General features: G+C 47.9%; 5 protein-coding genes across 11 annotated transcripts; 4 read left to right on the plus strand and 1 right to left on the minus strand.

The window, feature by feature from the left end:
* The first annotated feature begins 16386 nt into the window (after positions 1-16386).
* LOC120679335 (probable E3 ubiquitin-protein ligase ARI9) lies at positions 16387-19608 on the plus strand. The gene is made up of 3 exons (XM_039960907.1): positions 16387-17081; positions 17158-17235; positions 19069-19608. The coding sequence occupies exons 1-2, from the start codon at positions 16462-16464 to the stop codon at positions 17228-17230; spliced, it is 693 nt and encodes a 230-aa protein (XP_039816841.1). The 5' UTR covers positions 16387-16461; the 3' UTR covers positions 17231-17235; positions 19069-19608.
* Positions 19609-21819: 2211 nt separating this feature from the next.
* On the plus strand, positions 21820-24916 carry LOC120679334 (subtilisin-like protease SBT1.5). The gene has a single exon (XM_039960906.1). The coding sequence runs from the start codon at positions 22120-22122 to the stop codon at positions 24541-24543; it is 2424 nt and encodes an 807-aa protein (XP_039816840.1). The 5' UTR covers positions 21820-22119; the 3' UTR covers positions 24544-24916.
* A 15490-nt stretch (positions 24917-40406) lies between these two features.
* Positions 40407-47293, plus strand: LOC120679442. 7 transcript variants are annotated; one of them, XM_039961033.1, is made up of 18 exons: positions 40407-40539; positions 40670-40890; positions 41022-41106; positions 41255-41452; positions 41576-41678; positions 41825-41909; positions 42420-42503; positions 42605-42708; positions 42990-43098; positions 43296-43729; positions 44221-44302; positions 44431-44607; positions 44679-44732; positions 45321-45413; positions 45496-45561; positions 45670-45716; positions 45837-46523; positions 46656-47293. In XM_039961033.1, the coding sequence occupies exons 4-18, from the start codon at positions 41389-41391 to the stop codon at positions 47011-47013; spliced, it is 2547 nt and encodes an 848-aa protein (XP_039816967.1). In that variant the 5' UTR covers positions 40407-40539; positions 40670-40890; positions 41022-41106; positions 41255-41388; the 3' UTR covers positions 47014-47293. The 7 variants fall into 7 exon arrangements, with proteins under 7 accessions (XP_039816967.1, XP_039816962.1, XP_039816965.1 ...); XM_039961028.1 differs by lacking the exon at positions 41255-41452; XM_039961031.1 differs by lacking the exon at positions 41255-41452 and having other exon boundaries at positions 42608-42708.
* Positions 47294-55799: 8506 nt separating this feature from the next.
* Positions 55800-56255, minus strand: LOC120678171. The gene has a single exon (XM_039959325.1). It carries the CDS (start codon positions 56253-56255, stop codon positions 55800-55802), a length of 456 nt encoding a protein of 151 aa, XP_039815259.1.
* Positions 56256-67975: 11720 nt separating this feature from the next.
* Positions 67976-69948, plus strand: LOC120678172 (ethylene-responsive transcription factor 1-like). Its single transcript, XM_039959326.1, has 3 exons — positions 67976-68228; positions 68918-69408; positions 69547-69948. The coding sequence occupies exons 1-3, from the start codon at positions 67976-67978 to the stop codon at positions 69946-69948; spliced, it is 1146 nt and encodes a 381-aa protein (XP_039815260.1).
* Positions 69949-70212: the final 264 nt, after the last annotated feature.

The raw sequence follows: 70212 nt of genomic DNA on the forward strand, positions 1-70212 counted from the left end.
CTGGATGTTGGGGTAGCGGTCATTTTTGGCGATGACCAGGATCACCCTACAGCGGAGGGTACCATGGTGCTTGTACTTCCTATTGTAGTACCTTGGGCGTTCCGAAACACCAAGACTCTCCAGGGCATTGATCAAAAGGCTGGGGAAGCCAGGTGCAGCTTGGCAAATGCCTTGGGTCCATCCTTCCTCAGCCATCTGAAAACAAAGATAGGGTGAACAAGTTTTGCACAAATACTTGGGTACAAAGGGGATAGATGGTCCTTATTATTACAACAGGGTGGGGTACATTTTTCATGGATACACGATTATTAGGATAGGGCTCTAGCTTAGGTGTGGTACTCTCCTATCATGGGGACTCTTTCTCGATCTAGATAGGGCGCTTTTTTGGTGGAAGACACTGCTCCTACACCTCATCTTCGATCTGAGTACCCTTATCTCAATGGGTTTCTTCGGGTTCTTCTTCTAACAACCCGACTTCTGACCTGAGCGCCTCGTAGTTTTGCCATTGGGTTTGGAGAGTGGCTAGGGAGTTCTCGACTTGTATGGCTCTTATCCGTTGTAACTCCATCTCTTGGATTGCCTTTTCTGCCCTGCGGATTTGGTGTTTCAGTTGTGCCGCCTGTTCGTGGTAGAGTTGGTCCAAGCCGGTGAGGTAGATGGATAGTGTAACACCCTAATTTAATTTTCCTATTTAATAATAAATTTATTTTGCCTTATTTAATTTTCTAGGATTTAATTTGCTTAGCCCTGCATTTATAATTTATTTTTGCTTCATAAAGTAATTAAAATTTATTTTTAGGGCTAACATGTTTGTGCATTCATGCTGGAACATTTTTTTATTTGTTGAGTGCTAGAGTTGAATTCAAATTCAAATAGGTAGTGTGAAGTTTGGAAAAGAAAAAGAAGAGAGAAAACTAGAAATAGAAAAGGAAGACCCAAACCCAGTCCAGCCTGAGCCCAGCCCGCGGTCTCCCTCTCCATTCGGCCCAGAAACTTCCACCTCGGCCCGTTCCTCATTTTCCTTCGCAGGCCAACTCCATCGCCGGCCCACTCCCGCGTCGCCCGTTACTCTCTTCCCTCCCGCACGCCCTGCGCGGCCCAACACCTACTCTCCTGGCCCAGCGAGCCGCTCACCCGCTCGCCGCTCAACTCACGCGCGCGCTGTCCCTGACAAAGCGGGCCCAACCGTTGGCCGCATCGCCCCCTCTCCCTCTGCCAAGCCGGGCCCGTGCGCCAGTTCTTTCCCCTACCTCCGCCCGCAATCGCCGCGCCGAGCCCTCTATTTCACTTCCGCCGCGCTCGCTCGCGTGCCCGTGGACCATCCCACCCGAGCCCGACCGCCACGAGGCCCACCTGCAGTCTCCATCACCCGCTCCTTGCATGCGCACCCCGGACTCCGAGCGATCCGCGCTGATTTCGGATCGAGGGCAGGAGCAGTCCGCGTGCACAACGCCCGTGCCGCGATTCCCGCAGCCCGCACGCCGAGAATCATCCCCCGCCGCCTTTTTAACGCGCCCAGCACCTCTCTGAACCCTATCCCCACCACAATTTCCCCCAAACCCTAGCCTAGGCGCCCGCAACCTCGGCGCTCGGAGCAGAGCACCCCGCCGCCGTGGTCACGCCGCTCCACCGCCTCCCAGCCCCTCCAGAGCTGCGAAGCAGCCACGCCCCATGCCCAGGACCGCCCCCGAGCTCGCTGCCCCGACCCCGGTCCACGCCTGCACCGGAACTTTCCTCGGAGCGCCGCCATGGGTACGTTGGTCTGCCACCGCGCTTCATCGCCGCCGATGGACCGCAGTCCGATTTAACCCCGTTGCACCATCCCAGGTCCACCAGGAGTCGAACCGTGGAGCCAAGACGCCCAGGACTCCACTACAGCACCTCCCCCTCGAGCTCCGCCCAGCGCAGCCGCCGGTCCTCGCCGTCGACGTGTCTGCGTTGCGACCCCGACCTCCCCGCACCCTCGGTAAACATCCCCAGACCTCCCCGTCCCTGTTGCTCTAGTTTTTCTGGCCCTTGGCGCACTCTAGGTGCCCTGGCATAGCACGCCGGATATGCGCCGCCACCCACCGCCGTGCACCTTGCTCCCCCCCCCCCCCCGCAGCACCGCGCTATCCACTCCAGTGGATTACGTGTGCCGCGCTCGAGCTGCACGGCCAAACTGTAGGCCAAACGAGCCGTTGTAGCCCCCAGACAGCTTACTCCGGTCGAGCGCCGCCGCGGAGCCGTGCTCCGGCGAGCAGCGCCGCCGCCCCGCGTGCCTTTTCCCCCCTGGCCACCCGATCTCGGACCAGCGGTCCAGATTAGATTGAGATCGCGTCAAACCCTAGCCCTCAGATCTCGATCCAGCGGATCAGATCTAAACATACCCCTTCGCGCTGCTACTTTTGCTAAAGAGCCCCTTTTTTTCTTGGTAATCAACCCGCAGTCCATAGTAGTGTAAAACTATTTACATTGAGGCCCAGTTTTTAGCACTTAGGCCCCTGCACTTTCCAGTTTTTGAACCCGCCATCCACCCCTGGCTTTTTCACATGTTAGCCCCTGGATCTTTTCAGTTTTGACATATAGGTCCCTGGTTTTAGCCCAGAAACCCCCTGGAACTCCAGTTTTCGTACAAATAGGTCCCTGGAACTTGTTTTTGGCCTAGATTTTGCGTTTTAGCTCCGTTTTAGGCGTTCTTTATGTCCACGCGATCATTGTAACGCGTAGAATGGTTCTAGCTTAGTTTTTCTTGCTGTTTTTACATATTGTTGTACTGTTTCTTAGTGTTAGCTTTTGTTTGCATGTATGTTTATGTTGTGTATTGTTTTTGGCCATGTGTTCATGAGTAGACGTTGATCCATCTGAGGAGCCCCAGTACTAGTACCCAGAACAGCCATCTTCAGATCTATTTGAGTAGTAGCAGGAGAAGTTTGAGGAAGGCAAGTATAACATGAACACCACCTATCACTTTTAAATACATTTTAATACTGCATTTTAATACTGTATACCTATAAGGATTTCCTAGCCACTTTATATCCTTTATATATATCCCTTGGGTTGCATTTTGGTTAGCTGTGCTAGGTGCCGCGCTATAACACACTTGGTCTTTTTAATTAATTTGATTAATGGTTTATGCAACTTATTTCTGGGAGTGGCCCTCTGTGCTCCGTGCTTGGGTGGCTCACGTCTCGTTAAAATATGTTTTGTTAGAAACATGGTTTAGGGGGCCAGCACGGTGCTTAGTGCTTGGTTGGCTACTCTCCATAAGGACCGGTTCATAGAGCGACAACCTGGGACAACAGCGCTACCACAAGACTGGAATGGGACGATCTTGGCTTACTAATTAGGTCTTTTTGGTTTGGAGTAACTTACCTGCGGGTCAAAGGGTGGTAACCTTCAATGGTCCCTGCTCCTCCGGCTTGGTCTATACTTGGGGCTGTGCTCCTGTGCTTGTACCCCCGAAGGTGGGCCCCAACATCGCCGATCTAACTCTTCGCGGTTACGCCTTACCAACGAGATTCTTTGTAACGGCCTCGTAGTGTGCTTGCTAGCCATCTCACCTAAGGAAGTGTGATGAACAACTAGCGTAGCTCACGACTTGTGGGTAAAGATGTGCAACCTCTGCAGAGTGTAAAACTGGTATACTAGCCGTGCTCACGGTCATGAGCGGCCCAGATCCTCCTTTTGATTAGTGGGGTTATCTTCCTTTGACGAGGCAGGTTTCCCCGGGTGACTTGGTTTGGTTTGGTTCTCAGTAGTAACATGATAAATTTTGATTAATTACTATGTAACTGGGTTTATGGTAATTCATCCACTTGTAGTAAATAGCTTTAATAAAATTTTGCCAAGATTAAAAGCTAATGCAGTTGAGTCAGCCAACCTTAGAGCCTCATAGTTTGTGTTATACTTGTTGAGTACAAGTTGTGTACTCACTCTTGCCTACTCCACTCTTTTTCCTCTTGGGGACACTCTACTGCTGCTCAGTTGCAGCTGACGCGAGGGAGTTCACCTGGAGCTACCAGGAGTATGAGGACTTCTAGGTGTTCGTCTCCCAGTCGACGTCCCTGTGGTGCCCAGCTTCCGTGAGGCTTCGTTTATGTTTTACGCTTCCGCATACTCTGTATCAGACATTTTGTCATTAATGTAATAAATAACATCCGTACTCGCTTTATTATATCTTTTACGCTGGAAGATCAGTTCCATACCCAGTATCACTCAGAGGCTGCTGAAGCTGGGATTGCCGACCTCGCCCAAGTTAGGCAGAAGCGAGGAGAGACTGTGTCGGAATACATACAGCGCTTCAGAGAAGTCAAGAACCGATGCTACTCATCGCGCATCACAGAGAAGGAGGCAGTCGATTTAGCTATTTTGGGACTCGCTAAGCCGATCAAGGATCTGGCTTTTCAGTTGGAATTCACCTCTCTGACACACATGGTGCAGAAGCTTACGACATATGAGCTTTACCATCCTGAGCTGTACCAGGACAAGTTCAAGCGCCATGTAAACATGGCCCAGGCGGATGAATCTGATGACTCTAGCGAGGAGCAAGAAGTGGCCGTGGCAGAATGGACTCGGGGGGCAAACCCTGTCCCTTACAAGTGGGTCAAACAGTAGGGGCTTGTGAAGGGCTTCGACTTCATTGTGACCAAAGCAGAGAAGATATTTGATCTGCTCCTCAAAGAAAAACAGCTGAAGCTCCCAGAGAATCACAAGCCACCAACCGCACAAGAGCTGCAGGGAAGGCTGTACTACAAATGGCACCACTCGTTCACTCATGCCATGAGTGAATGTAAGGAGCTGCGTCGTTAGATCCAATCGGCTATCGAGCAAGGCCGATTAATTCTGGCTCAACACACGATGAAGGTCGACACGAAGCCCTTCCCACAAGCCGACGTGGTAGAGTGGTCAGACTTCACTCCTATGAGCCAGAATTTTTCATTCCAGATCAACATGGCGGGGCCTGTACGCTGTCATGACGAGCAAAGGAGAGAGGCCATTTCTGGCAAACAGCTCCAAGATCAAAATGAGCCAGGGCGACAGCATATTACTGAAGAGCAAGTGCGTTACATCCGCAATCAGCTTCCAGCTTCCGATCGGCTTCTGGAAAAATATGAATATCAGCACAAGTTGCGTCGTCGATATCAATCGGAAGAAGAGGAGTACGAGTACCGCACAGGGAGGACGCTGGGAAGGCGCCAGGCTGCACGCGACCACTGGCATTGCCCGTTCTTCAGGTACTGCTGGAATTCCGGCATGAGCCGATTGCCCACTATAGATGATTGTCTGGAGTGCAGGCCTCGGACACGCCATTCAGGCGATACTTCGGTGTTTCGACGCTTTGGGGCCCAAAGTGCGTCACAATGAACATGTTGAGCAGAGTGCAGCGCCCACGGTGGTGTCCTGACAGGCTTAATCGCTCACAGAAGCGCAGAGTGCAGCGCTTGCGCAATCTAGAAGAGGCAGAAGCAAAGTACCTTGACGTGCTGAGGAAGGCGCGTCCGGATCTCGCGGAAAAAGTAAAGCACCCGCAAAGGGTGGAAAGGCGCCCTCCAAGAAAAGAGTGGCGCCCCAAGCAGAAAAAAGCCGATGAGAAGCCATCGGCTGATGTGAACATGGTGTTTGTGCTCCCATCAGAGTTCCGGGCACCCCAACCGGAGGATTTGCCTGTTGCACAGTTGGATCTTGGCCCCCAGCCGATCATCTTCGAGAAGCCAAAGGAAAAAAGCTACAAACATTTGAAGGGGTTGTATCTCAAGGGCTTCATCAACGGTAAACCCGTTAACAGGATGCTGGTTGACACCGGTGCTACAGTCAACCTGATGCCATATTCGGAGCTGCGCCAGTTGGGGCGTTCTTCTGCCGACCTAATCAAGACCAATGTGATGCTCAATGACTTCAACGGACAACCAACAGAGGCAATGGGGGTTCTTAATGTGGAGTTGACAGTGGGCCGCAAGACGATCCCGACTTCGTTCTTCATCGTCAACAGCAAGAGTACATACACGGTGTTACTTGGGAGGGATTGGATTCACGCCAACTGTTGTATCCCTTCCACAATGCATCAGTATCTCATCCAATGGGATGGCGATGAAGTGGAGGTGGTCTGTGCAGATGACTCCAGCGAGGTCTCGCTCGCAGACATGAACGCCTAGGATGCGGAAGGGCAAGAGCCGATCTCAGGGATCGCCCTGGAAGATTGTGATCGGATCGAAGCGACAAAAAACGGACTGAGGCTGGTCTTATCCACTGGCCTCACAGAGTAGACGCATCCTGGCATGCTACGGGGTGTAATAGAGATAGAGAGGCCGGTCCCAGCGACAGGCCCCAAAAAATAGAAAAATCCTATTTGGGGTCGGAATTGTTACATCATGTACATACGATGGCCTGCTCTGTCAGTTGGCCACTCATTGAATATTTGGTTTTGAATGATAATGGGAGTATGGAGATGGCCAGCCCATGCGGTTGGCCAAATAATTTTTCTTGTCATCTCCCTGTGTTTGCCGCTGATCTTGTGGATAACGAAGACTCGCCTGTGTTCGCAGCTGGTTTTTCAGACGACGGCAAGCTGGGATACGGGTTCACGTCAGCTGATGATTTGGAAGAGGTTGACATCGGTCCTGGGGATAAGCCACGGCCGACATTTATCAGCAAAAAGTTGGATCCGGTCTTGCGTGAGGAGATGATTGCACTGCTGAAAGAGTACCGAGGTTGTTTCGCATGGGACTACACTGAGATGCCCAGTCTGGACAGAAGCATCGTCGAGCATCGGCTCCCGCTCAAGAAAGGGTTTCGGCCATTTCAGCAACGAGCACGTCAAATGAAGGCCGAAGTCCTAGAAGAAGTCAAGAAAGAAGTGGAGAAGATGTTGGATGCTGGGTTCATCAGGCCGTGCCGGTATGCGGAATGGATCTCTAGCGTGGTACCGGTGCAAAAGATGGATGGCCGATGGCGTGTCTGCGTCGATTTTAGAGATCTCAACAGAGCGACGCCAAAGGACGAATACCCGTTGCCTGTTGCAGAGACATAGATCAACGTAGCTGCCGGCCACAAGATGATGAGTTTTATGGACGGTAATGCCGGCTATAACCAGATCTTCATGGCCCCAGAAGACGTAAACAAGACCGCGTTCAGAGTACCAGGCAAGGTCGGCTTGTTCGAATATTTGGTTATGACCTTTGGACTGAAAAATGCCGGTGCAACGTACCAACGTGCCATGAATTACATTTTTCATGATCTCATCGGCAAACTGGTAGAAATTTATATTGATGATGTCGTGGTCAAATCCAAATCAGCTGGGGGGCACCTAGAATATCTGCTTCAAGTCTTGGAGCGGACTCGAAGGTTTGGGCTCAAAATGAACCCAAAGAAATGTGCCTTTGGAGTATCAGCCGGTCAATTTTTGGGATTCCTGGTGCACGAACGGGGAATCGAGATCGGCTTGAAAAGTCAAGAAGCTATAAAAACGATGAAGCCTCCTACCACGAAGAAAGAGTTGCAGAAGCTCATCGGTAAAATTAACTTTGTCAGATGATTTATTTCTAATCTATCTGGGCGCGTTGAACCGTTCATGGGTTTAGTGAAGATCAAATCCGAAGATGAGTTTCGCTGGGGGGCAGAACAGTAGCAAGCTTTCGATGAAATCAAAAAATATTTGTCAAAGCCTCCAGTGTTGGTTCCTCCTTAGCAAGATAGGCCGTTCTACATGTACCTATCCGTGGGTGACACTTCCATTGCTTCGGTGTTAGTCCAGAAGCACGACGGCCAGGAGAGGGTGGTTTTCTACCTCAGCAGGTGCATGTTAGACGCTGAGACTAGGTATCCTGAGATCGAGAAGCTTTGCCTTTGCTTATTCTTTACATGTACAAAGCTTCGTCATATTTTGCTCTCGGCGGAAACAATTGTCATATGCAAATCGGATGTCATAAAGCATATGATGTCGGCTCCTGTCCTGAAAGGCCGGCTTGGAAAATGGATGTTTGCATTGTCAGAGTTCGATATTCGATATCAGCCTGCGAAAGCAGTCAAAGGACAGGCACTGGCGGATCTTGTTGCAGATAGGATCAGCACTGATATAGCTGCACTATTTATTCATGCTTGGGCTATGTTTTTTGACGGATCGGCTTGTGATGATGGGTGCGGTGTGGGAATTCTGTTGGTGTCGCTTCGAGGGGCGACTTACTCCTTCTCCATCAGGATGACTGCCCCATGCACCAATAATTTGGTGGAATATGAAGCCGTTCGCAAATGGATGGAATTGCTCCTCGAAGCTGGTGCAGAAGCGGTGGAAATTTTTGGAGATTCGAAGCTGGTGATTTCTCAGCTCACGGAAGAATATAGATGTGAGAGCGAGGCTCTTTTTCCGATATGGATGCAGTGCCGTGAGTTGATGTCCCAATTCAGGTACATCAATTTCCACTGGATACGCAGGACTCTGAACAATGAAGCCAATGATTTGGCACAGATGGCTTCTGGGTACAAGGAAACAGCCGATGGAGTCGATGTAGAAGTTCAGTTTCTAGAACCCGGAGACTGGAGAGCCGATATCTTCAATTACTTGAAGGATTCGGCTCGGGGGCACCCAGAAGGATAAGACTCAAGGCCATGAAGTATGTTCTGATAGGGGATGACATGTTCTACAGGACCTTGGAAGGACTACTGCTTAAATGTCTGGGACCTTCAGAGTCAAATCGGCTCTTGCATGAGGTTCATGAAGGAGCCTGCGGTACTCATCAGATGAAGTGGCTGATTAGGCGATCGGGTTATTACTGGCCCACTATGCTTGAAGATTGCTTCAAATATTACAAAGGATGTCAGGCATGTCAGAGGTTTGGCAAAATTCAGATAGTGCCAGCATCAGTAATGAATCCTATCGTCAAACCGTGGCCATTCAGAGGTTGGGACATGGACATGATTGATCAGATCAACCCGTCATCTAGCAAGGATCACCAATGGGTCTTAGCTACTACAGATTATTTCACAAAGTGGGTAGAGGCAGTGCCCATGAGGTCAGTAGCGTCAAGAGATGTGATCAGCTTTGTCAAAGAGCACACCATTCACAGATTTGGGATCCCTCAGACCATTACGACCGATGGAGGATCGGTCTTTATATTAGAGGAATTCAGGAAGTTTGCCTATGACATGGGGATTAAGCTGATCAGATCATCTCCATATTATGCCCAGGCTAAAGGACAAGCTGAAGCATCCAACTAGAGCCTCATCAAGCTCATAAAGAGAAAGATCGATGAGTATCCTAGGCGCTGGCATGAAGTGTTGTCAGAAGCTTTATGGGCATATCGTATTTCATGTCATGGGTCCACCAAGACATCGCCGTATCATTTGGTCTACGGCCAAGACGCTGTGTTGCCATGGGAGATCACGGCCGGATCAAGGCGTGTTGAGTTTCAGAATGATCTATCTGCTGAACAGTATGCAGCCTTGATGAACGATAATGTGGAGGATCTGACGGAGCTAAGACTTTGGTCATTGGAGAAGATCAAGGAAAATAAGGCTAAAGTTGCTCGTGCGTACAACAAGAAAGTCAAGCCAAAGAATTTTCAAGTTGGAGACTTGGTTTGGGAGGCAGTATTGCCGTTGGGAACCAAAGATAGAAAATATGGCAAGTGGTCTCCGACTTGGCACGGGCCATACAAGGTTGATCAGGTTTTGCCTGGGAATGCATACATGCTCGAGGAATTGGACGGCGTCAAGTTTCCTATTGCTGTCAATGGTCAACACCTCAAAAAGTACTTCCCGAGCATGTGGGAAAGCGAGTAACAAGAGCCGATGAGATCCATCTGGCTGTACTGAGAAAAGGCCAACACGTTGAGTTGGCCAGTAAAAAAAAAGAAAGGCCAACACGTTGAGTTGGCCAGTAAAAAAAAAGAGAAATGCCAACACGTTGAGTTGGCCGGTAAAAAAAAAGAAGAAAGAGAGGCCAACACGTTGAGTTGGCTAGTAAAAATACATGTGAGAAGCAAGATAGCCGATGTGTAACCATCGACTTAAGGTGTTTTAAATAAGTACAAGTTTCAGGTTTTACAGGCAACATCAAATGTTTTCTGAATAGTTCTGCTAGTTTAGAAATCCTTCTATGGCATGGATGGCTTCTGCACGTACAACATCTGCTCGTGCTATGATTGCTTCGTCGTCCTTGTCATCGCCTGATACTATCTGCCGACTCAAGGTGCTTATCTCTGCAAACTCTGCCTGTATTTGTTCAGTCATTTCTTGGGCTTCCTGCTTGGAGTTTGCGATCGAAGCTTTCTCCTCTTGGATTAGTCTTTGGGTATTGTGGACCTTTTCTTCAAGTTCCATCAGTTCATTTTCCAAGAGGTTGAGTCGTCTTGTGTTCTCGGAGATATCAGCTTTAGCATTCAGAGTTGCTTTCTTTTGGTTGAGGACTTTGCACTTTTGAGCTATGTCAGTTTTCAGAGAGACTTGAGAACGACGTGCTTCTATTCTTTGTTGAGGTGCCTTCACGTTTGCCCGAAAGAAAGGAAGATGGCCGGCTGGCCAAAGTTTGACTCGAAGTATTTCTGGAAGCTGGGATTCTATCTGCTCAAGAATCTCTTTTATCTTGATGGAATCATCAACCAGAGCAGTGATCGGAGCAGATAATAGATCCTTGATGAGCTGAAGCTGATGTGTCAAATTAGCCGATTTCTGCAAAGATGGTGTTTCTGCTCCAGGGGCAGTCAGACCCATTGATGCTGGGTCAAAAGAAAGCAAACATGAAATGTCAAAACACTATGGACATATCTGGAGTTAGAGCAAGATTCATTTGTGAAGCTATCGGCTGGTTCAGAAACGGTTCTCATAAAAGTTACCTGTTCTGAACAAGAAGTGATGATCGGTTCAGGTGTAGCCGATCCGGTTGGATTGGAGGTGACAACAGGGGCTTCGACTATGTTAGCCTGTTCGTCATGCACATCTGCCAGAGTATTTGAAGTTTCAGATGCTCCAGTGTCAGCTTCATGAACGATGACTTCGCGTTGTGCTGGGCTACTGGTTTCAAGGATGTCTTCAGTTGCGTCCTGGAAATAGAATTACAGTCAACCAGAGTACATATGTATGCAATAAAGAAGAAGTTTTAGAATGATGGATTACCTGGTTGGTGTTGGACTCTGATAGACTTGGGGAAGCTGGTGCTGGTTTCTTGATGACTCGCCTTGTGATCATCTTCCTTTTCTTGGTTAAGACTCGGGGGGCAACAATTGCAGAAGCTTGTCTTCGTTTGGAAGCCGACTGAAGTAAGTCTGGCTGAATAGTCATTATCACTTTCTTCATTGATGATGATCCTTTGCAGAAGAGTACATTAGGAGCAGTTGGAAGAAAGTGGAATGGCTCCCCGTTGCTGGTCATAGGTTCTGGACCATCATGTTGCTGCTAACAGGGTGAGCAGGATTAGTCAAGTAAAGGAATGGATGATTTAGATAGGGTAAAATGCATAAATTCAGTACCTCTTCCTCGGGGATTACATATTCAGGATCAATTTGCTGCAGTCGAGGACCTAGAGCTTTTCTGAAAACATGGATTTTCCACATTCCCCACCATGTGCTAAAATCGATCGATGAAGGATTGAAGGATAGATCGGTTGGTATTGGAATGTGGAGGTCATCGAACATGCTATAGCATCTTGAGCTGGTGAGACCATCAGGCAGATCGGCTCTACTCTCCACCAAGTGGTGAATATGGAAGTGGGGAGGGACCTGTCCTAGGCCAAATTGCCGAGCTGCTATGACTGGTTGGTAAGATTCATAACCTGACTTGATAATTCTGTTAGAGGTGCTGATGCCAACAGGAAGGAAGCCAGGTCGGATCATTAGAGAGTATAAATGCTGAGTGCTGTTGTCATCGGCAAAATTATCTAGTCTAAAGGCATTTGGGTTTTCAAAGGATTCAGATTCAGTGAATGGGAAATAGAGTGGATTATCCAGTCCTTTGTAGAAGATTCTGAACCAGTTTGCTGCATCTGCTGAATTCAGTTTACTGCTAGGTAGACTAAATAAAGCTTGGCCGTAGCTAGTACATCTAATTGGTTTGCCACTCTCATCAGGAAAAGAGTTCTTGGTCAGGCCTTGGAAGTTCGGAATCTGGTGCTGAAAGTACAGTTGTGCCCACAACTGAATAAACCACCAAGGGCCTCCAGTTCTCAGTTTCTTTTGGTTAAGCAAGTTAGATGTCATCAAATGGAGATATCTGTTGGTTTCTCCAAGAAAAAGTTTGCCTAGGCCGATGTGATTGCCATGGGCCAGGTGATAGGCCAAGGGAAGATAGTTCTTAGTTGAAGCAAAAGAAGGGCCACAGAAGATGAAGTGCTCTAGCCAAAGATTTAAGAAGGCTGTGTGTTCCTTCTCAGTCACTGGACCTTTTGTTTTCATGTGCTGATTCATGAAAGTACCCCAGTTTGTGCAGTTAACTTTGGAAGAAAGTTTGAAGGGGACTTCTGCCATTTTGTGGGCAGCTGGATTAGGAGATCCAATGTCTAGGCCAGTGATCATGGTGACATCTAGCAGAGTGGGAGTCATGGGTCCATGACCAAAGAGGAAACAGTTTAGAGCATCGGACCAGAAATAGCCGATGGTTTTCAGAAGGTTTTCATCTTTGTCAAGGGGTGATAATGATAAGTTAAGTGCATCGGCTATGTTCAAATCCTGCCACAAAGGGCATATAAGTTTTTGCTACTCTGCTGTACCATGTAATCCAGCTCTCAGGAGGGTTAGGCCAGACTCTTAAGCAGTCGGCCCAGAGGTTCAAATCGATGTTTTGACTCACGAAGGGGATCCTATTTGCTTCACAAGAGATCAAATCTATGGGATTTTCATAGTTTCGTGGGCCAAGACATAAAGATTTTGGATTTAAGGGATGCGGCAGAAGGATGTCTGATACCTGAAGTTCAGAAATTCAGAAGTATGCATACAGTGTCAGGTTTCAGGATTTAAAGTTTCAGAAGCTTAATAAGCTGAGGAATACTAAAAGAATTAGGCCGAATATTACCTTCAGGCCGCAGATTGTCGCATCATCAACAGTAAGATTTGTTGTCTGAGCTGCAGAGTCTGCCATGGTTCAGATCCGTTGACTTGGGGTTTGGTTGCTGTGGGCTCTGATTCAAATTCTGGATGCTTGAGGAGTTCTTGCTCGAATTTGTAGAGCTGGGTTTTCGAATTACGTTCGGATTTGAGAGCTTGTTTCGAGTTCGGTTCGAGGTGGAAGTGATACTCTACTCTTGTGCGGGTTACTTCTAGTTTGAATTTCGTCGGCTCTTGGATATTTATAGAAGCATGATGCGTTGCCATCGACTTTTTGGAAAGTAAATAGATATACAGTAATTTGAGGAAATCGATTTCATTAATAGAAAGGTCATTACAAGGAAAAGCCGATTGTTACAAAGGAATTAATCCTTCGGCTTTGTGATCCTACCCCTACGATGCTACCTACATCTACCAATCGTAGGTATCTGAGTGCCTGCGGCGCTTGGGGCTTCGCGCCGATGCGTCTCCACCGTCGTCATCGTCGTCGTCGCTGCCGCTGTTGTCGTCGGCGGCGGCACTACTGCTGCTTCCTTCTTCGCTTCCCTCAGTGGGGGCTTTGAGGAATTGGTGGGGGTTTCCTCCTGCCGCCGTGTCGTCGCTGGAGGAGGAGTCGATCTCTTCGGAGGAGTCGGCTCCCTCCCAAGAGAAGACGTCGTCTTCGCTGTTCTCCAGTTCCTCTTGGAACAGGAACTGGAGGTCTTCCTCTCCTTCAGTTTCGGGCTCGTCCTCCTCGGAGGCAACCCCGAAGTCGAACTCCTCTGCATCCCAGTGCAGAGGAGCCAGTGCCTCGTAGGCTGCTGTTGGGTCCCATTCGGGAGTCGGCTCTCAGCTCTCCGAGATAGAATCAATGGAGGAGGCGGAAAGAGAAGAAGAAGAAGAGGAAGAAGAGGAATCTCCGAAGGAGTTGGAGCCAGAGGAAGAAGAGATCGCCATGCCTGGCAGAGGAGTGGGGTTTTCTGCGTTATTTGGCTTTGGGAGGAAGATGGAGTTTGCCGTGAAGAAAAGCCGATTCGGGGTGAGATTAAATATTGAAAAAATGAAGACGGATCGGCAGTTTCACGTTCTACGAGGAGCCAGTTGCAGAGACGTCTTCCTTGGTGGTTGCAGTGTGTTTAATGAGCATTAACGGGAAGATGAAGCGACGGAGTGGTTTTGGAACTATCATTGCCAAAATCAGGGGGGCATGTGTTATCGCCATAAATTAACAGGATTAATTTATGGGCCGAAAGCAAGATGGGGGGCGTAAAGCAGGAAATTGAAGAAGGCTTGTAAATCGACTCCTGCGTGAGCGTTTGGGCCACATGGGCCATGTATCTTTAGATTTAGTTCAAAATTAGAGATAGAGTCCGATCGGGACAAGATTAGTTTAGATTGTTTCCCAAGTCTCCGGACTATAAATATGTACCCTATGCTATTCATGAAAAAGAAAGAGATCATCACGTCTCGCAAACAACAATCTCGGCGCATCGCCACCCCTAATCCTAGGGTTTCATCCAAGTAAGCTCCATGCTGCCCTGATCGCTTCTCGCGATCAGGGCAGCATTGTTCTTACTTTTACCTTGGTATTACTCGTACTGAAGCGTTTTTGATGGCGAGTAGTACTAGTTATCTCGATGTTCGTAGCATGACTTTTAGTAAATCTGTTGTGCTTTGTTGTTTATCACCTACGAATATCATGTTGTCTTTACGCGATCATGTCATCATCTTATACTAACTCTTGTTGCATAGAGTTAGCTGCGTAAAGGCAACACCCTGCTTTTTTTATGTCTTGTAGATCTGATCTGTTATGGTTTGCTCTTATCTCTAAGAGTTGGCGTAATATCTGCTAGATTATGCCTTGCAAACGGATTGGATGATCCGGTGGTGTACTAGATGCTTTATCTTAGCCTTAATAGGGATTGTTCCGGGAATCGGCTATTGCTAGTTCTTAGGCCTCTGTTTTTTGTTATGGTTTAGTTATCTGTTACGTTCATTAGGCCCAGTCACGTATAGGATGTTCCGATCTAGCAGTGAAGTTTTTACCATCGTGGATTAGATTAATTAGATTTAATTGAAGCAGCTTTACAGTTATTCGCTTTATTTATCAATATCTGGATGCAAACAGATCCAATCTGACACCGGGACTCGATCGGCTCCTTAAAGCCGATGCAAGAGTCGTCCCGTGGAGCCGACCACGGCTCGGACTTACGTTTCCACGTGTTTGTGTATGCATGCTAATCGTTGCAAGCACGTTCGCACCTTCCTGATCGGGTATAGGTCAGGTGGCACACCCCGCGTCTTCACAAGCCGCGGCGTGTGCTGGAATTGCGGGCCATCGACGAGGGAGCAGTGCCTGCCAGCGCCCCGGCGATCTCCCGGCTCTTCGTGTTGCCTGTCGCTGCTCGCCGGTGGGCTTCGACCGACAACACATCCACAAACTAGATTTGAGATCTCTGTAATCTTGAAAAGTGATCGGATTCAGTCCCATGTTAAAGAACTTAAGTCAGTCTCAGTGGGAGTTTTATGGACCCAGTTTCGTAGACTGAGAACTACTAACTGTGTCAGATGTATTTCATAGTGAAAAAAATTTCCTCACATCCGATGAAACTCCATCTTTCTCTCTCCTTGCCAATGATTTGGGCTACAGAGCATGAAAACCGTATTAAGAAAATCTATAGCTTATCCAAACATACTTAGAAGTCGATAATCCCATAATCCCCCAGCTAAAATGCAGGGAACCGAACGGACCAGAGATTATTGTACCCAGATTTTTAGTATCCAGTTTTTTTATTGTACAGATGCAATCCGTCTTGGCGTGTTCTCCCCCACGGTGACCGCGCCCACCTAAACCCACCGAAAGTGTCCGCTTCCGCCTCCTCGTCCCGTCTCCACCGCGCTACCCCCTTGCTCTCCTCGCGGTTCCGTTCGTGAAGACGACGAGGCGAGGCGACCGAGGAAGGGCTGGCTCGTCGTGGCGGCGGAAGGGAGCGACGAGGCCGAGGCGGCACGTCGCAGAAATGCCGGAGCCAAACGACGCGCGGGGAGGTGGGCCGACGGTTGCCATCCAGAGACGGATTAGCACGAGGATTAGATGGAAAACATGGATGGGATTGTCTAATTATGTGTTGATAGATTTTATTCCTATATGGTTAAATCTGTCAGATTTTTTATACATGCAATGCAACCTAGTGAACAGTTGCAAAACACAAATCCTAAAGCATAATCAAACGAATATAGAAATTTGACAGATTAGATACTAAAAAAAAGTTTGTTATAACAAATATAAATAGTAAAAGTATGGATTTCACAGGGATTTTTTTTTCAAAAAAAAACCCCAACAGAACCCTGAATTCAAACCGCTTGACCGCATCTGATCCGAGTCGCGGAGATGAGCTCCTCGTCCGTTCCCCTGCGGAAGCGGAAAAGAAACCGGCGCGGCGACCCTCCGCCGCCCACGGCCACGGGCGAAATGGCGGGAGCCGAGGGGGCGCAGCAGCAGCAGCAGCAGCAGCACCACCACCCCTGCAGCATCTGCATGGAGCCCATGGCGCCCGCGGCGGCGCACCGCGGGGGCGCCGCCTGCGCGCACGCGTTCTGCCGCGCGTGCCTGTCCGGCCACGTCCGCGCCAAGCTCGAGTCCGGCGGCGGCGGCGGCGGGGGTGCCGTGGTGCGGTGCCCCGACGCGTCCTGCGCGGCCGCGTTCGACCCGGAGCTCTGCCGCGCGGCGCTCCCGCCCGAGGTCTTCGAGCGCTGGTGCCGCGCGCTCTGCGAGTCGCTCTTCCTCGGCGCGCGCCGCACCTACTGCCCGTTCCCGGACTGCTCCGAGATGATGGTAGCGGACGACGGCGGCGGCGAGGAGTGCGTCACCCAGTCCGAGTGCCAGGGGTGCCGCCGGCTCTTCTGCGCGCGGTGCGGGGTGCCGTGGCACGCCGGCGTGTCCTGCGAGGAGTTCGCGCGGCTCGGCGAGGGGGAGCGCGCGCGGGACGACCTGCTGCTCGTGGAGGCCGCCCGCGAGGGCAACTGGAAGCGCTGCCCGCGCTGCAGGTTCTACGTCGAGAAGTCCAGTGGATGCCTGCACATTACCTGCAGGTAAAAACAAATGCCTCCTTTTTCGCAGTGCAGAAAACTAACCAAACTGATTGTCGTTGCTGTAACTTCGATCTAGATGTGGGTTTGAGTTCTGCTATGGATGCTGTAAGCCATGGGCACTGATACATGACGGCTGTCCTGGGGCATGAAACAGGTGTGGATCATGCTACTTAGTGTACTTTATCTGTTTTTCCATTATTAGAACCTTGAACCGTGTATTTTGTCTCTTGCTCTGATCTAGAGGATGCTGTGAGGCCTTGGCTTTTGTGCGACCTTAATTGAGTAGTAATGTGCAGTTATTGTTTAGTATGCCTTATTCTGAACAATTCTGTGACATGTTATGTGTGTAATCTGTAATCTAATTGTCTGAACAAAATCATCGTATGCTTGTTCAATTAGCTGTTCTTGTTCAGTAATGCAATGAGAAATTATTGATACACTTAAATGCTTCTTTTTTGGTGTTTTGTGCCTGTGCTGTGTGATGGGAACATTTCCATTTCAGAGATCGTATTTTGGTTTCTGTTTTTGAACTGGAAACAGAGAACTAGATTTGCGGTATATTGCTATGTCACTGCTGTATGGCTCTTACTGTGGGCTGAGGGTGTTTACTGTTTGATATATGTCTACAGTCTACTTGTTGCCTTGTTGTAGTAGGCCTGTTTTTTAGTATTTGGTTTTATACTGGACTAAGAAGTAGTGTGCAGTTAGTCGGTGGGTTTGTATGAGCATTGCCTTTGTTGGGAAAGGTAACTTGTGCTGTAGACAAACAACTTATGCATAGACTTTCTCCTCAAAAAACTTTATGCATAGACTTGGTCTTCTTTGAGTCAATCAGCTTAAACTGAACTACTGAAGCTATTCAAATTTTGTGTAAATTAGTCTTGCATAGAACTACTGATGAGCTACAAATGCTTGTTGTTCTGTGCTTCTCTTTTGGTACCTTATTGTCAGTCATATCGTCGTTTCTATTATCCTTTCTGAATTTGAGACTTAGTGCTTGACCGATAAATTTAACTGCAATTTGTGTAGAATTGTTAGCTTTGTTCAGTGGGTGATTTTCAGAACAGCTGATGGTAATTGCTCTATCATGGGAGTCCTTATTTTCATCTACTTCATTCTCAGATCTACCATAAATTCACTCTTTTTTCATTTAAGCTGAGAACTTGTGAAATATGCTCCTGTGCATATTATATTGTGTCTGTTTCCTTTCATGCTGCTATGTATACCTTTCAGGTGCTAGTCTTGTCTCTTGTGCACTGTCACATGCAAACTTTGGAAATGGAAAAAATAGAAATAACATTTCTAGTTAATTTCATTTGTCTTCTTCTAGCATTTCCATATTGTTTGCAAAAGTAGCTAGTGTAATGTCCCATCGCTGCGTTCTGTGTATTGTGATCCACCACATGGCACCATGCCATTAGCCCATTACACCCCCCAATAAGTTAGTTATCACTTAAGGAAAATAGTGCAGTGAGAAGGGTTAATATCTTGCTTGGACATTACTACATTAGGAACGTATAAGATCTTCATGAATCTTGATGTTGATCCCACATGCGCTGAGGTTTGCCTTCGTTATGTTTACAACCAAGACTGGGCTTTATGGTGGGCCCCACTTAAAAAAAAACCCCATGGCCACATGCAGCCCCGCCATGGCGACAGCAGGAGCCTTCCTATGGTAACACGGGCAAACATCCCTGCCATGGTTTCATTTGTTTATCCCTTGACGGCGGGTCTCAAACTTTAGGCTAGTCATTAGTGTATTTCATTTAAGACCGGTGCTTATTATGCATTCGGTCGACTTCGATAATGCCAACTTATCCTTAAGACCCCTGCTTTTCACACAGTACTGGTGCCCCATATGTTTGGTGCAACACTGCTCTTATATTTAAGCACAAGGAATAAGCTTACAATGCAGAGATTTAACAAATGTAGCACTAGTATTTTGTTGTGCATTATAGTTGATATGAGACGTTTGATTCAACTGCAGGTCTGGCTTCACTTCTGCTGTGGCTCCGGCAAGCAATTGGAGCTGAATACATGACAGTGGTTTCAGAATGAAGTAGGTACGAATGTTACTGCAGTAGGGTTTCTCTAAACTCTCATGGTGAACCATGAATAGTCTGACGGCCTCCTCTGGAGAATTTTGGAAGGTTCTCCTGTATGCGGTTGGTCTTAATGAACCTTCATTACAACTATATGGGTGCTAGACGTCTTTGTTTAATTTAAGCTAAGCTTGACAGTGCTTGAAACTTTCAATGCATTACAAATATGGGGAATTGCGTTGACAAAACTATTCCATTGGACTCTGTCTTATGCTTGATAATGGCATTAGGAGTTATATAGGTTTGTTATCTTCCTTAGATCTCTCAGCCATGTCAAGTGTTCCAACTGAACAGAATGACAGTTGCTTCAGTATGGCTAGAAGAAAGCGCAGGAAGCACTGCAAATCAATCTGATACCCTGATTTGTGATGTAAATTATCAAGGAGGTCGATTTCATGACAACACGTGACAGCATTTTTATGGTCGGATCTGTTGAATTTGCAATTTCAGCTGGGAAACCGATCAGTTGTATGAGACGATGACATTCTCCGCGAAGTTGGTCCTTTTTGGCCCCTTGAGTTATTTGGCTGACCTTCCAGCATTTCGATGTTGCCATGGTGCATCGTTTCCTTCACGCCCTTTCAGTCTTCAGCTTTGAAAGAGGAGCTTTGCATACCAGGCATGGAGCATGAAACAGGAGCTTGGCAGTTGCAGCCTGCAGCTGCAGGACATCTGTACTTCTGTAGCACCTGATCGTAAGCTGTGTTTAGATCCCCAGAATTTGACTTAAAATTCTAAAATTCCCATCACATCGAATCATTAAATGTACCAAAAGATGTATACATGGAGTATAAAATGTAGGTAAATAAAATAACTAATTTCACAGTTTAGATGTACATTTCGAGACGAATCTTTTAAGCCTAGTTACCCCATAGTAGGATAATATTTACCACAAACAAACAAAAAGTGTTACAGTATTTTTCAGTTTGAAACGGTGCCAATTTTCAGGATCTAACACAGCCTACGGAGTGCGGATTTTGCTGATGTCCACACTAGCAGTTAGCCTGCAGTTCGCAGTGAACAGCTGGGGCATCGTTCTTCTGTGGTTGCCGTCTGCCCATCATGGTCAAGGTTGCAAGGACCTGAAACGGGCAGGTCCACGCCACGCAGCTGGCGAACACCATCCGCATCCAGGCTCATGAAACGGTCAGGCGCTTCTTGCACCGGCGGATGGCTGCCGCGGGGAAAACGCCACGGAACTCCCGGTTTCTCAACACTCCGGCACTTCACCTTCCGAGAAGATCACCAAACGTTCTGACGCCCGAGGTCCAGGCACCGGCGCGCCAGCCGCTAGATAGCACGACGGCGCCGGCGCCGCGAGGTGCGTGAGCTACGGTGCTGAAAAGGTCAAGTAAACAGGTGCTGGTTCCTCCTTTTGTCCCGCTTTGTATGTAACCGGTGGTTTTGGGTGCCGGCCAGCAGAAACGCCAGATCCTCGCGTTGGGAACGGGAAGGATTTTCTTGGCTTCCCACACCACGCACTGCCTTGCGCGCCAGCCGAGCTGCGTGTTTTTTGGTTGGTCACCACGAGCAATGTCCTCTGTTTCCAATTTTGATCTGTCCTGACGTCCTGTGCGGATCTCACTGCCAATCCAACTTGTTGCATCGCATCCCCACTGTGCATTCGCGCCGGGAATGCATGCCATTGCCATGCCCCTCGGTTCCAGCAGCTTGCTGCTACCTCCGTTCCTTGCCGCTTCAGCTCCAACAATGGCCGCAGCAAATCGGTGCATGGACTAGACCTGATCACGGGCCACCCGACCCGATAAACCCGACCCAATTCGTCCGAAAAAAACTCGACTCGACCAAGTGACGGGTCGGATACGGACCGAAATATTTGACCCGAAACACGAAAAAACCATTTCTAACCCGAAAATTACACACAAAATTGCGGGGCAACCCGAATCTGACCCGACCCAATCATGTCATGGGTCGGGCATGGGCCAACATTTTTTGACCCGAAACCCGAAGTGATCCGACCCGAACCCGATCTGACCGGACAGATGATCAGATCTAGCATGGGCTGTGTTTGGTTTCCCTGTCATACCTATCGCACACGATTCCCAAAAAAAAATCTCACATGCATGGAGTACTAAACGAAGTTTATTTGCAAAACTTTTTCACGGATGGGTGTAATTTTTCACGACGAATCTAATGATAGTAATTAATCGATGATTATCTATAGTGGTGCTACAGTAACCATCATCTAATCGTGCGGTCAAAAGCCTCATTAAGTTCGTCTCGCGAAGTAGCGCAGGGTTGTGGAGTTAGTTTTATAAATTGCCTTTATTTAGTACCCTTAATTATTGGTCAAAATTTTTGTGCCACATGTGCTATTTCGAACCAAACAGGGCATGGACTGATGGAACTGTGACGAAACAGTGCGCCGCGAGTTGACTCCAGCTGCGCCCCAGCAGATGCAGAAAGGGACGGGCTGCGAATAGTGGTAGCAGTTCATGCCCATGCGCGTGCCCTGATTTGAACGGTGAATTGCACGGAGTTTTTTTTTTACAGCAAGTAGCAGCAGCCGCACACCCACAGCCCGCAGGAGGCAAAGGCGTACGCACGCGGCACCAGGCTCCAGGCAGGTCCCGGCGCCCGCGTACAAACCACGAGCCGGTGGATGGATCCGGACTCCGGAGCCCACGTCCGTGTCGGCCCATCTGGGCCATCCATCCATCCTCCGCTCCGCTCCTCCACTCGCTCCGCCGCATCCACGGCCGCGCCGCGTCACCGCTCCTCCCCCCGTCCCCGTACCGCACCGCCACGGCACCACCGCATCTGGCCTGGCCGGCCCGCCTCCCCCATTCCCTCTTCTTTACTTCGAGGTAGCATAGCAAGCGAGGCGCCTCGCTTACCGCCCCATCGCCCCGCTGCCGCCGCCACCGCCACCGCCATCCAATACTCCACTCCACCGCCCGATCCGGCATTGCGCGATGGCGCTGCTGATGCGGCCGCGCTGCTGCCACTACCCCGTCCTGCTTCCGCTGCTGCTGGTGGCTGCGGCGGCGGCGGCGGCGGGCGCCGACGAGGACGCCGGCGGTAGGGGAGCGGAGCGTACCTACATCGTGCGGGTGGACGCGGACGCCAAGCCGTCGGTGTACCCGACCCACGCGCACTGGTACGAGGCGGCGGTGCTGGCGGCGACGGCCGGGGACGGCGCGGGGGGCTGGCCGGAGGGGGGCCCGCTGATCCACACCTACTCGGCCGCCTTCCACGGCTTCTCCGCGCGGATGTCCCCCGCCGCCGCCGCCGCGCTGGCCTCCGCCCCCGGGGTGGCGGCCGTAGTGCCCGAGCGCGTGCGCCGCCTCGCCACCACGCGCTCCCCGAGGTTCCTCGGCCTGCTCTCCTCCCCGCCCTCCGCGCTGCTGGCCGACTCCGACTTCGGGGCCGACCTCGTCATCGCCATCGTCGACACCGGCATCTCCCCCGCGCACCGCAGCTTCCACGACCGCGGCCTGGGCCCCATCCCGGCGCGGTGGCGCGGGGTGTGCGCGTCGGGGCCCGGGTTCCCGCCGGCCTCCTGCAACCGCAAGCTCGTCGGCGCGCGTTTCTTCTCCAAGGGGTACGAGGCCACCTCGGGGCGGATGAACGAGACCGCCGAGGTCAGGTCCCCGCTCGACACCGACGGCCACGGGACGCACACGGCGTCCATCGCCGCGGGGAGGTACGTGTTCCCGGCCTCCACGCTCGGGTACGCGCGCGGTGTGGCGGCCGGGATGGCGCCCAAGGCGCGCCTGGCCGCGTACAAGGTGTGCTGGGTCGGCGGGTGCTTCGACTCCGACATCCTCGCGGCCTTCGACGCGGCTGTTGCAGACGGCGTCGATGTGGTCTCCCTCAGCGTCGGCGGCGTGGTCGTCCCGTACTACCTCGACGCCATTGCCATTGGGGCGTTCGGCGCAACCGAGGCCGGGATCATGGTGTCGGCTTCCGCCGGCAACGGCGGCCCCGGCGGGCTCACCGTGACCAATGTGGCGCCCTGGATGGCCACTGTCGGGGCCGGGTCGATGGACCGAGCTTTCCCGGCCAACGTGCGGCTCGGCGACGGCCAGGTGCTCGACGGCGTCAGCGTGTACGGGGGTCCCGTGCTCGAGCCTGGCAAGATGTACGAGCTGGTGTACGCGGGGGCCAGCGGCAGCGGAGGCGGCGGCGCGTCCTCGTCCGCGGCCGACGGGTACTCGGCGTCGATGTGCCTGGACGGGTCGCTGGACCCGGCCGCGGTGCGCGGCAAGATCGTGGTGTGCGACCGCGGCGTGAACTCGCGCGCCGCCAAGGGGGACGTGGTCCGCCGCGCGGGCGCCGTCGGGATGGTGCTGGCCAACGGGGCGTTCGACGGCGAGGGCCTCGTCGCCGACTACCACGTCCTGCCGGCGACCGCCGTCGGCGCGGCCGCGGGCGAGAAGCTCCGCAAGTACATCGCGTCATCCACCAAGCAGAGGCCGGCCACGGGCACCATCGTGTTCGAAGGCACCCACCTCGGCGTGCACCCGGCGCCGGTGGTGGCCGCGTTCTCGGCTCGTGGCCCGAACCCGCAGTCCCCGGAGATCCTCAAGCCGGACCTGATAGCCCCCGGCCTGAACATCCTCGCCGCGTGGCCCAGCGGCGTGGGCCCGGCCGGCATTCCCTCCGACACCCGGCGCACCGAGTTCAACATCCTCTCGGGCACCTCCATGGCGTGCCCGCACGTGTCCGGCCTCGCCGCGCACCCGACCTGGAGCCCGGCGGCGATCAAGTCGGCGCTGATGACCACGGCGTACGTGAGGGACAACCGCAACGGCACGATGGTGGACGAGTCGACGGGCGCGGTGGCCGGCGCGTTCGACTTCGGCGCCGGGCACGTGGACCCGATGCGCGCCATGGACCCGGGACTCGTCTACGACATCGCCCCGCGGGACTACGTCAGCTTCCTCTGCAACCTCAACTACACGGAGCAGAACATCCGCGCCATCACGCGGCGCCAGGCGGACTGCCGCGGCGCGCGGCGCGCCGGGCACGCGGGCAATCTCAACTACCCGTCCCTCTCCGCAACGTTCACCGCCGCCGGCGGCAGGTCGGCGGCGACGACGATGAGGACCCACTTCATCCGGACGGCGACCAACGTCGGCGGCGGGCGGGCGGTGTACCGCGCGTCGGTCAGCGCCCCCGCGGGGTGCAACGTGACGGTCCAGCCCCGTCAGCTGGCGTTCCGGCGCGACGGGCAGCGGCTGAGCTTCACGGTGCGGGTGGAGGCCGCGGTGGCGCCCGGGGAGAGGATGGAGCCCGGGAGCTCGGAGGTGCGCAGCGGCGCGCTGACGTGGAGCGACGGCCGGCACGTCGTGCGCAGCCCGATCGTGGTGACGGTGCAGGCGCCGTTGCAGTGAGAGTGGCAGACCGGATCCATCACGGCGGAGCAGGTGGCGAGGTGTTCGGACTTGAGAGTGAAGTGAAGCGAACACAGGCTCGGTGTTCTTGTAATCTTATCGCTCCGAGGGCCTTGCGTCCGTGCCCGTAAGGTGTTAGTGCTGTTCGATTTGAGGTTGCTGTTATAAATGTAGTATACTACGCCATGGAAGAGCTGTATAATTAGTAGAAGTATTAGCTACGTAAGCTATACGGGAAGACTGGAACTCTGGCTCGGAGTTCTCTACTTGTCTGGTCCTTCCCGATCCTTTACCTTTCATTTCCCCCTGTTTTCAGAAGCATGGCAGTGTGAATGGTTTTGCAGTGGTGCAATGGGAGGGTATTTTCGAAGCAGATTTTTTTTCGAAAAGCTGACGCAGTTTTTTGTGATGCCGCGTGTGCACGGCACTCATGATCCACCTACGATCTGGTACCACCAGTGACTGCCGTGCCGAATGGTCCTCACCTGAGCTCACACACATTGGCGTGTCAAAGTGCGATGCTAATGCTTCGCGAGCGAGATATGGGGTGGGGGCAGTTTGTACTTGCAGTGGGATCTCACGCTTTCACTTCACCCCGCCCGCCTTTAAATTTCGCAAGGAGATGGAGGGAATGGCTGCTGGCCGCTTTGTCAAAAGGCAAACCGCCGTAGGGAAGAACATGTCGCCACCCGCCGTTAACAGCAGCTTTGAGAAGAGACGCTGGTTCTTGTGGTACGGCAGGTCACGGGTAGGCGAGTGAACCGGAACCTTTTAGGGCTGCTGATGTCGCCTTTTTCGTGCGGGAATCGGATGATGATAGATACTATCTGTGAGTTGATGATAGATACTATCTGTGAGTTTTTTGGAAACAGTTGCATGTAGCAAGCGAGCAACCAGTAGAGGGGGCTCCGTCTCTCCGCTCGCGTCGCCCCCCGCGCGGGCGACCGAGCGGACTCCAAACCCTAGCTGCCGCCTCCCTCATCTCGTCTCCCTCCGCCGCGTCGCCGCCAGAACAGGCTGCCGGCAACCCGCGCGGCCCGTGAGGAAGGCGGCAGCCTCAAGCTTGCTCGCGCGACGGCGCGGCGGGCCTCCGCGGCGGTGGCGGCGGCGGCTGGCCACGGATCCGGTGCTGCCCCGGTCGGATCCGGTGGCCGCGCGACGGGAGGTGCGTGGATGTGCGTGGGGGGCGGCGACCGGCGCTGGGTTGTAGCGACGGCGGCGGCGGCGGCGGCCGGCACGGACGGCAGCGGTGGCGGCCGGCGCAGGTCGACGGCGGTAGCGGCTGCCAGTGTGAATGGGCACAGGGGCTGCTGTTGGTGGCTGCAGGTCGTGGCCCGGCCGTGGCTCGCCGGGGCTGGTGGTGGTGGGTGCAAGCCGTGGCCCGGCCGTGGCTGGTCGTGGCCGGTCGTGACCGTGGCTGGTCGTTGCCGTGGCTAGCTAGGGTCGGCGTTCAGGCGACGGGATCTGAGGTGAGGCGGTTGGTGCTTCTCGACGGTGATGCTGGCCCGACGCCGCCTTGGTGGTGGGGTTGGGGAGCTGGCTGGCGTATGCTGGTGGCGCCGTGGTGGTGCTTCAGACTGGGCCGGGCTTCTTCCGGTGGAGACGATGCAGAGGCGACGAGGAGTGGGCTACTGACTTGACCAAGAACGTGTGGCAGGCATGGTGCTGAGTCGGGCGAAAGCCTTCACTGACGCTTTTGTCAGTGGCGATGGTGGAGGCGCCCTTGTGGCGTTGTTGTCCCTGCTGGGGGCACCATTGTGAGGCACCATGTCCCCTGCTGCATAGGGCTCTCGAGGGTTTGTGTTGGCAGGATGGTGCAGAAGACCCATGGGTGCTGGAGGTCTTGAGCTGGCGCACTTGGTGCTGTGGTGACCCCGGTGTCGGTTGGGCTGAGGTGTCGCTCTCATAGTGGTTTCATATATCTGAGTCCTTGACAGAGAAGTGCGAGGCGGTGAGAGAGGCGAGGCCCCCACGCAGAGTGGCCAGAATCAGTGATTTTCATCGGTGCTGCGACGGGAGTGTTCTGCTGATGCTCCTTTGGGACAGGGGGATCGATGATTGTGTGTGTGGCTTGAGGGTGATCTCCCATGGTGGAGGAGTTCGAGGTGCCGTTCAGACTTGCAGCGGGCCGCGGCTTTCGGCGTGGCACAACGTCGGCGACGACGGCGAAGTTCGCGGCGGTTTCTTTCACTTCCTCTTTCAGTTTGTGGTGGTGTAGTGTTTTGTTAGATGTGTTGTTTGCGTGCGTTGTTTGTGTGGTGGTGGTGTTCGCTTCGACGCGTTATGTACGAATATTTTTTCTTCTTATATGATGTGACTGTACTCATGCTTTTTATTTAAAAAAAAGAGTTGATGAGTTTACAGTGTGGTCACGGCCCGCACCGTGCCAACAGAGATGGCAATCTCTGACGTGCTAGTGACTAAAAAGGTTAGTGTTTTGTTGACCTGGTTTGACGTTCGTTGACGACCGGGGCTTCTGCTTTTGCGCTGCTGCGTTGATTAATCGATCATTCCCGGCGGGGCGACCGGACGAAGCATCAAACGTGTCCTGATGCCCCAGCACATGCTGTGCTGCCGTTGGGAGCGCCGGCCGGCACATGACTTGTAGTAGTTGCTACTGCTTGTAATTAAGTATGCACGTCCTGTGCTAATGACACCCGCTGCTCGCTGCCGCTGATGGTGGACTGGCCTCCCTCTCGTTGACCTGGTTTGACCTCCATGGCCAATTGGCCACCCTTGGCTTCATCGCTTGTGCAGTGCCCCGACACGGCGACACAGGCTTTGCGTGGCTGGAGTGGGGGAGTGACTGCGAGGTTCATATTTGAGTGACCGATGCCGAAGCCGTCGATCTCTTCTGCTCTCGCTCGCTCGCTTCCCGACGTCGCCTCGAGGCGCGCTCGGCGTGCCTGTGCGGGCTCCTGCGCCCCGGCCTGCCCCGAGCGGCGCGAGCCCGCAGCCGCGCCGCGGCATGCGTGCGTGCGTGCTGGCCTGCGGGCACGGCCGCACGGGCACTACACGGGCGGGCGGGCGGCGGCACCGCGCGTCCCGGGTTCAGTTTGCTTCGGTTCTTCTGTTGGGTTGGGTTCCCGTGCGCGGCCGCGCTCGCCAGGCGCCACGGCTGGTGCCTGCCTGGTAGAGGGGACTAGGGGAGATTCCTTTGTCGGGGCGTGTCCGGCGGCGACTTTAGACCGTCCACGATGTGGTTTGGGCATACGTTGTGACCAGTAACGCCAGTTTGATCGGAAGTTTTATGGAGAATTTCATAACACTAAATATTATCAATTTTGTTGACATGCCAAGGAGAGAGAAGGATGGAGCTTCATGAGATGTGAGGAGGGTTTCATCACCATGAAACTCAATTGGCACAGTTACCTAGTTCTCATGAAACTCCTACTGAGACTGTGTTATCGCCAGAATTTGACCATGATTGGTAGGCCAAATGTCAGAAGAAGCCAACGGTAAAGGAGTCCACTTAGCCAGACTTATATCATAAATTTGGCCAAATATGATGATAACTGTGCACTCAAGGCACAAGCCGAGATGGAGTTACGGGCCTAATTCATGTTGAAGTCCAGTCTATTCGCGAGGCTGGTTTGGACTGCAGGAAGAGGCCGCACGAAAATGGACGCCCAGGCCACATATGGACTCCGTTTTGGACGCTCTAGATATGCATGGAAAACTAAGGAGATAATCTTTCCAATACAACTGGAATCACGTCCAGATTCGCTCGGAGTTGACGGGAACTGCCGAAACAATAGGACGACCAGAATCTGCCACAATTATACGGCATGTTTCGGCTGATATTTGGAAGCTTCATGAAGATCTGGACCGGTGGAGGGAAGAGTCCAGATCATGTTATCTAATCTTCAAGTCTTTATTGAGTTGTAATCTATCTCTAGTCTTCGTTTAGGAAAGAGTTTAGAGGTTGCCTTGCACGGCAAGAAGTCTCCGGACTATAAATATGTACCCTATGACATTTGTAAAGAAGAACGTCATCACGTCTCGCAATCAACAACTCTCAGCGCATTGCCACCCCTAATCTTAGGGTTTCATCCAAGTAAGCGTCATGCTGCCCTGATCGCTCCTTGCGATCAGGGCAGCGCTATTCTTATTTTTACCTTGGTATTACTCGTACTGAAGCATTTTTGATGGCGAGTAATGCTAGTTATCCTGATGTTCGTAGCATGGCTTTAGTAGATCTATTGTGCTTTGTTGCTTATCATCTACGAATATCATGTTGCTTTTCGTGCAGTCACGTTTTAATTTTATGCTAGTTCTTGGTGTGTAGAATTAGTTGCACGGAAATAACACCCTGCTTCTTTTCGGTCTAGCAGATCCAATCTGTTACGGTTTGCTCTTGCTCATAAGAGTTGGCGTGATATCTGCTAGGTTAGGCCTTGCAAACGGATTAGATGATCCGGTGATGTATTAGATGCTTTGTCTTAGCCTTAACAGTGAATTGATCCGGGAATCGGCTCTTGCTAGTTATTAGGCCTCTGTTTTTTGTTATGGTTTAGTTATTTATTACGTTCATTAGGCCCAATCACGTGTAGGATGTTCCGATCTAGCAGTGAAGCTTTGACCGTCGTGGATTAGATTAATTAGATTTAATTGAAGCAGCTTTACACTCATTTTCTCTATTTATCAATATCCGGATAGATGCAGATCCAATCTGATACTGGGACTCGATCGGCTCTTTAAAGCCGATGCAAGAGTCGTCCCAGGGAGCCGACCGCGGCTCGGACTTACGTTTTCACGTATTTGTGTACGCAGGTAAATCGTTGCAAGCACGTTCGCACCTTCCTAATCGGGTATAGGTCAGGTGGCACGCCCGACTTTCTCCGGAATCTCCGGGCGCGTGGCGGAATTGCGGGCCGTCGACGAGGGAGCAGTGCCTGCCAGCGCCCCGGCGACCTCCCGGCTCTTAGTGTTGCCTGTCGCTGCTCGCCGGTGGGTTTCGACCGACAACACATTCTGGCATGCCTGGTGGGACCTTCATCAACAACAACGCTCACCGCAGAGATGGCAGGAGCTCAGGACCAAGCACCGGTTCCGCCGGTCACCAAACCTGTCACGTATGAAGAGTTGACTACAGAGCACAAGCAAAAATATGATGAGATCAAAGCTCAGTTCGAAGCCGATCTCATCGGCTCTTTTAAGAGGACCCACAACCACGGCATCAGGTGGAAGGGGTTCTCACCAGAGGGCGCTCTCGACAATGTTGACCTGTCCGTGCCTTCAGAGGAGCGCACCAGAGCCCTACGCCAGGAGATGAACTACATGGTGGCTCATGCGCTTCATCGGCACTCAGAAAGCCTGGTGAACGAGCTTGAGCGCGTGGCACATCGCGTTGTCCAGGAGGTGATCAAGAACCAATACTCCCCATCGGGACCAATCCTGGGGAGCCACATGGGAGAAGCTGCACTGCAATTTAGGCCGCCAGTGTCTTACTCACTCGCGGCAGCAGGACAGCAGAATTCGCCGATCTATGTCGTTCACAAGATCGGCGGTGATCCTGGAGAAGGCCAGTTCCTGACCGAGCCACCCAAGGAGATCCCGTACGGCTACACGTGCGCATACATCCCTGACAGCGTCAATCCAACACGCTCGGTGCAGTTGGTAAGCACGGGAGCTTCTGGAGCAAATGCGGAGAAACAAGCGTGGCTGGCAAAGTACGCTACCGGGCCGAGTGCTAAGCCATCGGCCCCATGAGTTCTTAGTGTGGGGCAGGTCAGTGCAATACTGAGAGACCAGTTTGACATCCTGCCCAAGAGAAAAGCGATCAGCTATTCCAAGCCGTATCCAAGTGACTACGACTTGATCCCATTGCCACCCAAGTATCGGCTCCCTGAGTTTAGCAAGTTCAACGGGTCGGAAGGAGCCAGCTCCATTGAGCATGTGAGCCGATACTTAACGCAGCTGAGGATGATCTCAGTATCGGATCCGCTTAGGGTCCGGTTCTTCGGCCAATCTCTTACAGGCCCAGCTTTTGGATGGTACGCGTCATTGGCTACAGATTTGATTCGAACTTGGAGGCAGCTGGAAGATCAGTTCCATCCCCAGTATCACTCAGAGGCTGCTGAAGCTGGGATTGCCGACCTCGCCCAAGTTAGGCAGAAGCGAGGAGAGACTGTGTCGGAATACATACAACGCTTCAAAGAGGTCAAGAATCGATGCTACTCATCACGCATTACGAAGAAGGAAGCAGTCGATCTGGTAGTTCTGGGACTCGCTAAGCCGATCAAGGATATGGCTTTCCAGTTGGAGTTCGCATCTCTGGCGCACCTGGTGTATAAGCTGATAGCGTACGAGCTTTACCATCATGAGCTGTACCAGGACAAGTTCAAGCGCCATGTGAACATGGCCCAAGCGGATGAATCTGATGACTCTGGCAAGGAGCAAGAAGTGGCCGTGGCAGAGTGGACTCGGGGGGGCAAACCCCGTCCCGTGCAAATGGATCAAACAGCAGGGGCTTGTGAAGGGCTTCGACTTCAACGTAGCCAAAGCAGAGCAGATATTTGATCTGCTGCTCAAAGAAAAACAGCTGAAGCTCCCAGAGAATCACAAGCTGCCAACGACACAGGAGCTGCAGGGAAGGCTAGACTGCAAGTGGCACCACTCGTTCACCCATGTCACAAATGACTGCAAGGAGCTACGTTGGCAGATCTAATCGGCTATCGAGCAGGGCCGATTAATTCTGGCCCAACATACGATGAAAGTGGACAGTCAACTGTTCCCACAGGCTAACGTGGTGGAGCTGTCAGGTTTCGGACCCAAGGGCCAGAACTTGGCATTCCAAATCAACATGGCGGGGCCCATGTGCCGCCGTGACGAGCAAAGGAAAGAGGCCGCTTCTGGCAAACGGCCCCAAGATAAATATGAGCCAGAGCAGCAACATGTTACTGAAGAACAAGTGCGTCACATCCGCAATCAGTTCCCAGCTTCCAATCGGCTTCTAGAAAAGTACCAGTATCAGTACAAGTTGCTCCGCCGATATGAATCGGAAGAGGAGGAGTATGAGCACTGCACAGGGAGGACGCTGGGGAGGCACCAGGCTATACGCGACCACTGGCATTGCCCATTCTTCAGGCACTGTTGGAATTCCGGCATGAGCCGATTGCCTAGTATAGATGATTGCTTGGAGTGCAGGCCTTAGGGACGCCAGCAAGGCGAGACATCAGTGTTCCAGTGCTTGGGGCCCAGAACACATCATGACGACCATGTGAGGCAGCCACCCAGGGATGATCTTGAGCTAGAAGAAAAAGACAAGTATCATCGTCCACGGTGGTGTCCTAACGGGCTCAGCTGATCACAGAAGCGCAGAGTGCAGCGCCTACGCAACCTCGAAGAGCCAGAAGCAAGGTACCTTGACGTGCTGAGGAAAGCGCGTCCAGATCTCGCAGAGCAAGTCACGCGCCCGCGAAGGGTGGAAAGGCGTCCTCCAAGGAGGGAGTGGCGCCCCAAGCAGCCAAGAGCCGATGACAAGCCATCGGCTGATGTGAACATGGTGTTCGTGCTCCCATCGGAGTTTCGGGCGCCCCAATCGGAGGAATTGGCCATCGCGCAGTTGGATCTCGGCCCACAGCCGATCATCTTCGAGAAGCCCAAGGAGAGAAGCTACAAGCACATGAAGGGATTGTATCTCAAGAGCCTCATCGATGGCAAACCTGTGAACAGGATGTTGGTTGACACTGGCGCTGCAGTCAATCTAATGCCATACTCAGTACTGCGCCGATTGGGTCGTTCTGCTGCTGATCTTATCAAGACCAACGTGATGCTCAATGATTTCAACGGCCAGCCGTCGGAGGCACAGGGTGTTCTCAATGTGGAGTTGATAGTTGGCTGCAAGACTGTCCCAACCTCGTTTTTCATCGTCAACAGTAAGAGTACGTACACAGTGCTGCTTGGTGGAGATTAGATTCACGCCAATTGTTGTGTTCCTTCCACGATGCACCAGTGTTTGGTCCAATGGGATGGCGATGAAGTGGAGGTGGTCCGTGCAGATGACTCCAGCGAGGTTTCGCTCGCAGAAATGAACGCTTGAGACGCGGAAGGACAAGAGCCGATCTCAGGGATCGTGCCGGAAGACTGTGATTGGATCGAAGCGACAAAAAACTGGTTGAGGCTGGTCTTATCCACTGGCCTCACAGAATAAACACATTCTGGCAGCGCCGTGAAGAATGCCACCTGCCAAGGTGGTGCCCAGGAGGACTGTCGAGGTCGCAGAAGCGCAGGGTCCAACGCCTGCGCAGTCTCAAACAATGCCACCTTCAGCTGCTGGAAAGGTTCAACGAGATCTCAGAAATACCAAACCTACGGTCAAAGCGCAGCTTGGTCTGGAAGCGCAAACCGCATATTGATTCAGCTGCAGGAGCTAAAGACGCGACACGACATGATGTCCCGTAGGCTTCATGAATTCTACGGGATCATGCCCTGTAGTGGCCGATCTAAGCGATCAGCCCCAGCCGATGCGATGCCAGAAAAAGAAAGTCAAAAGAAATAGTAGCAGAACAAATTAGCTGCATGGCTAACATCTGAGTCCGGGCTGATGTGCAGATCAGCCCCAAACACAGCCGATTCTAGCAATCGGCGGCAAAATGTCTGAATTCTCTGGTTCATAGTGAATTGGGCACGACCGAGTGGAGAGTCGATCTCCTCCAATACATGAAGGGCATAAGCGGAGATTTGGTGATGAAATATGGAGACCCATACAAAAATTTTCGTCCGGATGAAGAACTACCGCCGGTGCTCCTACAACTTCTTCGCCATCGGCTACTTCCGCTCCTTCGCAGTTCCAGCCATCGACATCGGCTACTTCTGCTCCCATGTGGGCGTGGGAGTGTCTGATACATTAGCTGATCGATCCGGCCAACAGTACTTATGCATCGTCATCATCATCGGCTGTTCCCGTTCCTGCGACACCATCGGCATCGACGAATTCGGCTCCTACGGGGTCAGGGCATTCGTCGCCTACAGATGGGTCCGCCTCGCCCGACCCCTGCGGACGGGGTTCGTCTCGCCCGACCCCCGCGGATAGAGGGTAAGGGCATTCGTCACATCAGCCGGCTGATTCAGCTTCTATGCTCCTTCGATGCGATCAACATCGGTTACTTTATCCACGTCGACAAAGCATTTGAAGAGCTCTCTACGACAATAGATGTGCTGATTGGACTTTAGGCTACAGATGTTTGGCTTTCTAACAGCTGATAGTTGTGATGAGAATGCATTATGGCAAGTACGGACCAGGCGGGATTTTAACCATCGGCTCGTCAACAGCCAATTTGATTGGTAATATTCAAACCCACCATTGCATCATCATACAGTATATGTGTTTATCACTTGCACTAGCTTCCTTGTATGCTTAGTAGCTTCTACTTGTGTTTCGTGTATATATTTTGAGGTGTGGATGCTAGTGACCATGTGTGGTTAGGCTCATTTGAATATGTTGAATATCTGATACCGAGCATGACTTTTATTCTTTTGAAAATCTGAAATATGATCACCGCTTTACTTGGCTACTAGTATGTGTATGCTGACTTTGCTTTTACTATCTTGTACATGCCTGGTAGCTATATCTTTTTCTTGGAATCATTTATGCAGCTCGAGTCTCAATGCTTATTTGATAATCTTGTGCTAAATTACATTAAAATCTGAATGATGTCCATGTTGTGTTATAATGAAAAGATACAGGTGGGTTTGTTTTGTCTCACTGATCTAGTTCGGGACTGTTTGCTATTGCACTTTAGCATGAACTTGGACTAGGCTGTGAATGACCAAAACCTTGCTTTAAGCTTCTGATGGTTCAACGGACCTAGGCTTAGCATTGGTTGGTAAGAAGTGGCCTGATAAACAAATAACCCCTGGCACAGAACAAAAGGCTTGTTTGAGTTTCAAATGTAATATGTTTTAACCTGCAAGACCTGAGGGCATGAGTAATCAAGCTTGTTAAAAGATCCTTGTATCGGAGAGAGCTCACTGGTGTAGGTACTTGCTGGTTTTTGCTTGTCATGCTTTAATGTACTAGTTGGCTGGGCTAAGTGGTGATACTTTTTATTTTAAAAATCCTAAAAATTGCTTGCTCATGTTCTAATATAGATATATTCTTTTGGGCTTTTCTATGCGGTGTCTTTATGCTATACCCTCACTGTATATACATGCTAGCACTTGTAAATGCTTTTGAGACATACCTGGAAGCTCACACTCACTCTTTGCATGACATAGCATATTTTTGTGGGGGGAAAAATTTTTTATCAATGATGATGGTTTGGTTTATGTGGACTGTTTGGCTAACCGAATATGATTCATCAGCTTTTAGCCGATTCACAATGATCTTTGTAGCGTCGGTTCGGCAAGTGATTGTTTTGCAGGAGAGGCCGTATATGTTGATGTTGAGCTGATGAAGCACGAGGATGATCACATAAGTCAGTGCCATCCATGGAATATGAAAACTAGGACCGATCTGCTACAACATTGAGATTGGTCGGGGAAGGCGTGAGGCCGGTTCAAGCAATCGATCACAAAGTCAGTTGGCTAATAGCCGATCTATCGGCTCGGGGGGCAAGACCATCAGTGGCATGAGAAGACAATTTGAGGAGATGATGTTTTTATTTGGTTTACGGCTAGCGTCTAGAAGATTCTGTCATATTTGGTCAAACTTGGGGGGCATGTGTTATCGCCAGAATTTGATCAGGATTGGTAGGCCAAATGTCAGAAGAATCCCACGGTAAAGGAGTCCACTTAGCTAGGTTTATATCATAAGTTTGGCCAAATATGATGATAACTGTGCACTCAAGGCTCAAGCCGAGATGGAGTTACGGGCCTAATCCATGATGAAGTCCAATCTATTCGCGAGGCTGGTTCGGACTGCAGGAAGAGGCCTCACAAAAATGGACGCCCAGGTCACATATGGACTCCGTTTTGAACGTTCTAGATATGCATGGAAAGTTAAGGAGATAAGCTTTCCAATACAACTGGAATCACGTCCAGATTCGCTCGGAGTTGACGGGAACTGCCGAAATAATAGGACGACCAGAATATGCCACAATTATACGTCATGTTTCGGCTAATATTTGGAAGCTTCATGAAGATCTGGACCGGTGGAGGGAAGAGTCCAGATCATGTTATCTAATCTTCAAGTCTTTATTGAGTTGTAATCTATCTCTAGTTTTCGTTTAGGAAAGAGTTTAGAGGTTGCCTTGCACGGCAAGAAGTCTCCGGAGTATAAATATGTACCCTATGACATTTGTAAAAAAGAACGTCATCACATCTCGCAATCAACAACTCTCGGTGCATCGCAATCAACAACTCTCGGCCTGTAATCTTGCACGCTGCAGCTCTCTAGTAACTTATGCCCATTTTTATCATGGGGCCTAAACATTTTAACTGGCATCACTCCGCACTGTGGAGGGCCTTAAGACGAACCACAAGCTACCCGCACCGAAGGCCTGTAAAACTTCCTGTGGTACCAACATACACACGAAAAAACACTGCACCGGGGCACCCTAGGGCGTCAACTAAAGCAGTGGACACAAGTGCATCTGCCATTCCAAGTGGAGGTAGAGGAGCACGCTATCTAGCACGCGTGGAGTTAGAGGAGCACGCTATCTAGCACCCACACCCTCTATGGGGGGGGGGGACACTGGTAAGCGCGTGTTTGCCGCCGGCGAATGAAATACTGTTCTTCTTCTTCCTTGCTACTTCTTCCACCATCTCGCCGGGCCTCGCCCCCGCCGCCGGCGCCGCCCTGCCCGTCCCCGACGGCTCACGTCGCCGGATCCGCCGCCACCGTCTCGACCTCCACCACCCTAACTCTTCGCCGAAGCTCACCCCCGCCGCCGCCTCCCTACCTATCTCCGGCGGCTCACGCCACCGGATCCGCCACCGCCGTCTCGACCTCCCTCATCGCTGCCGGAGCCTCGTCGCCGCAGCTCACCCCCGCCCCGACCCTGCCCAACCGCCATCCCCCACCGCCCGTCCACCTCCCGCCACTACTACAGAATAGCTCAATAGTCCCGGTTAGCAAACCTCTTTTATCTCGGTTTCTGAACCGGGAACCCCAATCCGGGACAAAAGATAGGGGTCTTTAGTCCCGGGTGTGGCAACCGGGACAAAAGAGTAGTTTTAGTCCCGGGTCATGCTACCGACCGGGACAAATAGAATTTTCATGAATAAAAAAAATGAACCCTGACCGCTTGGGGGCTTTGCATGCCGGCGGCCGTCGCTGGCCCCAGCGCCCTCTTCTTCTACCTCTGCTTGTTCTAGTTCTACACATCATATGTCTCATTTCTCAAATTCCCTAATCAATAACAACATCATCAAATCTCCCGTTCAATTACAACAATGAAACCAGTATCAATCCTCAAATTAAAAATATGTTCAATCTACCCCAAATTTCTCCAATTACAACAATTAAACCAGCAACAATCCTCAAATTAAAAATATATTCAAGCTTCCTTTTTCAGAACAACACCAGCTGGAACAAGTTCATCAACAGAAAAATAAAAATACTATGGATCTCCACCTCCAATCATGCGCTTGCGCTTGCCGTCGAGCCAGCGCACGCCGATCCCGCCCCTCGCCGGCCCCGCGCTGGGGCCTGGCCGAGCTCCCAACCACGCGGTGGCGCACCGGTTCCGCCCGCACCGGCGGCCCCAGCCTAGACGCGCGGTGGCTGGAGGCGTTCCTCGGCCCGCTCCTCCCGCGCCAGTGCCCGCCGGTTTGGACACGTGGCAGGCGGCGGCGGCGCCCAACCCGCGCCGGCGGCCCCCGGCCTGGATGCGCGGTGGCCGGAGGCGTCGCCCGGCCCGCTCCTCCCGCGCTGCTGGGCGCCGGTCCGGATGCGCAACAGTCGACGGCGACCGCCCGCGCCGGCGGCCCCCGGCCTAGACGCGCGGCGGCCGGAGGCGTTCCTCGGCCCGCTCCTCCCGCGCCGGTGCCCGCCGGTCTGGACGCGCGGCAGGCGGCTGCGGCGCCCCACCCGCGCCGGTGGCCCCCGGCCCGCTCCTCCCACCGAGCGCTAGAAGTACTCCCCTGAGAGAAAAGATGAGAGTGAGAGGAGTTGAGGTGAGAGACAACTCAAGGAGTACGAAATGATAAGGCACCGGTACACAGGGATATAAAGAAAAGTGTAGCTTCTCGAAATCACCGAGCGAGGGACATGCATTTGTCCCGGTTGGAGACACCAACCGGAACAAAAGGCTGCGCGGGCCTTTTGTCCCGGTTGGAGCCACCAACCGGGATAAAAGGCCACCCTTTTGTCCCGGTTGGTGCCTCCAACCGGGACAAAAGGCCACCCTTTTGTCCCGGTTGGTGCCTCCAACCGGGACAAAAGACCCCTGTCCGCCCCGCTGCCCCGGCTAGCTGTTGGACCCGGGACAAAAGCCACCTATTGTCCCGGGCCCAAAGGCTGCCGGGACAAATGGCCTGGAACAAAGGCCTATTCTGTAGTAGTGCGCGCAAGTGTGCGCCGCTACCGGTAGCGGCGCGCGCTCTATAAGGAAAGTGCCCTCTATGTGCCATCCCCAACCACCTCACGCCATCCGCCGGAGCCCCACCGTCGAGGTCACGCTGCCGTGACCCCTGCTCCTCTGCGCCGCCCGTCAGAGCCCCACCATGACCTGGACGGAGAGAGAGGGACTGAGCGGAAGGGGATGCCGCTGCGTGGGCCTTTGCAGTCGCAGGCCTCCGCCGCGCGCAACTACTCCCCTGTCCTCCACCGCGCGCAACTACTCCCCTGTCCTCCACCGCTATTTATATTTATAACTTGCTAGAAACTTAATTGAAACTAAGTTATACTTGGAATCAAGCCAAGCTTCGACCTTATCTGGAACTCACGAGCTCCAAGATCCGAGATTGAGGTATTTGATGAAGCTCGAGTATTTCAGTTTTGCGTGATGTGTGAAGGCACCTTGCTACCTCTATTAATTAAATTCAACCATCGAATGTTTAAATAATATAGCTAGAGGCGAGTCTTGCATTAGCTTGCGAGCTACTGTGTTGCACAAGCTAAAGTAGGTACAAAATAATACTTACTATATTCTATTTTGATAGTTCTATTTCATCTTCGTATGAAAATCAAGAGAACCTTGCTTGTCATCTTCGTTTTCAATGTTATCATATGCAACCATCGAAATAGAATAATTCAATTTTGGAGATAGAACTATCAAAAGAAAATATTGAGAATAAAGCTAAATATTTAAATATGCTTCTCTTGTAAAAGGTGGAAAACTACAAAATTTCACAACACAGGAATGAAAAGTTTTGGTTGTTTGGACTGTAGGAAAATATGAAGCCTCGCAAATCCTAATGAAACAAGATTCCAGCAGTTCACTCTAATCAAACTATATTTACATGATAAGATATGAGAATAAATCCTTATATATTTCTTTCTCAAATCTCCACATTGTGCAACTGAGGCCACCATCAGGTTCCTCTCGTCGCTACTCATCTCCCACCCCTTGTCCACCGCCGCTGGCGAGCCCTTTGCTGGAATTTTGAGCTGGAGCACCGCCGGCTATGGCCGAGGGCCATATTGTTTCGATTTCAATTTTTAGGGTCCTGCATGCAAAACTCCGGGGGGCCATCTGCAAAACCATGTTTCAAGTTTTTGTTTCAATCCTGCGAACTTGTAAAATCGTATAGAATTGTTGAAAAATTCTAAAAATACAAAATAAAACTCGTAGCAATCCTTATGGAAAGATCTACAACTTTTGTGTAGGTCCATGGACCAGATTCAAAATAAATTTTGGTCTATAATAAATATTACTTTTATTAGCTTTTAAATGTAACACATGTTCTTGGATAGTGCTAGGCTTGATTATTGGGCAGTAGGCTAGTTTGTAGATCTTAGAACTTGTGTAAAAATTTCGAGACAATCCAAGGTCTTTAGATATAGATATGCACGTGAAAGTTCTACAATAAATTATACTTGTTGCAAGAATGCTAGAGTAAAATTTTGAGGACTCGAACCAAAAGGGAAAGAGGAAAAAAAATGGAGAAGGAGAAAAAGGCGAAAAAGAGAAAAAAGTGAAAAATAAAAACCATTATATTTTTAGTTAAAAGTTTTATTACTAAACTATTGTAAAAGGGGAAAAAGATAAAAAAGAAAAGGAAAAGAAGAGGAGGGAAGAAGAAAATGAGAAGAAAGAAGATGGTAATTGAAGATGGTTGGATAAAATATAGAATAGTTGGTATAGATGATTAAATATAGAGTATGAATTAGTGCGGGAGAACTAGATAGAGTTGGGAATCTCCATGATTAGAGCAGAATATTTATTTTAGAGGATGATCATTGCGGATAGTCTTAGATCAACCTCGGAATCCTCCTGTGGTGGAAAAAGTTCAATTTACTCCCCTCAACTATAACCAAAATCTGGATAACCCCCTAAACTATAATTTAGTTCAATTTACCACCTAAATTATATCATTTAGTTCACTTTACCCTATAACACAATTTATCTTTTTTATTTTTCATACACAAATTGAATTTTAATTTCAAATTTTGAATGATAATAATGGACATCACAATGAATATTTAAAAAAATATTATAATTTTTTCTCATTAGTTTTAGTTTATGTTATTATTAAATATGCTAACATATTAAAATAATGATAAAACTTATGATGCATTTTTTCTAACACGCTTATGATATGTACTATTATCTTGTAAAATGTCAATTTAGAACTCCATCTATGTATGAAAAAATAAAATAGACAAATTATATTAGAAGGTACAAATGATATAGTTTGGAGGGTAAAATAAACTAAACAATAGAGTTCAGGGGTTATTCAGATTTTGTTTAGAGTTCAGAGAGTTATTCAGATTTTGATTATAGTTGAAGAGAGTAATTTAATTATTTTTCTATCTTAAACCTTTCCCTTCTCTCGGACTCTCTTGTCGCTTGCTCTTCCTTCACCGGCGGCGACGACTGGGCGAGCGGCGGCGCCATTTGTTCTGTCTTCGCCCAGCCCTTTGCCGGCGGTGAGCGCATCCTCCAGGTATGCCCGCCCCTTCTCTTTCCTTCTGCTGTGCGAGACGGAGCACCCCCAAACCCTAACAAAACTATTTGTATTCGGATCTGAATGCAGTTACAATATATTACCTACTAACTTCGATTTCGTTTGCAAGAATTATCGGGTGACATGTGTACACCCATGTTCTATGCTGGTTCCGCCCCTGGTCCGAGCTTAATTTCGCTGCTGGATAAGTAGATATGCTTGGGCATGAGTGCCATGGCTCCGCAGTACCAAGCCGTGACACTCATTGCTTCTCCGTCTTACCCAAATGCCATTGCTTGGTCAAGTGACAATTTGGTGGCTGTCGCATCTGGTCACATTGTCACTATTCTGGTAAGTGCAATCCCATCACTGTAAGATGTTTCACGTTCTGGTCGTAAATGTTCAGGTGTCATGGTAGTTCGTGTATGGAATCTGGATAGCCTGACCTTGCACTCATCATGATTCTTTTGTTCCTATTTAAGAACCCAGCTGCGCTTGACGGGCCTCGTGGACTGGTTGGACTTTGCCGCAGTGATCCTTTTCCTATAGGAGTGGTTAACAGAGAAGGTAAATTTGGCCTCCGCTAAATTGCTTTAGTGATCTACCGTAGGACGTAGTGAACTTGCAGATTTGTGTCAATTATTTGGGACATTGAAGACCTAATTTTCAACTATATCATATTCAGAAATTTGTTTCTTTGACGTCAATTTTGCAGTGTGAATGTAGGGTGCCGTTAAAAACTAAATGGTACTTTGGGAACTGCAATGAGTGAACTGTCTTGCTAGTTGAACCATTCAGTTTTACTAGTCATATTCTACTCTGTTAAAATCAAACTACTATGGCTAGTGCATGTTCCATCACAACCAACCTAACCACCTCCTGAACAAAGGCCATGTCATTTTGCCTTCTATAGGTCAGTACAAAGCTTTCCATTACTGCCTTTTCGTGAAAGAATGAAAAAAAAAGATATTTCCAATGTGGCCATGTAGGTGAATTTTTGTTTGATCTTAAATTCTCAATTGCCAATATTTTGCAGATCTCTTTGAGCCATGTTTAGTGCCCACTTGCTTAGCTCGTGACGCCCAACCATGTGCCAGGTCAATTTCATGGTCTCCGCAAGGATTTGCACCTAATTCTGGATTTCTGGGTATATTATATCTTTGACATTCAATTTTAAATGGTATTCATTTATACATGATCTTCTCTAGTTGTAATTTTTGTGCGCAAGTTCATCTGCTCATCCTACTGCACTTAACATATATGTGTATATGGATCACAAATCTAGATGTTTGCTCGCTGTTTGCACTGTGGATGGTCATGTGAAGCTTTACCGGTCACCGATTTGGGAAATTTGTGATGAATGGGTTCAGGTAAGCATATTCTGCGCTATGTGAACAATGTTGAATTTATGAATGTTTTATATATGAGAATGGTAATCTAGGAAGTTTGTCTGAATTACCAACTGAATTTCTGTGCTGCACTGATTTTTCTTGTGCTGGGTCTGGCTTAGCGCCATTGTTGTAATGGTCCATGCATAATGCATATGAGGAATCAAATGTTTCTTGCATTATAGTGGGGATCAGCTCACCATTAACTGCATTAACTAGTTTCCAGCCAAAATTCATTCCATAGTGCTTTCTTACTATTGTAGTATTCTTCCACCTTCTTATCAGAATAAAAATAAAATTTGCAATTTGCAGTTTTGGTTTGTCCTTGATTCTTTTGTTCATGGACTAGCTTTTGTATTGTCTTAATTGCCTGTTGCGAATTTGTTCTGGCCAGGCTAAGTTTTTGTCTTTCATTGCATGTATTCACTAGGAGTGATCACTTGTTCTAGGTAGCTGTTATTGGTACTTATGAACCTTTCACTTGGTCCATAGGTTGCAGATATATCACAATTGCTGTTTAGCTACTATAAAACTATAAACTTTGGAGAGGATAATGGTTCTCATTTGACTTCTCTGGTATAATAACCTTCCACTCTAGCACTGAGAGTTCTATTCTTTGGTTGTGGCATGATATTTCTGTCTAAATATGTGGTTACAAAATATTCTTTCATGATCAGAAGAATACAAATACCGAAGAGACAGAGGTTTTAGGTTCTACATGTGAATTGCAAGATACTCTTTCTCGCAGGGATCCTGGACAGAGAAAAAGAAAACCACCAAGGTGAATTATAATTCTCGGCTTCCATTGCATAATTTTGCAAATAGAGAAACAGTCACCATATTTGGAATAACAAGATGATCTAAAGAAGCATCATTTTGCTATTATTTGGGCTGTGAAATGCTGATTTGCATGCATTCTCTACCCATTCATCTGTGGACATCACAGATCTTACCTCGAAATTTATTTTGTTGCAAGAAGTCAACATTCTTGGGAATGTTTCTTGCATTGATATACTGTACTTGAATTTCTTTTGAATATTTTTTATTCAATGTAATATGTAGAGTTGACGATTATATTTATGATGGCAACAAAGATGATTTAGATGCTTCAAATGATGCAGACTTCTCATTGAAATCATGCTCTAAGCCAAAGAAGAAGTCTTCGAAAAAGGTACAAATTTAGTCGTCCACATTTAGGCTGAAGTTTCAGTTTGTTCTTTTAATTTGTAAAAGGAAAACCATGTTGTTTCTTAACAAAAGGAAGAATAAATTGTTATGCTAGGTGAAGGTATTTTGTAGGATATTGCACATGATTGTTTTCTATTTGAATTTATTGTTCATTTAACACTGCTGTATTTGCGATTCCAGACTGCAAAACATGGACATGAGCCTGTTTCTGTAAATGGACAAGGCAGCACAGGAAATTCCAAAGCAACATTGTCCTCCAATGGAGGAAACAAATCTCCTCTTATCACGGCAAAGCAGTATGCTTGCCGTGATGCACGTTTGTCTTCCCTCGTTGTTTCATGGTCTCCACTTGTGTCATCAAGTGATAAAATTTCTAGTTTATTGAGGCATTGGTGCATTCTTGCTGTGGGCTCCAAGTCTGGAAATGTGTCTTTTTGGAAACTATATAAGCCAGAATACTACACCATAGATGCTGGCGTGGTTAACAGTGATCCGATGCTCATTGGGGTTTTGCAAGCTCATAAATCTTGGGTCAGTGCCATAACCTGGGAAGTTTCCTCTGAAGGCTCTTCAAAATCCTCGCTGCTTTTAGCAACTGGAAGCTCAGACGGAAGGTGAGCATGAATGAATGATTAATGCGTATTATTTGAAAATGGTTATGTGCTTTCTTTAGCTATATCATGCATTGGTTGTTTGCATGGCTTTTTGTGAGCTCTTCATCAGTAATGACATGGCAAAAGGGATATATCATATATGTGATAATCATATTTTGAAAACATACTTTGAGCTGCTATGTGCTTTGGAATCGGTAGCATAAGCAGGAGGACTGGTATAGGCATGTGATGTGCCTAATGCTTCATGTTTGTCTTGATAAAGTAAGAAAAAATCCCTCATCTCCATTTTTTGCTAATTTAAGTAATCAATGTTAAAGATGATGCACAGCATTCTCTGCACCAGATATCTTGGTGGCGGTGAAAATGGTTTTTCCCATGCCTTAAAGATTCTTGCTGTTCATTTTTATCTGATTTACAAACTTTGGTACTCTGATGGTTCGTTTTCTGTAAAAGTTTCATATCTCATGTGAATATTTTATTTCTTTTCTCAGTGTGAAGATATGGTTGGCGAATATTGAAGGTTTAAATAGATGTACAAATGCAGAAGAAGTTCCTTTTGCATTAGTTGCTAAGGTACACAACAAGCATCAACCTAGTATTGTATTTGGCACGAATGATTTATGCGACTTTTTTTCTTTGTGTGCACGTCAATTTGATATGGCATGCTTATTAGTTCTCACTCCAATTGTTCCTTTTGCAAGGTCGCTACTGATTTGTCAGCTCCAGTATCAGCAATTTCATTAGCTGTACCTGCCGGGTCTCAGTACGAGGTTAAGTTGGCAATTGGACGAGTATATGGGTCACTGGAAACATGGATATGGAATACATGTAGCTGCAAAATTGAGAATACCAATGCATGCCATGCACATGATCAAGTGGTAAAACTTCACATTAGTTGAGTATCTTTTCTCTTTAAGAAAAGAAACAAAAATGTCTAACATCACCATAGGTGACAGGTTTATCATGGGGTATGGATGGCTATTGTTTATACAGCTGCAGTCAGGTCAGTTAACTCTTCTGTGGCACTATTTGATTGCTATCTCTTTGGATGTGAGGTCAATTGAAACTATTGAATTATTGAAAGTTTGAGGGTTGAAGTAAAGCGGCAATTGGAGATGTGGGATCCGTGTTAAAAATTACTTGAGCTGAATTATGAGTTGTGCGTCAGCTATGGCTGAACTTGGTTTCTTGTATACTCCCATTCTTTTTTTCTTGTCAGTCTTATCATTTTGAACATTATCATTGTCTATGATAGACACCGTTCACTATGAATGTACCTAATTGCACATGAGAAAATAAATAAATAAAACCATAGACGACAAATTAACTAGCATAATTTAGATACTAAAAACCTTGTTTCACTGCGAAAAGTTTATGATCTCCTTTTCGACTATGGTACTACCTGAAGGAGTGGTTTCAGTTTTGACAAATATAACCTATTATAACTTGAAAAGATGAAGGCGGTCTTGATTGTTGATTATATTAGTAACTCTGCTGAATATACTATACTTTGCACTCTGTTAGTCTTTCAAAAATTTCTTCTCGAGCATTGTATCACTTGCAGATTCTTAATATTTTTCTTCTTTTTTAGGATGATTCTGCACGCTGCTGGATCTGTAACGGAAACCACCTTGAAGAAATTCCCGTGCATACAAATTTTCCAGAGTCAAAAGAATCAACAGATGTAAAAATAAATAATTAACTGTTTTCTTCTTTGATGTCCAAGTGTTTTTTCCCTTACAATTGGCTCCTGAATGTGCATGCAGCTATCAGAAGTCTCTAATCAATGCTTTGGTCTTACACTAGCACCTGGAGGACAAATGATTGCTGTGGTATGTTTTAGGCTTCTATATCTGGCACCTTTTTTTGCTCAAGTGAACTGTAGGTGTAGGTAAGATTGTATGCATAAGCTGTAAGAATTGATAAACTGTCTTTTTCAGGTCCGTGGTTTGGATCTGAACGTCTTAGACCAGATGTATCAAGCCAGGTAATACATTTATAGTTCATTATGAAATGTACTAGGATCCTTGTATAAATCTTTTTTGTTTTGATATAACATTTAGAAAATGCATTCACATGGTCATAATTGTGTTAATTAAAATAATAGGACACAAAAGGCGGTGGTTGAGTTCATTTGGATTGGTGGTCAATTTGTTGGTATTCCACTAGACAGGAGCATTGATGTTTGCAATCCACAGTCTACCATCTTATCCTCGAGTAACTTTTTGTGGTGGGGATCTAACATTTTGTGGTCGTTGAAGAAATATGAAAATGTTGAAAAGGGGCTTGCCTTATGGGATGTTGTAGCTGCGCTGCAAGGGTTCCAGAAATATGCACCCACCTTTCTGGAGACTTTGATGGATATGTGGATCTCAGCTTTATTTTCAGGTGATCCACAGTGTGTTTCTATAAATGCTCCATCATGTTCAAGGCATGACATGCTGCCCAGTGTCAGTTTGCGGAAGCTACACTTACTGAACATAATTTGTAGAAAAGTACTAATGCTCAGCAATCATGCGCAGCTTGGTCCTGATGCTGAAAATGGCAATGACTCGAAAACTGAGTTCTGGAGCACTCTTTTGATAAGGAGTGAAAGAGAGCTTCGCGAGAGACTGGTGGGTTTCACCTTTGCTGCAGTCCTGAAAAGGACAGCATATTCGTTCAATGGTACCTCTACTGAAAACAGCTGGTTTCCTGTTGGAGTTGCCCAAATGGATTCTTGGGTATCTATGAATGGAGAAGTGCATAACCAGCTCAAGTATCTCAGATCTAGGATCAAAGATCTAGGAAACAGGTATATTTTACTAACTCCATTGATATTCTCTCAGCCATTTTCGTATCGAAAAATGTCAACAAACTTGCCAGTTTGCCCACAACATTGAAATGCCATCACGAAATAGTTTTCAGAACTGATTTCCTCCTGCAGCATCAACTCCGCATGTGGATACTCTGTCGAAGAAACCTGCCCCTACTGCTCTGCACCGGTCCACTTCGAGTCGACCGATGTAGCCATCTGCAGAGAAAGGCACACGCTGACGCGGTGCAGGGCGTCCACGATCTTGTGCTCCGTCCTGCAGTCGGTGTGGCACTGTGTATGCTGCGGAGGCATGGTCGACAAGCTGCTGCCGCAGTCATTCTTCACCATGCAGGCGTCCCCTTTGGACGCCAACCAAGACGAAGGATCGCTCGACCTGTCTGGACCCGCTGTCCCTCTTTGCCCCTTCTGCGGCGTTCTGCTGCAGAGGTCGATGCCGGTGTTCCTGCTGTCCACCTCGCCGGTGTAGAGTTTAGCTATCAGCTGGCAGCCTCTGTAACCTTAGTAGTAGCTTAGTAAGTACTACTGGTTTTTCCCTAGTTTGAGGCTGCTTGTGTTAGCTATGAAAATGTAACCCTTTGCCGAAATAAGCACGCCATTCGTGGCACCTGGCTCGAATGCTCGTGCTTGGCTTGGTCCGTCATGTAACTTTTTTGTAACAATTCTTTTGACCGCTAGTGTAACTCTAAATAAGAGAAGATCGGTGTGCCGCTAAGCATGGCCATGATGAGCAATAATTGACAGACAAATTGTGATTCCTTAAGGCCTAATCAAGTAATCATGTACGCCGCCACCGGCTAGCCTGGCTTCGCTGCAGTCTCGGAGCCCTCCCCGTCGCGGCGCTGTTTGTTGGCGGTTCGGTTGCCGTTTGATCGGGGAAGAAGAAGAGGGGAGCCGGGAGCCGAAATGGTGAAGGACACTGCGTACTACGGCATCCTGGAGGTCAGCACAGCACTGACGCCTCCGTGGCCCAGATCAAGAAAGCCTATTACCCCAAGGTGCGCGGGTATTCCCCTTTCCTGATTGCCGATGATGACCGTTTCCACGCAGCATGTTCCTGTTTCCTGATTTTTAATCTGTTGCGACTTTGGGGGTTTTGAAGGCCAAGCTGGTGCACCCAGACAAAATCATTTATGGTATAGAATAAATATTATTTTTATTGGCTTTTAAATGTAACGCATGTTCTAGGATAGTGGTAGGCTTGATTTTTGGGCAGTAGGCTAGTTTCTAGATTTTAGAACTTATGTAAAATTTTCAAGACAATCCAAGGTTTTTAGATATAGGTTTTTATTTAATCTTGATTCAAGCTCTAGATTGTACTGTAGATATGCACGTGAAACTTTTACAGTAGATTATACTTGTTGCAATAATGCTAGTGTAAAATTTTGAGGACTCGAACCAAAAGGGAAAGAGGGAAAAAAAGAGAAAAAAGGGAGAAATAGAAAAAGGAGAAAAAAGAAAAAACCATTATTATTTAGTTAAAAGTTGTATAACTAAACTATTGTAAAAGGGCAAAAAGAGAAAAAATAAAAGGAAAAGAAGAGGAGGAGAGAAGAAAAGAAGAAAGGAGATGATAGTTGGAGATGGTTAAATAAAAAATATGGTATGATAGTTGGTATAGAGGACCAGATATATAGAAAATAATTTCGATAATCAAAACAAAATATTTCTTTTAAAAGATAAAAATAAAGGTCGATAATCAAAACAAAATATTTCTTTTAAAAGATAAAAATAAAGGACGACGAAAAGCCTGGTGGCTTCCTCACCTTAAAAAGTCACTGACAACTCTCTGCACAGTACCAGGGGCGGAGCTACGTGGTGGCGTAGGGTCGGCCGACCCTGACGATTTCCACATATCCTTTATACCCAACTGATTTTCACAGTGTTAGACACCGGTTAAATTTCAACAAGAAACCTGCTGACCCCGGTGGAATTTTGTTCTGGCTTCGCCCCTGCACAGTACTACAGTAGCGCTCCCCTACCTTGGCTAGTCGTCCTCCCACCACGCGTAGTGCAGGCCGGGCAATTCGTTGCAGGTGCAGATTCAGAGATCAGGCGACCACGCATGGAATACATTTTCGACGATCCGAGTGTTGGAGGCAGAACTCCAGGGTTCTGATCAAATTGGAAATGCAAAAGACGGTTTCGTCCGCGTTGGAAACGAAATGCACGTGTGGTCAAGGCGGATTCTTTTGTTCATTCTGCGAGATTAGTAAAGATGGCATTGACTCCGATTTTTTTTTTAAAAAAGACAACCAGAGTTAATTGTTTCATTCATAGATGTGTATTTATTTTGGATTAAATTTTGAACTCTAGAAGTGCATTTATTTTAGGATTGAGGAAGTAAGCAAACGATCTCGACAAACCAGGCACATCCGTAGTTTTAGGTGCAAACTCATTCATTTTTACTTATAAAAAATTATTATAAGTGCATATTCATTATATGATGAATTTCATCCACTAATACAAAAATCTTAAACGAGGCGGGCAAAAAACGATTAACCGAGATGTTTTTTTGCAACCACATCGGATGAAAGGTCACTATAAATGATCTATTTTTCGAGGCGGTTTGCGATCCGCCTCGGTTAATCAAATAGAAAATAATAAAAAAAGAAAAAACCCGTTGAGTCTATCCACGAGCCCGCCAAGCCTATCGATGGGTCTAGAGCTGCTGCGCTAGCTGCCCACCGCTGCCACGCACATCCTGCCACCACGCACGCGTCCCGCCGCCAGCTGCTGGATCCGGCCTCCCCGGCCGCGCCACTGCCGGATAAGGATGGCAACAGGTGGGTTCAAGTCGGGTGGAGTGTCTAGGCATCCAAAACCAAAATCCAAACATACAATGCAAATCCATTCTGAACACCGATTCAGATGAAAATTCATTTCTAAAACCGAAACTCACGGATACTCGAAATCCAACAAATTATCCAAAATCGAAATAAGTTTCACAAACCAACTGCATAACTGCTCCGCCGTGTGCTCGCCTCACCTTGGGAGGGCGGGAAAGCAGCCCAAGGCCCTCACACGGCCTGCTGCAAGAGCACACCTGCAAGGCAGCCGCGAAAAAACTCGTAGCCTAGTGGTTACAAGAGTCTCGGTAGCACCTGAGATCCTGGGTTCGACTCCTCTTGGGAACGAATATTCTGAGATTTAACGGCGTTGTGCATTCAGTGGTAGGTGACGTTCCTATCTACAGCGAGGCGCTTGTGGTGAATTCGTCAATCTCGAGAATTGCTCATATAGGGATAGGGTTTGCGTACGTGTGTTCATAAAGGTGTGAGTATGCGTGCATTGTAAGTATCGGAGTTATACTGTGTAACCTAAAAAAAGCTGCAAGGAAGCCACAGCCTGCACAGCGTGGACAGGCCAGAAGTTGTCCCATGGGCCAAGGCAAGCAGGCAGCCTACATAGCGACGGTCGTCCTCTCTCTCAGCAACTGCAGCACGCCCAGTAGGGGTGGCCACAGTTTCAAAAAATAGAGAACTAGATAATCATGTCATATGAATTTCACGGAGATGAAACTCTCCTATCATCCCATGAAATTCTCGTCTCTCTCCTCATAATCATGCTGAGCCATCAAAAATGCTGATGTGGCATATAGAATTTAGAAAAAAGTCCACTTTTGGCCCCTCAACTCTTTACAAAGTCTAATTTTGACCCTCAACTACAAAACCGTCCAGTACCAGCACCCCAACTACCAAAACCGTTCACTTTTAGCACCTGACTCTGATTTTGGTGGTTTTCATCTGACATGGCACATGTTGACCGGTATTGACCCGATGACGTGGACAGACAGGGCACATGTTCTCTAGCTCGTCACCGACGTCCGCTCCCCGCACAACCACATCCGCGTCACCGACGTGTCCCCGCGCGCCGCGGGCCACCCGCTGGCCGGCGCTCGCCTCCTCCTCCTCGACGACCCCGGCAACATCCACTCCCTCTCGTTCCCCCGCTGCGCCCGCCGCTGCCCGCTCACCGCCACCTACCTCGACGCCTTCGCCACGCTCCTGCCGCTCCTCCAGCGCCATCCTCGGCTTCGGCGCCGGCTCCGCGGCCCGCGCGCTCCTCCACTTCCACCCGGACCTCTCCGTGCACTGCTGGGAGCTCGACCCCGCCGTCCTGGCTGTTGCCCGCGACTTCTTCGGCCTCGCCGAGCTCAAGAAGGATCACGCGGCGCGCCTGTCCGTGCATGTTGGCGAGCCGAGCTCGAGAAGGACCACGTGGCGCCGGAATTGAAGGGGAAAGGGAGCAGGGAGACTGAGGGGCTCACCACGAACTCATTTTGGGGGTTGATTTGGGCGGAGGAGGGCTGGAGAAGCAGATCGACGTGAGGGGGGCAGAGCTCGTGGTGCTCCAATGGCGGCCGGCGGCAGGGCCACTGATTCCGACCGATTCAACTGTGGTTCATCGACACCACAGTGCTCAGGAAGGAGCACGCCGCCGATGCGTTCCAGAGCATGTACGCACAGATGGCCTGCGGGCTTTGCCAGCGCCACGCCGTGCTCCACGTGGGCGCCGTCTTCGTGTCGGGCCTCCTCCGCGCCACCCACTTCCTGCAGCTCCACTGGGAGCAGCTCGCCACCGACATCGAGGCCGACGTGCTGACCCCGCGCGTGGCCGACCCGTCCGTCCGCGAGGCCGTGGCGGCCATCCTCCGCCCGGACCTGGAGCTGGCCCGGTTCCTCCACGCCGAGTGCTCCCGCGGTGACTAGGCGGGCATCATCACACGCGTGTGGCCCAACGCCGAGTCCTGCGTGCGCCTTGAGGCTCCTGCTACTTAGCATCAGCACCACGACGCCTTCCTCGATGATGGATGCTGTTCCATGGGCGGCGCGCCCTCCGCCGCCGTGTCCGCCGAGCAGCACGCGGCCGCGCAGGAGCGGAGGCGACCAGGGCAGCGCGGGAAGGCGACCGGGGCTGGGGCGGCACGCAGGGGCGGAGACGGCCGGGGCGGCGCAGGCAGAGCCAGAGTCGGGGCGCGGGGAGAGAGAAGAAAGATGGGAGAGAGGGGAAGGGATGACATGTGGGACCCACTGCTTAGTTGGCAAAAAAAAAAGAAAACCACTGCCACGTCACCTCAAAACCACCAAAACCAGCCTCGTGGGTGAAAATTGAACGGTTTTAACAGTTGAGGTACCAAACTTACCCGGTTTTAGAGTTGGGGGTTAAAATTGGACTTAGACAAGAGTTGAGGTGCCAAAAATGGACTTTTTCCTAGAATTTAATGCATGAAACTCTCTATAAAAGTTCCAATGAGCCTGGCATTAGCGCACACAGTCTGTGGCATCACATCCCTTGGAGACGATAGGCATCCGTGGCAGCTCGGCTTGGTTTCCCGAACCCTATGGTGGATCCAGGGGTAAAGATTAAGATCCGCTCCAAACCCGTTAGATTTCGGATATCCAAACCTAAAAATCTGTGGGCACATATTAGGATCCAAAACCGAAACATGTGGACACGAAATCTGTGGATATCCACTCTGAACCCGACCCACTACCATCCTTACCGCCGGATCCGGGCTTCCACGCATCGCTGTGGGAGGGAGCCCGCCGCCGCACGCCCTCTTGGAGGGAGAGAGAGGAAGGAGGGGTGGTGCTGGCTTCTCGGAGGAGAGGGAGGAGCGGCGGCACTGGCTGACGGACTGAGGGAGGCTGAGGGAAAGGGACCAAAGAAATGAGTGTGAGGAAGTAAGTCTTGTATGTATATATGTATATATACGTGTGTGTGCGCGCGTGCGCTCGCAACTGGGTCTTTTGGGCTAGCGGGTTGTGTCTGATTTTGCGAGGCGGTTGTCGTAACCGTTTCGGTTAATAACAAATGACTGCCTTAGTTAATGCCAGTTTAAATTCCTGCCCACATCGGATGTAGTAGTGATCTAAGTATATATGTTCACCTGAATTCTTGTCATTTTTGTTCGAATCAAACTTGATAGACTTGGAACCTCAACTTTGTAACTAAATTCGTCATGGCATGAACTGCGGATGTGTGTTTCTTTGTTTTCTTTACCTTCGAAGTACACTTTTGTACGAATCATTTTCCTATCCATCATTTATTCATAGTTGCCTCTAATATTGGCATACTAGTAGGCAATTAGACATCACTAGTAGTGTCTTCGTATCCAACCGTTAGAACGCAAGCCATTATGTATTTTCCTAGGTATTGGATTGCTACCAGTGGCTTGAGGTTGTTCATTACCGTCGCCTTTAACCATACACTGTAAACAGCAATTGACTATCATCAACATTACTCCCTCCGTTCGGAAATGATCTACATATTTTGACTAGAGAAAGTCATTCGAAGTAAAGTTTGACTTATTAATCACTCTTAGAATATAATGTCAATTACGAATAACTCAATGTCATCTCAAAACCTCTTTGAATACATATGTATTGACATAAATTTTATAAACTAATTATACATATAATTTAACTAATTATTAGTCAAAGTTTATAAAGTTTGACTTTCTCTAGTCAAAATATGTAGATCATTTCCGAACGGAGGGAGTATATTGGACCATATACCAACACAAGATGCTCAGCTCATAATACCGCACGTTCTAGCCGTGCACCTTCAAAAAGATGTTGGTCATTGTTTGATTGGACCACCACTATTACAACGTTTGAATGTGGTGTGACCAACCATGAAGCCACCCACTATTAGCAGCACCACTATAGGTATTATACTAATGGATTAGCTTTCTTTCATTGCATCTTTCAGTACACTCTAAAGCTAGACACAACCTTGACAGTTATTCTAGAAGAGGACCTCGGGACTTTGTCCAATTCAATATTCATGAGTTCCAAATTCTTTTTTTTTCAACATTTCAGCTTTAAATGTGCTACCTAATAGCAGGATCACTATTGTGCATGAGAAACACATCTAGAGTCTCTAGATGAATTAAGTTACTTTCCATAATCCCTCTTCAAAGTATGGTGAAAAGAACCAATGCCTAGCTACACCTAAGGTTCAAATCAACTCCATTTCAAAAACTAAGATACATGGTCTTTAGGATTCATGCAAATCCTTGCGACCGAACACCGAAACCATAAATATCATATGTCACCTAACTTTCACTATTCCTTCAAAATACATGCTAATCATAATGTTTCTAGTCACCAAATTTTAATTAGAGTATATAATATTTCAATCTCCCTTTTGGTGGTTTATGATAGAATAGCCTCAGGTATAATGAGATTCCAAGCACACATCTTGTTATACATGCATATATGAAAGGATCGAGGCCCAAGAAGGTGGGGGGAGGGGGGTTGAATTGGGACTTTTTCAAAATTCTAACTTGTCCTTGACCTAGACTAGTATTGCCCAATCTATAAATTTGAAACCTATTCACTAGAGCACACTAACAAAAGGATCCTTAGGTAGGAAAACACACTAACATGATCATCTTGCCAAGGGAGAAACACACTAGCAAGTACAAGTTCTAGTCGAGAGATCAAACTAACATGCGATTGTCCTAGTCAAACAAACAAGCAAAGGAAAGTAAGGATCATAACGAAAGAGATTAATTGCTTGAATGTAAATGCAAAAGACACGAGACAACCGGATTTTTTTTCCGTGGTATCGAGGAGTTGACGCTCCCCCCTAATCCACGTTGGAGCACCCACACAAGGGTATCGCTCCTTTGCTTCACCAAGGAGTAAGTGATCACTAAGAATACTCCTTCTCCATCTCCGGAATGGCGAGCTTCACACCGTGTACAAGCTTCTTGTCTTGGGGCTCCCACAAACTCCAAGAGCTCACCAAGAACCTCCCGATCACCAAGACCTTCTAGGTGCCGTCAAACACCAAGAGTAACAAGCTCCTAAGCCTTCACTTGACCTACACTCAGTTGGCCCTAGCTCAAGCACACTTGCTACACTTGCAAAGGTTGAATTCTTCAAGGTTGAAGCGCAATCAATGCACTAGATCTTCACTCTTTAGCTCAATGCACTCTCTCTTCTTCTCAAGGGTGGCCTCAGGTATTCAATGCGTCAAAGGCAGTTCAATTCAAATGAGCCAGGGGTTGCCCTTATATAGAGTGGAGAGGGTCACATAGCCATTGGAAGTCCACTGCAGAAAAATCGTGACCATCGGAAGAACCGACGAGTTAGAAAGTGAAGGCGTCGGTTCAATCGGTCTCTCTGTGTCCAAATAGTAGCCGTTGGGGGTTCTGACACAGTATCCAGGCTTGCGTCATTGCACCGGTGCATGCTCCGAAGGGGCATCGATTCAACCGGTGCTGAAGAGGTTCACTGATCCACTCAAACAAGTTTTCTGGAACATAGTATATCCAATGCACCGATGGTAGTTTCTGAAGCGTCGGATCAACCGGTGCTGAAGGCGAATCACAGCCACCCAAACATGCTCTCTGGAACAAAGTACGTTCATTGCACCTGTGCTTATCTTTTTGACCATCGGTTCAACCGGTGCTATAGAGTTTGTTGACTTGATTTCTGCTTGCATCCAGAGAAGATAGACCGACAGGGCGTCGGTCCTTCCGCCAAGCATAAGATGAACCAATGCATGGGTCATCGGTTAAATCGTTGCTACTGTTTTTCTTCGTTTTCAGCTGAATTGACTTGGAGTTGAATGTAACTTCGATTGTTTCTTCTTCCAAGTGTTGTGTTGACTTATTTTGACTATCTTGGGCTGTTTTTGAGTGAGTGTGCAAGATTTCTAAGGCCAACTAAATTTTGGTCAAGCTACTAACTCATGAACCCCTCTTAATAGTACGGTCAAGAACTAAAAACTATAAACCCTAGCTAAATCAAGTATCTTTCATCTCCTTGTGACACTTGAGACTGAAAGGTCCTTAATCTTTGAAATTGAGTCCTTGGCACGCATGATTGTTTTGAATTGAGGGGTCACCTTTCACATTTCATATGAGACTAAACTAATCATTGATTTTTTCCTTCAAAACACATGTTAGTCGCATACGGTTGTCATTAATCACCGAAACTTACCATTAGCATATATCGTCCAAGATGCGCTTCAATCTCCCCCTTTTTGGTGATTGATGACAACACAAAGTAGAGATACAAAGACATGAAATTGAAAGCGATAAACAAGCAAGCATAACTAGAAAATAAAACACATGTAGGGGCGTGTCAACATAGAGCAAACACAATATCCAAAAGGCATGTCCATACACAAAATCCATGAAGATCCAATCACGCCACAAACCACCAAGCTCCCCCTATCTCTACTCCCCCTATCTATATCCCCCTTTGGTAACAAAGCACCAAAAAGGAAGGTGATCTAGTCCTGAGCTGGAGAAGGCGGAGTCTTCATGCTGAGTCCGGTGGAGAACTGTGTGGCTAAGTCATCGGTATTGTCGTCCGTCCAGTTTTCGTCAGCTGAAGAGGACTTCTGCTCGACCAGAGTCGTCGGAGCAGCAGAAGCAGCCAGAGTAGAAGTAGTAGCTGGCTCGGTGAGGACAACCGTGGAGTCCATCGGAGGGGCAGACGTGACGGGAGTCGTGTCTGGCTGAGTGGGGCGAACAGCAGACGGACGGAGCACCTCAGGCTGTGAGGGTGACTCGAACGTGAGCGATTGAGCTGACAGGTGCTGAAGCTGATGTAGGACCTGCTGCTGCCTAAGAAACTCAGCATGCTGCTCGACAGTCCAAACACTAGGTTGTGGAGCAGGAGCCGAAGCAGGAGTAGAAGTAGGAGCAGGGCTGGCAAACACCCCGGTCTGAAGAAGAGCTGACATCGGGAAAGACACCAAGGGTGTCTGCACAAAGCTGCCAGCAGGTGGTGCAGGAGCAGTAGGGTCAAACTGGAGCTGCTGAGGAGTGGGAAGCTGTGGCTTAGGCAGACCAGTGTGACGATAGAGCTGACCAAAGCATCCCGAGAAGAATGTGAACATCTGCTGCTGAATCTGGGACTGCTGCTGAAGCTGTAACCTCATGGCCTCCTGCTACTGTCGTATCCCCTCAAGCACAAGTGTCTGTGCCTCTCACTGGCGAGCCTGCTCTGCTTGCATGCTCAGCTGAGCTGCAGCAAATCTGTCCTGCTGGTCAGAAAGCCTCTGAAGAATGGCAGCGAGTGAATCAGGCTGAGTGACCTGAGCTGCTAAAACTGGAGGAGCAGGGGTGCGGGCTGCACCAGAGGATCCTGCCTCATCATCATGAGCACCTCGGGGGACGGTAACAGTGGGTATGTAGTCCTCGTCATCCTCCGAGTCCTCTGAGTATGTGACCAGGTAGTGCGGGAGCTGGGCCTCTGCTGCTACGAGTGAAGCATCCTCAGCTGCCGTGGGATCATCCACAACTCTACCATCAGCCAAAGCACGCTCATCCAGAATCCGCTGTGCCCTGCGCTGGCCTCTCGGGCCACGACGACCATCACGAGGAGTAGTAGGTGAATAAAAGCTGAAGTACGTCCTCGATTGCGCCAGCTCATCCATGTGAGCATTCTGACTGAGCTGAGCGAGTATCCAGCAGATCCAATGAGCAAAGGGGTAGCGACGGTGAACTATCATCCCATCCATGATCACGTCCTCTAGCTCGCAGATGAAGAAGTCGACAATGTCAAAGTCTCGACCTGTCATGATATGCAATAATAGCCACTGCTGCAGAGCTGTGATCCCCTCATTGTATCTGATTCTGAACAATAGACTCTTCCTCAAAGCAAGATGTATGGTCTGAGCCACTGGAGTTAGGTTATCTGGGATCCTCGGAGTGCCTGGTAGGTAGGGTTGCTGAAAGAGGACACTGACCTCCTCGTCAAACGGGAAGTGAGTCTCGTGAGGACGACGAGGAGGCACCTTGTTGCCATAAGCCTGATAGTGCAAGAAGTGGGGCTCCTCGGCAATCTGAACTCCAAGTAGGGTAGCCAAACGTGCTCGAGTCAACCAATAGTGTCTCTGCTAGAACATGAAGTCAATGAACTGTCGGTCCTCCTCAACAAATAGGGTAGCGTAGAAGACGCGAACCCATTCTCTGATGTATCTGGACATCTCACTGAGTAGTACTGGCAGCCCATCGTAGTGCTCAAAGAAGGGGAGTACTGGAACTCCACCGGCTGCCACACGCAAAGCGACCAAGTGAAGCATCTTGTGCTCACTGATCTTGATGTCCATCTGGCAGTAAGCATGGTAAAAAGACTCCTGGAGCAGGGAGTGAAAACAATGGTCAACGCCAACATCCCTCTGCTCCGGAAACCACGTCTCTGGGGTGACATATCTCAATCGTTTCACTCAGGGCCCTGGTATCCCCCTGAGATGCAACAGCTCGACCTGAGGTGGCTTTGACTCTGCATCACTGTCCTGACCAGCTACCTCTCTCTCACTATCATGGCTTGCTGCCCTGTGAGTACCACCACCTCGAGTCCGTGGACGTGAGCGGGACTCAGGTGTGGTCTGAGCTGTCTCTGGCTGACGAGTACGCCCTGAGCGACGTAACTGCTGCTGTGGCTCCCCCTGGGCCTGAGGATCCCTGATCCGAAGCGAACCCTGTCTGTCCGCTGCATCTCCAACTGCCTGAGCTCGCTCTCTCTCACGATCCTCACGAGTGCGCTTCTTCTTCTGCTGTACCACCTGCTTGCCCTTACCCTTCTTATCTCTTGCCATCTGTGATAGAGATTCGATAGAAGATAATAGAGTAAGACAGAGAGTTATGAATATACAAGATATGTTCTAGAGATGAGAAGTCCTTAAGCACAGCATAGAACGATCTGAGCCTAAGAGTGAACATCTAGTGGATAACAACTTACTAACACACTACTGAGATTCAACAAGTCAAAAACGAAAGTGTGTGTGTGTGCAAGGATATCATATACGAACATGTGTGAAAGATGTGAAAAGATATGTGCTACACATGAGGGATAAAGCAGAGATCATACCCTGAAAGATTTGAGAAGAAACCACACCGAATTTGACAAAAAATGTCCTAGGGACAATCTGACGAACACTTGGCGTGCACCAGAGATCAGGGTGGAGAGGATGGGTTTGAGTTCAAGCTGCTACGCGTGGGGGTCTGGAAGGTGAAGGCGCGCGCGGAGTAGGTCAGGGGGCGTGTGGAGGAGGCCGTTGGCGTCGGCGAGCGGCGGCGCAGTGCGTGGCGCAGGGCGTTGGCGGCGGCGCGCGGGTGAGCAGCGAGGAACGTGGAGCACGGGCACGGCGCGGGCGAGGCAGTGCAAAGCTTCTGCGGCGGCGGCGGCGTGGAACGGCGGCGCAGGACGCGGAGCGTGGGCGCGGGCTCGGAGCAGCGGCGTACGGGCGGCGTCGCGGCGAGCAGGGCACGAGGGCAAGCGGGCGGTTTCAATTTGGGAAGGAGAAGGAAATGGTGAGACTGACGCATGGGGCCCGCGGGCAAGTTAAGTGAAATGGTGTGCACTGGCCCGCAAACCCTAAGGCATTGGAAGAACCGATGGTGCAGAGGATACAGCGTCGGTGCAACCATCGGAGCAAGATCGACCTAGATCTGTGCAAGTTTGAAGTGAGGTCAACAGGGGCCATCGGAAGAACTGCCACTAGTGCATCGGAGTATCCAATGGTCGTCTGTGCATTGGCCGGAGAAAAGACCAGAGACGCTGCAAGGACCAAGATTCCTATGCAGTAGCACTGGAAGAACCGCCAAGGGGCATCGGTTCATCCGCCAACCATCGGATGCACCGGCGGCCGTCGGTAGTTGTTCCAGAGACGATGCAGAAACCAAGTCACGAAGACTTAAGCACCGGTTGAACCGATGCAGGAGAAAACAGGGCGTCGGTTTAACCGGTGGTTAAGAAGATTTGCTGCTGAACTACAAACTCTACTTCTGATCCAAATATCCAAAACCAAAGCCATAAACACTCAATTTGGACCATTTTCGAGAGACAACCTCACCCCTCAAACACTCATACTTATAGTGCTCGCAAGCTTTTACATAAGCATAGGCAAATTAAGATCCAAGCGAGGTTTAAACACAAAAACCAAATGTATGAGACACTTTGCTTATGAACTTAGAGATTGAAACTTTAAGTTCGATAGGACGTGGCTCAATAGGCATGAAAGCGCAACATTGATCTTATCACCCTTGTAGAGTTGATATATCATATTTAGCATGAATATCTTTCTCGAAGTGTGATTTGCTCCCTTGTGATGCTACTAACGTGATGCAATGCCAATGCAAAGCGAGAAATTAAACATGGATGGATTCTATATGACAAGCACATGCATTGCAAGAATTTAAATCTATCTTGTCAAGTTTGAACCCTTGTCAAGCTACTTCATGATGAACCATTCCTCATGCCATGAGCGAAACCAAAGACCACTGGCTCATGCAAGACTCATGTTCATCACTATCTTGACAAGGTTAGACAAGCTCCTAGCATATATACATATGAAATGCTTCTATATGACAAGGCATTTACATGACATTAGAAGTATCTAGAATGTTAAGCTCACTTCGCAACCTACAAAAGGTGCTCTCATCTAGAGGTTTTGTGAAGATATCCGCCAATTGATCTTCGGAACGAACACCACAAAGTAGTATGTCATTCCTTGCCACATGATCTCTTAGAAAGTGATGGCGAATATCTATGTGCTTGGTGCGGGAGTGTTGAATCGGGTTATTAGCAATTTTAACGGCACTCTTGTTATCACAAAAGAGCGGGATCCTATCTAATACTACACCATAGTCCAAGAGGCTTTGCTTCATGTAGAGGATTTGAGCACAACACGCCCCGGTGGCAATATATTCCGCCTCCGCGGTTGACAAGGCCACAGAATTTTGTTTCTTTGACGACCAAGAGACTAAGGAACACCCTAGCAAGTGGCACCCACCCGATGTACTCTTGCGATCCACACGATATCCGACAAAGTCCGAATCCGAGTATCCCAAGAGTGTAAAACTAGCGCCTTTGGGGTACCACAAGCCTATGCTAGGCATATGCTTGAGATATCTAAGGATCCGCTTAATGGCACTAAGGTGTGATTCCTTAGGATTAGCTTGAAAACGGGCACACATGCATATGCTAAACATGATATCGGGCCTAGATGCGGTTAGGTAAAGAAGTGACCCAATCATGAAACGATAGAGAGTTTGGTCAATCGATTTACCTCCCTAATCCAAGTCAAGATGTCCATTAGTTGGCATTGGAGTCTTGATCGGCTTGCAATCATCCATCTTGAATTTCTTGAGAATATCCTTTGTATATTTTTTTTGATGGATGAAAGTCCATTCCTTCAATTGTTTCATTTGAAACCCAAGGAAGAAATTGAGCTCACCGATCATGGACATCTCGAATTCCCTAGCCAACATTTCTCCAAATTCTTTGCAAAGAGTGGGGTTAGTTGAACCAAAAATGATATCATCAACATAGATTTGACATACGAATAGCTCTTCATTAATGATTCTTGTGAATAGAGTTGTATCCACTCTCCCGATCTTGAAGCACTTATTGAGAAGGAAGTCACGAAGGCGTTCATACCAAGCCCTTGGTGCTTGCTTGAGCCCGTAGAGCGCCTTGTGCAACCTATAAACATGATTAGGATATCTAGGGTTCTCAAATCCGGGAGGTTGTTCAACAAACACCAACTCATTAAAGCCATTTAAAAACGCACTCTTCACATCCATTTGAAAGAGTTTCATGTTGTGATGTGAAGCGTTCGCTAAAAGGATACGGATGGCTTCAAGTCTTGCAACGGGGGCAAATGTTTCACCAAAATCCAACCCTTCAACTTGTGCAAAGTCCTTTGCCACAAGTCTTGTCTTGTTGCGAACCACTACACCATGCTCATCTTGTTTGTTGCAAAAGACCCACTTAGTACCAATGACATTCTTGTCTTGAGGACGTTCTTCAAGAACCCAAACTTCATTGCGGGTGAAGTTGTTGAGCTCTTCTTGCATGGCCATTACCCAATCCGGGTCCTCAAGAGCTTCATCTACATTTGTGGGTTCCAAGCAAGAAACAAATGAATAATGTTCACAAAAAGAGGTATATTGACGTCTACGAGTTCTTACTCCACTGGAGGGGTCACCCATGACCAAGTCAATGGGATGATTCCTTGAAGTTCTTGTGAGCCTCTCTTGTGATAGAGACGATGAATCTTCTAGTCGTTCGACATCTTGGGCTTGAGCTTGGACTTGTTCACTTGTTCTTCAACCACTTGTTCATCTTGGGTGTCATGAGGAGGATGTGAAGCGCCATCTTCTTCATCGGATGACTCATAATGGTGATGTGATGGTGTACTCTTCTCTTCAATCTTGGAGTCATCCTTGGAACTGGATTCAACTTGAGTGGATGAACTTGGTAGCTCCTCAACTTCCTCTTTTGGCTTGACTTACACAATGGCTATGTTCTTCATGACTTCCCTTAGTGGTTCATCACCTACATCATCACAAGAAAATTCTTCCCCTTGGGAGCCATTAGTCTCATCAAACTCCACATCACAAGTTTCTTCAATCATGCGTGTGGCATTATTGAATACTCGATATGCTTTGGAGTTTGATGAATAACCAACATCACATCTACTTTCAAATTTGCTTAGGCGCTTCCTTTTCTTGTAGATGTAGCTCTTGCAATCGAAGACTCAGAAGTATGAGATGTTGGGCTTCCTCCCAAAGAGAAGTTCATAGTGCGTCTTCATTAAGAAGCGGTGAAGATAGACCCGGTTGGATGCATGACATGTGGTGTTGATGGCTTCCGCCCAAAATCTTTGTGAGATGCCATAATCATCCAACATTGCTCTTGCAAGAGTGATCAAGGTCCTATTCTTTCTCTCCACCACTCCATTTTGTTGGGGTGTGGAAGATTATGAGAATTCATGCTTGATGCCAATGTCATTGCAAAACTCTTCAACTTGAGTATTTCTAAACTCCGTGCCATTGTTACTCCGGACCTTCACAACACTTGACTCAAATTCATTTTGAGCTTGCTTGACAAAAGTCTTGAAGATCCCCATAGTCTTGCTCTTGTCCTCTAAAAAGAAAGTCCAAGTATATCTAGAATAATCATCAACAATTACAAGACAATAGAGATTACCGCCAAGACTTTTGTAGGTGGTTGGACCAAAGAGATCCATGTGTATTAGCTCCAAGCTTCTTGATGTTGACAAACAAGCCTTCATGGGATGTGATGATGCAAATTGCTTCCCGGCTTGACAAGCACTACACAATTTGTTTTTGTCAAATATAGCATCTTTGACACCAACCACCATACCTCGTTTGAAGGCCTTCTTGAGTTGGCTCATTCCAATATGAGCAATGCGGTGATGACAAAGCCAACCATGAAGTTCTTGAAAAAGAGACATGTCGCCAAGCTTGAATCATTAGATGAGAAATCAACAAGGTAAATGTTACCATGTCGAAATCTTTTGAATATTAAGCTCTTGTCCTACTTGCTTGTCACAACAACCTCGCTATCACTAAAGGTGCATATTAGTCCTAAATCACAAAGTTGAGCAATAGATAATAAATTGAAACTAACCGACTCAACAAGCAAAACATTAGAGATAGAAAGATCCTTGGTGATTGCTACCTTACCCAAACCTACCACTTTTCCTTTTGAGTTATCACCAAAGGTGTCATGTTCATGACCGTCCACATCTTCATCTAGTGAGGTGAACATCTTTACATAGCTGGTCATGTGTTGTGTACATCCGCTATCAAGCACCCAATGCTTTCCACCGGCTTTGTAGTTCACCTACACACAAATGAATCACTTTTGAGGTTTGGGAACCCAAGCAAGTTTGGGTCCTTTGACAAGAGTTACTAAAGTTTTAGGAACCCATAGTTGGCGTGGTAGCTTTCCCTTCATTTGAGTGCCAATGAACTTTGCCTCAATCATACCACTTTTAAGCTTGCTTAACAAGAAATGATGTTCATTGAATTGAGACCTGTAGTTAGGAGGCAAGGTAGGAGGTGGGCGAGTAGGAATTGGACACTCTCTTGTATGATGCCCGGTGATGCGACAATGTTGGCAAAATGAGCCAACTTCTTTGTTGAAGCATGCCTTGAGCTCCGGCGACTTGGGAAAATTTTCCGGAGACTTGGGAAATAATCCAAGTCCATTTGTCCCAAAGTGCCTTGCATTGTGGAAGAGAATCTCCTTATGCAAGTATTCTCCCCTTGTCACATTAAACATGCACTTGGTCATGCTTTCAAGTTCCTCCTCAATTTGTTTCTCCCTATCATGGTTAGTCTTTGAAAAAGGAGAAGTATGATGATAAGTAGTAGGGTGAGGCAACTCCACAAGATCATCACAAGAAGTAGATATATTGACTTTGATGACTTCCTTTTGAGTTTCTTTTAGTTCTTCATCTAAGACATCAAAGGTAAGGTCAAGTTCTTGATACTTCATACTTAGGTTGGCATAATCAAGCTTAAGTTTCTTATTGCATGAAGTAAGTGACTTATTAAGCACAACTACTTCCTCATGTTTAACATTCAATTCATTGTGCTTAGCAAGTAACTTGTCATGCTCCCCTCTAAGTTGTTTGCTAGAAACAATACATGTATAATGAGTTTCTACTACCTCATTGTGTCTAATAAGCAACTCATTATTGGAGACCTTAAGCTTAACATTTTCATTTTCAAGAACTTTGCATTTAGATTTGTACTTCTTGATCACTTGTTGGTACTCATCTAGGATGGTTTGCACTTCATTAGGAGATAAACTATGTTCACTTTCATCACTAGAGGAGTTGTCATCATCGCTCACCTTAGAGTTATCTCTTGCCATGAGACACATGGGTGGTGGAGGTAGAGGTGGCTCATCATCACCATCATCATGCATGGCAATCCCCACTATCTTCTTCTTGGATTCATCATCACTTGAATCATCACTTGAGGATTCCCCATCGGTGATCCATTCTCCAAGAAAAACCTTGATATCTTCTTTTCTCTTGAAAGATCTTTTCTTCTTGAAGTCCTTCTTCTCATGGCTTTTCTTTGAGTGTTTGTTATGATTGTCATCATCATCTTGCTTCTTGTTGAGCTTTGAGGGTTCGGGACAATCATAGGAGAGATGCCCATATTTGCCACAATTGTAGCACATCTTCTTGGCATTGTCATTGCTTTTCCGGGTACGAAATTTATTCTTCTTGGGATCATAATTGTACCCTTTCTTGTTTAGCCTTGACATCATCTTAGAAGTCTTCCTCATGAGAAGTGAAAGCTCAACATCACCATCCTCATCATTTGAATCTTCACTAGCTTCATCATCACTTGAGCTTGATGAGGGAGCCTTGTACTTGTTTTTATTTTTGGACTTGTGATCACTCTTAGCTTTGAGTGCAAGATCTTTCTTGGCATTTGGAGGATCAACTTCACCCATGAGAAACATCTCATGAGACCGAATTTTTCCAATGACCTCACCAACTTCAAGTGTTGCAAGATCCTTCTCACAAAGCAATGCGGTGACAATGTTGTACTTGGGCTTGTGTAGAGAATGTAGGACCTTCCGGATGATGTCACTAGTAGTCAAATGAGAAATTTCAAGAGCATTAATGTCCTCAACAAGTACATTCAATCTAGCATACATTTGTTCAACTAACTCATTGGGGAACATTTTGAAATCATTGAGTTTTTCCTTAAGCACTTGGTACTTCTCCTCACGAAGCTTTGTAGACCCAACATGAATGGTCTCAAGCTCTTTCCAAACTTCATGAGCCATTTTCTTGCTATGGACACGTGCAAAGATGTCCTCACTAAGAGCATCAAACAAAACATTCTTGGCTCTAGCATGGTACTTAACTTGGTCTTCACTCCAATCACCAACAATAGGTTTTTCGGTGACCTCCCAACATATGACATGGAGAGCCTCTAGGTAACTTGTCATGCAGGCTTTCTATTAGCTATAGTTTCTCCCATCAAGTTTGGGTGGTCCACTACTCCCCGGGGCCATCTCTAGGATTTTAAGCCTATGAAAAGGGAGCCTATGCTCTGATACCAATTGAAAGGATCAAGACCCAAAAAGAGGGGTTGAATTGGGACTTTTTCAAAATTCTAACTTGTCCTTGACCTAGACTAGTATTGCCCAATCTACAAATTTGAAACATATTCACTAGAGCACACTAACAAAAGGATCCTTAGGTACGAAAATTCACTAACATGATCATCTTACCAAGGGAGAAACACACTAGCAAGTACAAGTTCTAGTCGAGAGATCAAACTAACATGCAATTGTCCTAGTCAAACAAACAAGCAAAGGAAAGTAAGGATCATAACGAAAGAGATTAATTGCTTGAATGTAAATGCAAGAGACACAAGACAACCGGATTTTTTTTCCGTGGTATTGAGGAGTTGACGCTCCCCCCTAATCCACGTTGGAGCACCCACACAAGGGTATCGCTCCATTGCTTCACCAAGGAGTAAGTGATCACTAAGAATGCTACTTCTCCATCTCCGGAACGGCGAGCTTCACACCATGTACAAGCTTATTGTCTCTGGCCTCCCACAAATTCCAAGAGCTCACCAAGAACCTCCCGATCACCAAGACTGTCTAGGTGCCGTCAAACACCAAGAGTAACAAGCTCCTAAGCCTTTACTTGACCTGCACTCAGTTGGCCCTAGCTCAAGCACACATTCTACACTTGCAAAGGTTCAATTCTTCAAGGTTGAAGCACAATCAATGCACTAGATCTTCACTCTTTTGCTCAATGCACTCTCTCTTCTTCTCAAAGGTGGCCTCAGGTATTCGATGCATCAAAGTCAGTTCAAATGAGCCAGGGGGTGCCCTTATATAGAGTGGAGAGGGTCACATAGCCGTTGGAAGTCCACTGCAGAAAAATCGTGACCATCGGAAGAACCGACGGGTTAGAAAGTGAAGGCTTCGGTTAAACCGGTCTCTCTGTGTCCAAATAGTAGCCATTAGGGGTTCTGACATAGTATCCAGGCTTGCGTCATTGCACCGGTGCATGCTTCGAAGGGGCATCGGTTCAACCGGTGCTGAAGAGGTTCACTGATCCACTCAAACAAGCTTTCTGGAACATAGTACATCCAATGCACCGATGATAGTTTCTGAAGCGTCGGATCAACCGGTGCTGAAGGCGAATCACAGCCACCCAAACATGCTCTCTGGAACAAAGTATGTTCATTGCACCGGTGCTTATCTTTTTGACCATCGGTTCAACCGGTGCTATAGAGTTTGTTGACTTGATTTCTGCTTGCATCCTGAGAAGATAGACCGACAGGGCATGGGTCATCGGTTAAACCGGTGCTACTGTTTTTCTTCGTTTTCAGCTGAATTGACTTGGAGTTGAATGTAACTTCGATTGTTTCTTCTTCCAAGTGTTGTGTCAACTTCTTTTGACTATCTTGGGCTATTTTTGAGCGAGTGTGCAAGATTTCTAAGGCCAACTCAATTTTGGTCAAGCTACTAACTCATGAACCCCTCTTACTAGTACGGTCAAGAACTAAAAACTATAAACCCTAGCTAAATCAAGTGTCTTTCATCTCCTTGTGACACTTGAGACTAGAAAGGTCCTTAATCTTTGAAATTGAGTCCTTGGCACGCATGATTGTTTTGAATTGAGGGGTCTCCTTTCACATTTCATATGAGACTAAACTAATGATTGATTTTTTCCTTCCAAACACATGTTAGTCGCATACGGTTGTCATTAATCACCGAAACTTACCATTAGCATCTATCGGCCTAGATGCGCTTCAATATATAAGCACTATGAAGAAATAACAAACAAACATAAGTCCAGCTAGTGATCACAAGTTCATATAATAAAAGATACAAATGAAGCATACAAGCACAAACACAATATCATGTCAAGGAGATATAAAGACAAGCATCCATGATATACAACTATATGACATGACCACATAATAACAAAACAATACTCATGAAAGCTCCAATGGAGGTTTAGGAAAAGAATAAACCACTAACACTAGGACAATAGTTATTTTTTATGAAACTAATGTTTGGGTATTTGTAAAGTTGTGACGCGTGTTTCATGTGAACCTTTTAGTCTGTAAAGTATCATACTTTTTAATTGTTAAATTTGTCGGAACTTGCTTGCTTTCACTTTAAACACCATGAAATCTAAACCGTCACTTTAGTATATCATTTCAGTACATCAGTAGGGAATCAACCCTCACACACACCGCCTATCCTTAAGATAGAAAGAAAATGGAGATATAATAAAAATTGAAGCCAATTAAAATAGAAAAGGATGGTATCCTAAAGGAAAGTATGGAAGCAATCTACTCTTCAACATATCATCACGGTGCATGCATGTCATACTTTTCGTAATGAAAAATACCGTGCAAGCAATACATTCCTTCACATGATTTGTGCCCTAAATCACATGTTTGTTAGCCCTTAGAGCATATTCTATCATATCTTGCCAAATCCATCTTTTAGGATTTATAAATGCCATGCTGCTACTCCTTCCTCCGCACCAAACACATTCTTCGAAAGAATCCCAGGCTGTCAAACCAAGTTCTAACAATGTGTAACGGATTGGTCATTTCCGACTTAAATATCCAAGCACCGATGGCCAAAATCACAAATAAGACAGTTGTAGAGATGGGCCAAGAGAGAATTCAAGAAAAGAAGATCGAGAACTATAGTAAATATCGAGCAAAGAGGGTGTGGAAGATAGATGAAGATGAGGACTATGAAGCTGATTTTCAAGCATTTTTAATGGATGAGGATGAGGAGGAGGAGGGCCGCTATAAGTTTAGGGCGCTCATGGATTCCTCCAGGCGAACAAAAGAGAAAGATGGATCTGAATTTCTGAAGAAAGGTAAGGATTTACTAACCAACTTGTGTATTTCTATGTGCATCACTAGCATAATATTTGAATTACTATGAAGTCTTTTATAACAATCTATTTTCAATTGAAGAAGTGATTTCTTTCTTTCAATGAGAAAAATTCAAGAACTGTTTTATTGTTGTTGATGATGATCACAATAGAAAGGTGATTGGTTCGATGAATTGGTAGTCATATATGTCTGATTAGTTATTTCCTCACAACTTTGCTTGTTTTACAACAATTTTGGGGGCAAAGGATGGTGACTGGGTAAAAATAGGTATCTTTAGTTGTTTTGAGTTATGATATGGCACATCAATTTTAGATATTAATAATATCAATAATTGGATCAATAGCTAGATATAGATTTAATTTTTTCTTATTAGAATATCTCAATTGAGATGGTTTGTTTATTTTTTACATGATGTTTCACATAAGAGAGAGACTCATTCTAATTTTCAGTTGCTTCCTAATAGTGTGAATATCTCTCAAGGTAAATTTCATGGTATTCTAGTTTACATTGCTTCTTGCAAAGAATTAATGAGAGATGCCATATCTAGCTAGTGCCATTTAGCACTCATAGATAATTTCTATTCCGCCCTATTTAATTACTACATGTAAATATCAAAAAAATTCTAGATAAATGAAATTAACTTATGCAGTACTAACACTTCTACTTGCAGATGCTATGATCATCCATAAACTAGACCCTACTAATGGTCCTATTACGAAGCCAAAGCAGAAGCGCAAGAACCCATATAGGGGCATCCGCCGACGCCCTTGGGGCAAATGGGCTGCTGAAATCCGTGATCCTAAAAAGGGTGTTCGTGTTTGGTTAGGCACATATAAAACACCAGAAGATGCTGCTAGGGCATATGATGCTGAGGCTCGCAAGATTAGAGGCAATAAGGCAAAGGTGAATTTCCCTGATGAGGCACCACTAAACATGATGAGTAACATACCAAAGCCAGTTGTTACTGCAATGCCACCAATGCTTGTTCCAGCAGAGAAGTTTAATGCCAACACACTGGTTCACCATATAAACAACTCAAATGAGGATTTATTTTCGGTGGTGAACTTTAGTGGTAGCAATGCTCACTCAGTTCCTAATGAGGGCTTTGGGTTACTCTCCATGAATGTGCCTAATGTGTCTTATGAGATTTCAAGGATGGGAGTGTGTCCTAGTCAAAATATATTTTCAGACTATTCTTCAAGCAATGGATTAGTGAACTTTAGTGAAAACAATGCTAGCTCAATTGATACTGAAGGTTTTGGGTTTCCCTCTATGAGAATGTCTGATGCACCTTCTGAGATTCCAAGGATGGGCCATTGTCCAAGTCAAAATCAATTTTCAATTGGTTCATCAAGCCATGGATCGGGCAATGATACCATCAAGAACCTAAATGCATGCTCCTCCTTACCACATCTTGGTATGCAGATGTTCGGTCAACGTACTTTTGCTGGTCCACCAATGATGATAGAAAGAAACATTGGAGCGCTTGCTCCTACTTTGAGAAATGCCACACCCATTGTTCCATTTGATGTGGCTAGTGTTGATGCTGGGACAAAACTAATTGATCAGCAGCCTACCCTGCAGCAGGTGGTGGAAAATAAATATATTCCTTCCAATTTACAAGGTGATGTTATTGAGGATGTGGCTGCAGAGATCACAATGTGGGATTTCTATGACCAGCTGTTAGCCAAGGAAAATTGAATGGTCACAGACCACATGGCTTGTGCCTTGTAGATGACAAGAAGTGGTAAAGGCCATCCACTGATCCCTAGCACTATTACCAATTATATTATTTCTTTATCCTATATTTTTCTCTACTATTTTTGCACTTTTCTTTAAAATAAATATTTGAATCCATTTTTTTTGAAATTTTTATAGGACTGATGCATGGATGATGAAGATGGAGCAGTCACAAAGGCTTATTTGTGGTATAATCGATTCCCAAATAAATGTTGTTTCTACTTT

Source organism: Panicum virgatum, chromosome 6N, assembly GCF_016808335.1.
Source record: "Panicum virgatum strain AP13 chromosome 6N, P.virgatum_v5, whole genome shotgun sequence".
Classification (NCBI taxonomy): domain Eukaryota; kingdom Viridiplantae; phylum Streptophyta; class Magnoliopsida; order Poales; family Poaceae; genus Panicum; species Panicum virgatum.

Bases quoted from the DNA above. Each gene is read 5' to 3' on its own strand.
- LOC120679442 (XM_039961028.1), top strand. From the start codon at position 40,765: ATGAGTGCCATGGCTCCGCAGTACCAAGCCGTGACACTCATTGCTTCT. The intron at 41,910-42,419 runs GTAAGCATATTC...CTTGGTCCATAG, and splicing joins TTTGTGATGAATGGGTTCAG to GTTGCAGATATATCACAATT. The intron at 44,733-45,320 runs GTCAGTTAACTC...CTTCTTTTTTAG, and splicing joins GTTTATACAGCTGCAGTCAG to GATGATTCTGCACGCTGCTG.
- LOC120678172 (XM_039959326.1), top strand. From the start codon at position 67,976: ATGGCCAAAATCACAAATAAGACAGTTGTAGAGATGGGCCAAGAGAGA. The intron at 68,229-68,917 runs GTAAGGATTTAC...TTCTACTTGCAG, and splicing joins ATCTGAATTTCTGAAGAAAG to ATGCTATGATCATCCATAAA. The intron at 69,409-69,546 runs GTGTGTCCTAGT...GCACCTTCTGAG, and splicing joins ATGAGATTTCAAGGATGGGA to ATTCCAAGGATGGGCCATTG.
- LOC120679334 (XM_039960906.1), top strand. From the start codon at position 22,120: ATGGCGCTGCTGATGCGGCCGCGCTGCTGCCACTACCCCGTCCTGCTT.
- LOC120678171 (XM_039959325.1), bottom strand. From the start codon at position 56,255: ATGTCAGCTCTTCTTCAGACCGGGGTGTTTGCCAGCCCTGCTCCTACT.
- LOC120679335 (XM_039960907.1), top strand. From the start codon at position 16,462: ATGGCGGGAGCCGAGGGGGCGCAGCAGCAGCAGCAGCAGCAGCACCAC. The intron at 17,082-17,157 runs GTAAAAACAAAT...ACTTCGATCTAG, and splicing joins TGCCTGCACATTACCTGCAG to ATGTGGGTTTGAGTTCTGCT.